The 72,089-nt window shown below is 41.2% G+C and overlaps 4 protein-coding genes across 4 annotated transcripts; all 4 read right to left on the bottom strand.

The window, feature by feature from the left end:
- Positions 1-12,779: 12,779 nt before the first annotated feature.
- On the bottom strand, positions 12,780-14,024 carry LOC143219327 (uncharacterized). Its single transcript, XM_076445331.1, has one exon. It carries the CDS (start codon positions 14,022-14,024, stop codon positions 12,780-12,782), a length of 1,245 nt encoding a protein of 414 aa, XP_076301446.1.
- Positions 14,025-23,148: 9,124 nt separating this feature from the next.
- LOC143219328 (uncharacterized) lies at positions 23,149-23,935 on the bottom strand. The gene has a single exon (XM_076445332.1). It carries the CDS (start codon positions 23,920-23,922, stop codon positions 23,149-23,151), a length of 774 nt encoding a protein of 257 aa, XP_076301447.1. The 5' UTR covers positions 23,923-23,935.
- A 22,328-nt stretch (positions 23,936-46,263) lies between these two features.
- LOC143219329 (uncharacterized) lies at positions 46,264-47,508 on the bottom strand. The gene has a single exon (XM_076445333.1). It carries the CDS (start codon positions 47,506-47,508, stop codon positions 46,264-46,266), a length of 1,245 nt encoding a protein of 414 aa, XP_076301448.1.
- A 9,124-nt stretch (positions 47,509-56,632) lies between these two features.
- LOC143219330 (uncharacterized) lies at positions 56,633-58,954 on the bottom strand. The gene has a single exon (XM_076445334.1). The coding sequence runs from the start codon at positions 58,841-58,843 to the stop codon at positions 56,633-56,635; it is 2,211 nt and encodes a 736-aa protein (XP_076301449.1). The 5' UTR covers positions 58,844-58,954.
- Positions 58,955-72,089: the final 13,135 nt, after the last annotated feature.

Consider the following 72,089-nt stretch of genomic DNA (forward strand, 5'->3'; position numbering starts at 1 on the left):
TGTTTGCCGTATATCAAACTCTAGGGAAATGTTTCTGTTTGGAATACCTTATGAAAATGTTTCATTTTGGAATACGCTATGAAATATGTAGATAACATAAATTTACATCTTAAGATGTTTTCTTTCAATGACATAGGGAGTGGTATAGGTATGATGTTTAACCCACCGTCGGACGGAGCGGTTCTAGGAGATACATCAATCACTATTTTGTGCAGTGTGATACATCCTTAAGCGGCGCGAACCCCTGGCCACTAGTAGCTTAATGTAAATGCTGTAATGCTGATTAGTTTTATATATCAGAGACACATTGTATTAACCCTCATACGCTCCTCAAGAATATTTTCCTCAATCCGCGAGTGGTTCGTAAGTCGGTCCGGATTGAGATCAGCTTGAGCCCAACGCTAGATTTCTAAAAACCGCGCGGAAATTGCGTAACAGCAACGGAGGAAATTAAGGGGCCGCCACACCGCTTAGGGAAACTAAATTCCTCAATTTCGAACAAATTTCGGATCTTATGGTTAGGACAGAGACGGAACGAAGCTAGCAGCCACTAGTGCGATAAAGATGGTACATTAGATAGAAGTCCAGACTTTGTAAACTCAAACGTCGAAAAAAACTTCTTTTTTATATTGATGTTCCCTGACACCCCCCCCCCCCCGCGGAGAGGGGAAATTAGTTTAGATTGCCCCGAGGCCGACAAAATCCCCCGACCCGCTAGGTCATACCGGGAGTTTAGAGGGAATCAGAGTCAATCTCAGTCCTGAACTAAAAAGAGAGGAAATTCTGGTGGAGGACAGGCGCAAAGTTTAGTATTTTGTTCCTACCACCCCCGAGTAGGGTGTCATTTGAAAGAGCTCGGGAAGAGGTATTGAGCCTCATAGGCTAAGAGCGCCTCCGAGGTCATCCGAAGGGCGTATAGCGTTTCTCGTAAATTAGAAAAGTTCTGTATGTATTTGGAGTCGCGAGGGCATTAGGATCTCGATCCCGAGGTCAGAGTGGAGGTGCCTTTGACTTTGAAAATTCTGACAAAGCCAAAGGTCTTGGAAATCTTTTTCAGATTTTCAAGGTCAAGGTCAAGGTCAAAGGTGCAGGCGGGATCAGGAACCTCCCCCGAAGGTCGCCATATAAATTTGCGGTGTAGAGCGACAAAAAGTAGTGAAAAATGGCATAGAATAGGTTAATTTAGGAATTAAGGATTTAGGTTTTAGGCTGCGTGCGGATAGAAATAGTGTTAAACGGTTAGATTTAAGAGTGCGGTTTCAATGTTTCATATAGTTTGGATTGACATCTGTAAGGAAAAAATAAAATCCAGGTCAGGTTAATTTTTATTAAAATTGATTATAAAAAAAGGTACCACAATTACGAATATAAAATTTCGCGCGCGCCAAAGAACTGTGTTTACGGAACCTTTAAATGGACACAAAATAAATGACCCCCGCCGATTATGAATACGAAATTTCGAAAAAAAAATTTTTCTGTAAATGTTACGCGTTACACTTGTGTTATATGAATACGAAATATTGCAAAAAATCGATTGTCACGATAAAATTTTGGTAACAAAGGCGATCTAGATTGGGCGCCGAAAAAAGAAGGTTCGAGAAGAAGTATCAAAAGCTCTCATGATTTATTTAAACATATTTCAACGAATTGCAGCAATGTAGTACGTCATTTGTAATGAAAGATTATTTGATGTTATAGGATCGGATTTTTCCAAGATCCCTGTTTCTGATCACAGACACTCTGTTAAACTGAAGCACTTCAATTTAACATGCACTATTTCATATATTGGATGATTGCAAAAGCTCATACTCAATTTACCTCGTGAACTTGTCTGAAACTAAACGTGCAACTTCTACGGAAAAGGAAATCACAGGTTGTAAAATGTTCGGAGACAATTATAGAAAACAGAGTTACAGACTATATAATTGATTAATAAAACTGTTATTTATCCCAAATAGGGTACGAACTTTTGCAAACACATTACTAATACATTACGTTTAGTAATACATTATTGGCTAACGATTGAAGGCTGTTAAAGGATCTGGTAAAGAATCATTGGTCATGGACTTTAGAAAATGACGAAAAGATATTATATCTTAAATATAAACATATTATTAATATATTCAACGAAAAATATCCTGCATCGCTTATGGGAAGCAGTAGTTAGATTTTAAAAAAAATACTGTCCACACTTGGACATCAGTCAATTATACATATAGGGGAAAATTATAAAAAGATTTTCTTGTGGTCAAACAATGGATTATATGTACTTACTTAGACTACATTATCCTAACAACTAGTCAATTCACTCATAAGAGCACGTCAAGATAAAATTGACTAACATCTTACATTCTAATACATCTACTACGCCTCGAAGTTATTGAACCCACGCTCGCCACACTCTGCACTGGATTTCGAGGAATTTTTCGAACCACTCCAGTTTTGGTTCTGACGAAAGGAACAACTCTTCTCACCTGTGCAGGAATTATTAGATCCCTCTGTACAATCGTTCTCGGCTCATCCACAGCTTCCCCTCGAAAACGTTCATTCATTATCCGCATTGCACGTTGCTTATGATGCCTAGCGGTTTGCCTTAGGATCTTGTCCGCCCTACATACATTTAACCATTTCCGTGACACTTGAGCAGCGCAAAGCAGAGACTTAGGCTCCAACTTGCGTAGAATCAGCTGGGATATCTCCGGCGGGAGTTCAGAAATGAAATCCAACTTGGCAGGTTCCAGTAGTCCTAGCGCACGGAGGAAAGACCTGAAGAACTCCATGTTGCCGCTGCAGCGTCAGGATCTCTAATGATCTACTGTTCCAAATTTTGGGTTTAGATACCCTTGGTTACGGTTGATCGCCTGTTCCGGTTCGGTGACCCGACCAATCAGGATCGAGCTCGGATGAATTTATGTTTGTCATTGTTATGTTAACTTGCTGTTGAGTGCACGCATCTGGACATAAATCGTTGAATTTGTTTGCCGTATATCAAACTCTAGGGAAATGTTTCTGTTTGGAATACCTTATGAAAATGTTTCATTTTGGAATACGCTATGAAATATGTAGATAACATAAATTTACATCTTAAGATGTTTTCTTTCAATGACATAGGGAGTGGTATAGGTATGATGTTTAACCCACCGTCGGACGGAGCGGTTCTAGGAGATACATCAATCACTATTTTGTGCAGTGTGATACATCCTTAAGCGGCGCGAACCCCTGGCCACTAGTAGCTTAATGTAAATGCTGTAATGCTGATTAGTTTTATATATCAGAGACACATTGTATTAACCCTCATACGCTCCTCAAGAATATTTTCCTCAATCCGCGAGTGGTTCGTAAGTCGGTCCGGATTGAGATCAGCTTGAGCCCAACGCTAGATTTCTAAAAACCGCGCGGAAATTGCGTAACAGCAACGGAGGAAATTAAGGGGCCGCCACACCGCTTAGGGAAACTAAATTCCTCAATTTCGAACAAATTTCGGATCTTATGGTTAGGACAGAGACGGAACGAAGCTAGCAGCCACTAGTGCGATAAAGATGGTACATTAGATAGAAGTCCAGACTTTGTAAACTCAAACGTCGAAAAAAACTTCTTTTTTATATTGATGTTCCCTGACACCCCCCCCCCCGCGGAGAGGGGAAATTAGTTTAGATTGCCCCGAGGCCGACAAAATCCCCCGACCCGCTAGGTCATACCGGGAGTTTAGAGGGAATCAGAGTCAATCTCAGTCCTGAACTAAAAAGAGAGGAAATTCTGGTGGAGGACAGGCGCAAAGTTTAGTATTTTGTTCCTACCACCCCCGAGTAGGGTGTCATTTGAAAGAGCTCGGGAAGAGGTATTGAGCCTCATAGGCTAAGAGCGCCTCCGAGGTCATCCGAAGGGCGTATAGCGTTTCTCGTAAATTAGAAAAGTTCTGTATGTATTTGGAGTCGCGAGGGCATTAGGATCTCGATCCCGAGGTCAGAGTGGAGGTGCCTTTGACTTTGAAAATTCTGACAAAGCCAAAGGTCTTGGAAATCTTTTTCAGATTTTCAAGGTCAAGGTCAAGGTCAAAGGTGCAGGCGGGATCAGGAACCTCCCCCGAAGGTCGCCATATAAATTTGCGGTGTAGAGCGACAAAAAGTAGTGAAAAATGGCATAGAATAGGTTAATTTAGGAATTAAGGATTTAGGTTTTAGGCTGCTTGCGGATAGGAATAGTGTTAAACGGTTAGATTTAAGAGTGCGGTTTCAATGTTTCATATAGTTTGGATTGACATCTGTAAGGAAAAAATAAAATCCAGGTCAGGTTAATTTTTATTAAAATTGATTATAAAAAAAGGTACCACAATTACGAATATAAAATTTCGCGCGCGCCAAAGAACTGTGTTTACGGAACCTTTAAATGGACACAAAATAAATGACCCCCGCCGATTATGAATACGAAATTTCGAAAAAAAAATTTTTCTGTAAATGTTACGCGTTACACTTGTGTTATATGAATACGAAATATTGCAAAAAATCGATTGTCACGATAAAATTTTGGTAACAAAGGCGATCTAGATTGGGCGCCGAAAAAAGAAGGTTCGAGAAGAAGTATCAAAAGCTCTCATGATTTATTTAAACATATTTCAACGAATTGCAGCAATGTAGTACGTCATTTGTAATGAAAGATTATTTGATGTTATAGGATCGGATTTTTCCAAGATCCCTGTTTCTGATCACAGACACTCTGTTAAACTGAAGCACTTCAATTTAACATGCACTATTTCATATATTGGATGATTGCAAAAGCTCATACTCAATTTACCTCGTGAACTTGTCTGAAACTAAACGTGCAACTTCTACGGAAAAGGAAATCACAGGTTGTAAAATGTTCGGAGACAATTATAGAAAACAGAGTTACAGACTATATAATTGATTAATAAAACTGTTATTTATCCCAAATAGGGTACGAACTTTTGCAAACACATTACTAATACATTACGTTTAGTAATACATTATTGGCTAACGATTGAAGGCTGTTAAAGGATCTGGTAAAGAATCATTGGTCATGGACTTTAGAAAATGACGAAAAGATATTATATCTTAAATATAAACATATTATTAATATATTCAACGAAAAATATCCTGCATCGCTTATGGGAAGCAGTAGTTAGATTTTAAAAAAAATACTGTCCACACTTGGACATCAGTCAATTATACATATAGGGGAAAATTATAAAAAGATTTTCTTGTGGTCAAACAATGGATTATATGTACTTACTTAGACTACATTATCCTAACAACTAGTCAATTCACTCATAAGAGCACGTCAAGATAAAATTGACTAACATCTTACATTCTAATACATCTACTACGCCTCGAAGTTATTGAACCCACGCTCGCCACACTCTGCACTGGATTTCGAGGAATTTTTCGAACCACTCCAGTTTTGGTTCTGACGAAAGGAACAACTCTTCTCACCTGTGCAGGAATTATTAGATCCCTCTGTACAATCGTTCTCGGCTCATCCACAGCTTCCCCTCGAAAACGTTCATTCATTATCCGCATTGCACGTTGCTTATGATGCCTAGCGGTTTGCCTTAGGATCTTGTCCGCCCTACATACATTTAACCATTTCCGTGACACTTGAGCAGCGCAAAGCAGAGACTTAGGCTCCAACTTGCGTAGAATCAGCTGGGATATCTCCGGCGGGAGTTCAGAAATGAAATCCAACTTGGCAGGTTCCAGTAGTCCTAGCGCACGGAGGAAAGACCTGAAGAACTCCATGTTGCCGCTGCAGCGTCAGGATCTCTAATGATCTACTGTTCCAAATTTTGGGTTTAGATACCCTTGGTTACGGTTGATCGCCTGTTCCGGTTCGGTGACCCGACCAATCAGGATCGAGCTCGGATGAATTTATGTTTGTCATTGTTATGTTAACTTGCTGTTGAGTGCACGCATCTGGACATAAATCGTTGAATTTGTTTGCCGTATATCAAACTCTAGGGAAATGTTTCTGTTTGGAATACCTTATGAAAATGTTTCATTTTGGAATACGCTATGAAATATGTAGATAACATAAATTTACATCTTAAGATGTTTTCTTTCAATGACATAGGGAGTGGTATAGGTATGATGTTTAACCCACCGTCGGACGGAGCGGTTCTAGGAGATACATCAATCACTATTTTGTGCAGTGTGATACATCCTTAAGCGGCGCGAACCCCTGGCCACTAGTAGCTTAATGTAAATGCTGTAATGCTGATTAGTTTTACATATCAGAGACACATTGTATTAACCCTCATACGCTCCTCAAGAATATTTTCCTCAATCCGCGAGTGGTTCGTAAGTCGGTCCGGATTGAGATCAGCTTGAGCCCAACGCTAGATTTCTAAAAACCGCGCGGAAATTGCGTAACAGCAACGGAGGAAATTAAGGGGCCGCCACACCGCTTAGGGAAACTAAATTCCTCAATTTCGAACAAATTTCGGATCTTATGGTTAGGACAGAGACGGAACGAAGCTAGCAGCCACTAGTGCGATAAAGATGGTACATTAGATAGAAGTCCAGACTTTGTAAACTCAAACGTCGAAAAAAACTTCTTTTTTATATTGATGTTCCCTGACACCCCCCCCCCCCGCGGAGAGGGGAAATTAGTTTAGATTGCCCCGAGGCCGACAAAATCCCCCGACCCGCTAGGTCATACCGGGAGTTTAGAGGGAATCAGAGTCAATCTCAGTCCTGAACTAAAAAGAGAGGAAATTCTGGTGGAGGACAGGCGCAAAGTTTAGTATTTTGTTCCTACCACCCCCGAGTAGGGTGTCATTTGAAAGAGCTCGGGAAGAGGTATTGAGCCTCATAGGCTAAGAGCGCCTCCGAGGTCATCCGAAGGGCGTATAGCGTTTCTCGTAAATTAGAAAAGTTCTGTATGTATTTGGAGTCGCGAGGGCATTAGGATCTCGATCCCGAGGTCAGAGTGGAGGTGCCTTTGACTTTGAAAATTCTGACAAAGCCAAAGGTCTTGGAAATCTTTTTCAGATTTTCAAGGTCAAGGTCAAGGTCAAAGGTGCAGGCGGGATCAGGAACCTCCCCCGAAGGTCGCCATATAAATTTGCGGTGTAGAGCGACAAAAAGTAGTGAAAAATGGCATAGAATAGGTTAATTTAGGAATTAAGGATTTAGGTTTTAGGCTGCGTGCGGATAGAAATAGTGTTAAACGGTTAGATTTAAGAGTGCGGTTTCAATGTTTCATATAGTTTGGATTGACATCTGTAAGGAAAAAATAAAATCCAGGTCAGGTTAATTTTTATTAAAATTGATTATAAAAAAAGGTACCACAATTACGAATATAAAATTTCGCGCGCGCCAAAGAACTGTGTTTACGGAACCTTTAAATGGACACAAAATAAATGACCCCCGCCGATTATGAATACGAAATTTCGAAAAAAAAAATTTTCTGTAAATGTTACGCGTTACACTTGTGTTATATGAATACGAAATATTGCAAAAAATCGATTGTCACGATAAAATTTTGGTAACAAAGGCGATCTAGATTGGGCGCCGAAAAAAGAAGGTTCGAGAAGAAGTATCAAAAGCTCTCATGATTTATTTAAACATATTTCAACGAATTGCAGCAATGTAGTACGTCATTTGTAATGAAAGATTATTTGATGTTATAGGATCGGATTTTTCCAAGATCCCTGTTTCTGATCACAGACACTCTGTTAAACTGAAGCACTTCAATTTAACATGCACTATTTCATATATTGGATGATTGCAAAAGCTCATACTCAATTTACCTCGTGAACTTGTCTGAAACTAAACGTGCAACTTCTACGGAAAAGGAAATCACAGGTTGTAAAATGTTCGGAGACAATTATAGAAAACAGAGTTACAGACTATATAATTGATTAATAAAACTGTTATTTATCCCAAATAGGGTACGAACTTTTGCAAACACATTACTAATACATTACGTTTAGTAATACATTATTGGCTAACGATTGAAGGCTGTTAAAGGATCTGGTAAAGAATCATTGGTCATGGACTTTAGAAAATGACGAAAAGATATTATATCTTAAATATAAACATATTATTAATATATTCAACGAAAAATATCCTGCATCGCTTATGGGAAGCAGTAGTTAGATTTTAAAAAAAATACTGTCCACACTTGGACATCAGTCAATTATACATATAGGGGAAAATTATAAAAAGATTTTCTTGTGGTCAAACAATGGATTATATGTACTTACTTAGACTACATTATCCTAACAACTAGTCAATTCACTCATAAGAGCACGTCAAGATAAAATTGACTAACATCTTACATTCTAATACATCTACTACGCCTCGAAGTTATTGAACCCACGCTCGCCACACTCTGCACTGGATTTCGAGGAATTTTTCGAACCACTCCAGTTTTGGTTCTGACGAAAGGAACAACTCTTCTCACCTGTGCAGGAATTATTAGATCCCTCTGTACAATCGTTCTCGGCTCATCCACAGCTTCCCCTCGAAAACGTTCATTCATTATCCGCATTGCACGTTGCTTATGATGCCTAGCGGTTTGCCTTAGGATCTTGTCCGCCCTACATACATTTAACCATTTCCGTGACACTTGAGCAGCGCAAAGCAGAGACTTAGGCTCCAACTTGCGTAGAATCAGCTGGGATATCTCCGGCGGGAGTTCAGAAATGAAATCCAACTTGGCAGGTTCCAGTAGTCCTAGCGCACGGAGGAAAGACCTGAAGAACTCCATGTTGCCGCTGCAGCGTCAGGATCTCTAATGATCTACTGTTCCAAATTTTGGGTTTAGATACCCTTGGTTACGGTTGATCGCCTGTTCCGGTTCGGTGACCCGACCAATCAGGATCGAGCTCGGATGAATTTATGTTTGTCATTGTTATGTTAACTTGCTGTTGAGTGCACGCATCTGGACATAAATCGTTGAATTTGTTTGCCGTATATCAAACTCTAGGGAAATGTTTCTGTTTGGAATACCTTATGAAAATGTTTCATTTTGGAATACGCTATGAAATATGTAGATAACATAAATTTACATCTTAAGATGTTTTCTTTCAATGACATAGGGAGTGGTATAGGTATGATGTTTAACCCACCGTCGGACGGAGCGGTTCTAGGAGATACATCAATCACTATTTTGTGCAGTGTGATACATCCTTAAGCGGCGCGAACCCCTGGCCACTAGTAGCTTAATGTAAATGCTGTAATGCTGATTAGTTTTATATATCAGAGACACATTGTATTAACCCTCATACGCTCCTCAAGAATATTTTCCTCAATCCGCGAGTGGTTCGTAAGTCGGTCCGGATTGAGATCAGCTTGAGCCCAACGCTAGATTTCTAAAAACCGCGCGGAAATTGCGTAACAGCAACGGAGGAAATTAAGGGGCCGCCACACCGCTTAGGGAAACTAAATTCCTCAATTTCGAACAAATTTCGGATCTTATGGTTAGGACAGAGACGGAACGAAGCTAGCAGCCACTAGTGCGATAAAGATGGTACATTAGATAGAAGTCCAGACTTTGTAAACTCAAACGTCGAAAAAAACTTCTTTTTTATATTGATGTTCCCTGACACCCCCCCCCCCCCGCGGAGAGGGGAAATTAGTTTAGATTGCCCCGAGGCCGACAAAATCCCCCGACCCGCTAGGTCATACCGGGAGTTTAGAGGGAATCAGAGTCAATCTCAGTCCTGAACTAAAAAGAGAGGAAATTCTGGTGGAGGACAGGCGCAAAGTTTAGTATTTTGTTCCTACCACCCCCGAGTAGGGTGTCATTTGAAAGAGCTCGGGAAGAGGTATTGAGCCTCATAGGCTAAGAGCGCCTCCGAGGTCATCCGAAGGGCGTATAGCGTTTCTCGTAAATTAGAAAAGTTCTGTATGTATTTGGAGTCGCGAGGGCATTAGGATCTCGATCCCGAGGTCAGAGTGGAGGTGCCTTTGACTTTGAAAATTCTGACAAAGCCAAAGGTCTTGGAAATCTTTTTCAGATTTTCAAGGTCAAGGTCAAGGTCAAAGGTGCAGGCGGGATCAGGAACCTCCCCCGAAGGTCGCCATATAAATTTGCGGTGTAGAGCGACAAAAAGTAGTGAAAAATGGCATAGAATAGGTTAATTTAGCAATTAAGGATTTAGGTTTTAGGCTGCGTGCGGATAGGAATAGTGTTAAACGGTTAGATTTAAGAGTGCGGTTTCAATATTTCATATAGTTTGGATTGACATCAGTAGTGTACCTATGGGGATTCTAACTCAGGAAGTGAATTTCCGTTGTCGTGAAATAGCGTTCGGCTCTGACGCGTGGCGCCATCTTGATTTCTTGCGGTTTTCCTTATCATTATCATTTCCTTATGATTTCCGACGCGCCTTGCGGTTTTCCTTATCGTTATCATTTCCGGTGCCGCCTTTGTTTCCTTATCTTTTTCCGCGTTTTATTATTCTGTAAATATTATGTAGGTCAATCTTTTGGGTGGGGGAACACATTGTGTCTTGCAAGGATCGATTGATGGGGTCATCGTCCTTGTGGTTTTCCTTATCTTTTCCGGACCTAATTAGTTGCAATATTATGTGAAGCAATTTCCTTATCATGTTCGGTGAGGATTATATCATGTCTTTACGGGAAAGAGAGAGAGACTTTTATTTCTCTTAGGAGCATATGATTGTAGAAGAGGTATTTCTATTGTGAGAATAATAAAGCCGGGGGAACCACCCTGGTCCAGAATTGGTATAGACTTTTTTTCTCTTAGGAGTATATGATTGTAGAAGAGGTATCCTCTGATTATTTTCTACCAAGTTAAAAACTGTAAGAGAGAGATTCGATGCAATTATAGCTCTGTTTTATCAAAAAACAGAGAGAGGTTTTATTGTAGCGATCTCTCTTATGGTTTTACTTCAGCATTTAATCTTGCGTTTTTAATTATGCTTAAAATCTAAACCGCTGTTTTGTGCAGCTGCAAGACGTAATTATCGCGCTGTTTCATAAAACAGTGAGAAAGGTCCTATTGTAATAATCTTTCTCTTATGGTTTTGCATTTCCTTCCTCATTTATATCGCGCTGTTTCTACCGGTGTTTAAAAGGAGGCGACGGTCAAATGCATTTTCAGTTTGCAATCATGTTGAGTATAATGGTGCCACGAGAGCCACGTTTCGTGGTCGTTGACAAAAATCTGTCATTAAACGAGCTGTTGAGCGTGCTGGTAAGTATCGTGTGTTCATTACTGTGTTATCGTGAAATATATTTTTCAAACAAAATTTACACTGTACGTTTATCTTACAGACATTTGATACAAACTACGAACGGTGCGTGTTTATTCGCGGTTGGCGATTAAATATGCGTCGCTGTCGCGAGGAGGTGGAGGAGTGGGATGGGGAGTTCGTTACATCAATTGCAACGTTATTTGAGTGGCAAGTATTATTTATTTTTTTACAATACAAGATTAAATATTAAAAATAATGTTTTTTTCTTTCAGTGGTCCGGACTGCTAGTTTGCTGCTGCATTTCTCTCAAAAATCTGTGCATACGTGGTTTCTGGGTGTCTTCCTAAATAAATATTTTTTTAATTTATAAAAACATTTCTTAATTAATTTTCTTTTAAAAAAATTTTTTTTACCTGGTATCCGCACACGTCTATCCCTCTCGGTTGTGGCGTTATTGCGCTAGGGTTAGCTCCGATCGGTACGTTACCACAGTTCGCCCCGTGAACGTATCCGCAGCATCTGGACCAGATGCGGTGCTCATTCATGGGAACGTCGCCATCTTTCCATCGATGCAGCATTATACCACATTCGAAGCATTTGACGAGATCTTCGTCGCACAAGGAGAAAAATCCTGCGGCTGCGAGGTCTTCAGGTTTGACGATGTGTGAATAACGCCATGAACGGAAAGTTTGGAGTCTGTCGCGCTCGAGACGCAAATCAGGTGTGGGGTCCGGTATCTCAATCATTTTTTTTTTAAAACGCTGGGTGAAAGAAGTGAGTTACGTTTTTTTTATATAATTGTTTAGCCATGCTCGAAATGTTTGCACTTCGCGCAGACAGCAATGGTACGGTTTTGAAGAGCGTTTTGTCCAACAGTGAAGTTTACACGGTACGTGAGCAGTTCGGTACATGGGATCGTGGACTAATACATCGTATTTTGGACATCCTAAATTTTCCAAATTTATCGAGTTTATTTCTAATTTTCGAAGGATGTCTCTCTCGAAACACCCACCTTTGTACGCTACGACGGGATTCGCGTGATCGCGCACAAAATTGCGTATAACATCGAACACGTCGTTCTGTTGATATTTTTCATAGCCGAAATCGATAAATGGAATCCCGTGTACAAAATTGCTTACGTACCGTGTCGACTTTTTGTCAGCATCTGATAAACGATGAAAGTTTATTCCCAAACGAAATTCAGCGAGTTCGAACGAGCCGTCGTAAACATTGATAATGGCTAATTCTTTGCATAAAAATTTTCTCTCGACAATGAATCCATCCATGTCAATGATTTGGGTGATTTGAGCCATCTAAATAAAAAATGTTTTCTAACCAATGATTGATTTCTGTATAAAATAAAAATTGTACTTACCGTGAAATGGAGCGAAGATCACACGTTCGCTGAATAACGACGACTGTGGGAGAGAGTCATCTATAGTATATATAATACCCCCACCACTATACTTATCGGTGTGAAAATAAATATGGAGGAGATTTTTTGTTTATTCGATTAATAAAAAGATGTTTTTCCATTGTTTATTTATTAAAAGATTCATTTTCACATTTATTCGATTAAAATATTGTTAACGGTAGTTTAAATAATTTTTCGCACAATGTTCGTCAATGGATTGTACTCCACGATGCAGTCGTGTATCATCAAGCAGTATGCGGTTGTCGAGGGGGCAATGTTGGCTCGACATTCGAATTCGATTCGCACGTCGATCGTGGCATTTTTCAGCGCTTCGTTTTGCCGAGAACAATCGAGAACGATGAATGGACCGTATTTCAGGAAATCTATGACGTTGAGTAGCGCCTCGCCGTTTCCATAGTATGATTCTTGGAATTTTGTATACATATCGTAGAGCAGCGCGTATTTGTCTTTTTCGAAATCAACATTTAGATCATCGTACGGATAGGTTTCCGAATTCAAGTAGAGCCGAATATTGGCTAATGCGCAATGATCGAAATGCGTAGCTGTTTTCGTTAAATTATTCTTTCGCGCGGTTTGTAAAGCGAATATCACGTATCGCGGTTTTTCCATTTGCGGAGCTGTTTTTATGGCCCATGTGTGCTTCGTAGTCGCCTGGAGCAGAGGATACTCGTACAGTTCCCATGATCGAAAGCTCATATCGATCGGCTTGTCGTTGCCCAGAATACGTAACATCGACAGCTTATTTATTTCATCCAACGTGACGTGTGGCATTCGCCATTGAATTTTGTATAGATCCAGAACGGGTTTCGCATTTTCGGAAGAACTGTACAACGCGTTTGTGTTGGTACGCGAGCGAATTAAAATCAATTCGTGGCGGGCGTTTATTACAACGCGTTTGTAGTCTTCGCAGAAGCCCAATAACATGCTCATAGGTATGCAAAAGTTGAAGTTTATCGCCGCTGTGGTTGTCGCGGTTTTCCTCTGCGCCTCGGTGTTATGCGTCCAGCCCGCGTTGGATAACGCGCTGCTTCTCGTCGTGGACAGGCTCACGTAGTTCTTCAGAGTCGTTGTAGTACCAGGATTTCTGGACCGATCGATTTCAACGCCGTTCAATTCGTAGCGTATTTCCTCGAACATAAACGCAACGGCATTGTTATCGAGAGCCGCCGATTCGATTGTTGATCCCGCTGGTAATTCAAGTTTCCCAGGCAAACTAAGTTTTCCCTCGACGTATAGGAAGCTTCTGCACGGGAGCGTGTACAAGTCTTGCTGTTGAATTGGTATGCGTATCTCATCGTTGTTTTCAAACGTTGTGTTGGCATATGGATTGTATGTGTGCAGCTCGATCTTCGTTATTCGATTGTCGAAGATCGGCGCTTCGGAGATGCTCAAAATGTCCTCGAACATGGTGAAAAAAACACTTTTTTCCTCTTTCACTTGTTTTTAAGAACGAATCCCAAAGATTTCAGATACTCTGCGTTTCTCGCGGTCAGTTTTTTACACTCGTTTGGTTTCTTATGAATTGATGTGTTCTTCTTCAAGGTCGTATTGTTATGAATTAACATTGCTTCGTCGCATGTGTAGTCGTACCGTGATTTCTTCACCGCGAAAATCGATCAAACGTCCGGCTTGGTCCACGATGCGAATCGTTAAATCATCGATTGCTCGCACAACGATTGGAAGGTAAATGACTCGCGTGGGCGTTTCGGACAATTTATACCCCGGCGGTACCTTGGGCGCGAACTCATGTATCGTGTGAACGAGTTTGCCGTTGTCGTACGATCCGGTGGTTACGTTACATTCTACTCGAATGATGTTCACGTTAATGATATTCACAGGCGCGTTCGATGCGTGCCACGTGTTCGGCGATAAAACGCGGTTCGCGGAAAATCCCAGAATGGACCCCACGCTGTGAGGCTTCGCAAAGTTTATCCGAAACTTGCTGATAATTTCGCTTTTCATGGTGTTGTTGTTAGCCTGCAGGACCAGCGGATATTCATTATCGGCATCTTTGAGAGGATATCGCGTGCGTATTTCATGCCTCAAGTACGCGTTTATCGCTTCCAATTCGTACGAGCCGTCGGGGATGATGATCTCTTCGTCTCTGTCGCCGAAGTAGAATAGATTGTTACCGATGCTAGCGCTGATGTTCGGTATCGTGTAATAAGTTTGCAAATCGAGCAATCCCAGCTCGTATTCGTCGTTGTCCAGATTTATAGGTGGAAAGTGCTGAGACGACAGAATGCTGCTTCTTCCCGACAACGTGAACGTGAATGACCTTTGCATCTTTACGACTCGCGGAGAAATTTCACACACAGTTGTCCGCACACGCTTTCGTCGTAGTTTTGAAAACGTCTGTGATTATACGAGATTGTCGCGTTCGCGCCAAAGTAGCGAATCAACTCGACCGGCGGGCGAAGATTCCCAAAACTATCGAAGTATTTGACACGCGAGCCGTGTTTTATGTATGCAACCCAGTGCGTTCCGGGTCCGCGACTATTATCTAGATTGACGATACCTCGCTCGTTTACCCATGCGCGTTCCGGCAAATTGTCACGCATAAAAACCCCGCGAAAATGTGGTAATCTTTCACACGCTGTCGTCAATTCGACGTCCGTCGTCGTGTTGTCTTTCTTTTTTTTTTTTTCTCTTAACCTTCCTCAAGCCTTCTCCACGCGTATACGGCGCGAGACGTAACCCGCGACCCTCCATGGTGCGATTGTGTCGCTCGGCTTCTTGCAATTGTTTCTTCGCGGCTTTCGCGGCGTTTATAGCTTTTACTACTCCCGCGGCGCCGCCCGTCAATGCTCCGATAGCTGACAAAGCGGGCAACAGCAGCGGTAGAAAACCACCGCGTTTGGCGATTGGGAGAATTCGTTTTTTTTTCGACTTTTCTCGCGTTTCTTTAGGCCCATGCCTAATTTCGTTTTAGCTTTCATGGCTGCCAACACAGCAGCCGCAGACACCTTCTCTCCGAACGAAGCGTCTCCGGACTTTATGCGCTGTAGCGCTCGATCCGCCAAAATATTGTCGGCCACGTGACGATCACCCAGATCCTTGTGCAGCGAATACGCTATGTCGTGCTCGCGACAGGCAGCGTCCAACGGATTTATTCCACGGTCCCCACGGGCTAATCGTGCACGCAGTTTCGTACCAGGACCGCAGAATTGATAACTAGGTATATGCAATTCGAACGGTAACGCGTTTACAGCTCTGTTTAAAAGCCCCTTACCGAGGCGCGGCATAAACTGTTTTTAAAAAAAAAGAACACGAATCCTTTTTTCACGGGGGTCGGAGGGGGACTGATACCAACAATGTTCGAGCTCTCGTATAAATACTACCCACCACCCATCGAATCAATCGAAGCATGCGTTTCGTAAAGCAATCTTTGGATATTCGTGTTCCGACGCGTCGCGCGTTCGACGATCACTCCGAGGCGATGCGAAAACATGGATCATTGTTACCCGGTAATGTACGATGTGTGATAAGCGGTCCGTCAGGATGTGGTAAAACGAACGTTATGATTAGCCTGTTGGAGAGCGCGAACGGATTACGATTCGCCAATGTATACGTGTACTCGAAATCGTTGCGCCAGCCAAAATACCAATACTTGAGCAGACTGTTCTCATCCGTGGGGAAGGATGTGGGCTACTTCGCGTTTGCTGACAACGTTGACGTAATCCCTCCCGCAGAAGCACGGCCCGATTCGATATTCATCTTCGACGATGTGGCGTGCGATGAGCAAGATATCATGCGAGAATATTTCGCGATGGGTAGACATTCGCACGTCGATTGCTTTTACCTGGGACAGTCGTATGCGAGAATACCTAAACATTTAATTCGCGACAATGCTAATCTGCTGATTCTGTTTAAACAAGATGCCATGAACCTGCGACACGTTCATCAGGATCATGTAAATACCGATATGCCGTTCGAAACGTTTAGCGCGTTATGCATGAATTGTTGGCGAAAGAGGTATGGATTTCTCGTAATCGATAAAGACAGTCCTGTCAGTCGAGGTCGTTACAGACGCGGATTTAACGAGTTTGTCGTACTGTAACGGACACATTTGCTCGATAAGAGCCGTTGGAGTCACATCTCCGATATGTCATCGAAGAAGAGGAGCTCCGATATGTCGTCGAAGGAGAAGAAGAGGAGTTCCGATATGCCGTCGAAGGAGAAGAAGCTGCGAGCTTCGATCGCGAACGAAATAGCGAAGACCAGCGATACCATACGGAAAAAGTATTTAGCGTTGAAAGTTGGGAAAATGGCTACCCAGGAGAATTTGCAAGCAAATTTACAACCGATCGTCGAACCGTTGAAACAGTTAGTTAAAAATACAGCTACCGCCGAACCGAGCGACGACGACAACGTGTTCGACGACATTAAGGAGTCTCCATTGCGAAAAAAAAGAAGATTCTCGGATATTAAGGGAACGCCGTCGTCCATTATGAAAAAAAGAAGAAGAATAAAGAAGAAAAAGAATGACAAAGTCAGTTCGAGAAATATATATGTTGACGACGACGACGACGACGACGATGACGACGAGCCGATGATGGTACCGCGACAGGAGGAGGAGGATACCTTCCAATCACCGCGCACTCCATCTTTGGAATCTTCTATGCGTAATATTTTTGAAAATCCTGAAATTCATCACGAGGAAAATCAACAGCTATCCGAGAATTTCGGACCTTTGGCGCGCGAATATTTACAAAAATTTTTTACCGGCCCAACGAAAAATTCCGACAACGTGTACGGAGTATATCTGCAGGACGATAAGCTGATGCTGGGAAATTCAACGTTTGAGGTGGCCAACAACGATGATATCATCATTAGAGGGCTACGGTACAGAGGGACTCGCGGTCTTTACGAATTGATATTCAATAAAGTACCCGACGAGCAGGCGTGCACCGAGGATGATAAGAACGCGTACAAAAGAATTCTCGTTATTACACAAGCGCATCGACGCGGGAATCAGATAATGGGAAACAAAGGTTTCAAGTATAGAAAAATTATAAAACCGTTGTTTTCGTCGCCAAGTGGAAGGGGTATTCAGCTTCCAACTTTTATGCGCGTGACCGACCATCCAATCGATTACGTGCATTGGGACGATCCGAACGAACTCGTCGATCGTCTGAGATTGTTGACGGCTTCGAGGAACGCTGGCCATTCGGGGCATAACAACGAAATAATGTCGATAATCGAGGAACTTCGCGAGGCTGGTTTAATTATAAATTAAAGTTTACGAGTTGACGACATGTCAGTCGATAAAATTGTGGCATTGTTGCGGCTGGATAAAATGCGCGTTCGTTTGAATTGCTGCGAAACGAATCAAACGATATCCTCGGGAGGAGAAGACGACGGTGAAAACTGGAACCTGAGATTTCATCATCTGGAGACGAAACTGGACGAGATATATCAACAAATACTACGGATCGAAAAGCAGTTGTACGAGTTGGTGACGGTAGGAAAACCACAAGGTAGCAAGAGATAAGGTATTTCGCAGGAAACAGCATATCAGGCGGTCGAAGAAGTCTAAAAAAATGTATGTCAACAAATTTGGTACATCGTTTCGTGAAACGAACAAGCGAAAGTTGGATGTTCCTTTCTATTCGTTACAAAAATATGTACACGATAACGCAATATGTTTGAACAACGCTAATTTGTACGATGCGAATGGAGCTGGGATCGAGCGTGTGGCGTATCCCACCGCAAACGATCACGCGACGACCAAATCGTACGTCGATGACATTGTAAAACGCGGTGACGAATATGTTAAATCAAAGGTGGAAATATACGTGTTGGACAATGTGATGAGACTGGACAAAAAACTGAAAACATCCGAAGGAACGTTGAAGTCCGAGATCATGGAGAAACTGAACAAACAACTAAAAACGTTAAGGTCCGAAATCGTGGAGAAACTGAGCAAAGACCTGAAAACATCTAACGAAACGTTGAGGTCCCAGATCGTGCAGAAACTGGGCAAAGACCTGAAAACATCGGAAGAAACATTGAGGTCCGAGATCACGAAGAAACTGGACAAAGACCTGAAAACCTCTAACGAAACGTTTAGGTCAGAAATCACGAAGAAACTGGACAAAGCAGTGAGAGCTCGATTCCATATCTAGGTAGCGAGAACAAGTACTGTGTGGTAAGTCTAGATCAGAGGTTCCCCCTCCCAGGTCTCATTTCAAGATTTCTAAGAAAGTTCTAAAATATAACAATGGCATCTCCCCACCACCACCTCCCTAGAAGGAGCGAGAGAGAGAGAGTGAGAATCATGTCATTGCGTGGTGGCAATTCAAGAAGGAAACGTCGTACTCTCTCTCTCTCTCTATCTCATCACGATGAGCATTAACAAATCATCCTACGAACTTATAAGAAAAGTTATTCGGGACGTTACGTCGAATATCGGCAAGGAAGAACGGAATTTCGATTGCAAGGAAGCGAACAATCCCATCCCGTTCAATAGATTGTTGTTGGATCTTTTAAGCTCGATACGTAAACACGCTGTGATCATGACGGATAAAAAAGACGCGTACTTCGATGCGGAGTTTCTATCTATCCAAAATGTGAAAGCCCCCGCTAAGAAGACTGACGCGGCAACGAAAGGCTACGTGGATGATCTTGTCGCCAGCAGCAAAGCGATGGCTAGCAACAACGAATTTTTCGATGCGAAATCTCAACGTATTAAAAATTTGGGGACACCAACCGACGAGAACGATTCGGCAACGAAACTCTACGTCGATAAGACGATCGATTTGTTGAGAAAAGTGTTTGCAGACGAATTTAATAAGAGCGCCGAGGATATTCACGACACGCGAGACAAGATCGAGCACATCCATGAAATCGTAACGGACAACGAGCTCGCCGATAAATCGATGGTGGCGAAACTGAAAGACATTGAGGAATGCATGCAACAGAATCAAGAAAAGCTGTCGGAGTTTGAAACGATGATAGAGCATAATTATGGTGGAATTCTCCGTGAAAAATTTATCGAGCTCGAGGACAGGTTGATCGAAGTATTGAAGTACGAGCAGAGGGTGGATCATGAAAAATTGGACGCTGTTGCGAAATTTTCCGATAAACTCAGCGATAGACTTTCAGCCGTGGAACATAAAATCGACAACAAGTTGGAAAGAAGACTATTAAACTTGAAGAATACGCTGCTTGGTAAAATCAGTGATGTGAAGGACACGGTGAACGCGGACAAGTTGAGCCAGGGAAAGTTGATGCTTCTTGAAAACAATGTGGCGGATATGCAACAAAAATTCGCAACTGGCGGTTATGAAACCGGTCAGGAATTGGATAAGAGATTTGAAATGCATAGAGAGAGCATGCACAAGAGATTGGCCGAGCTGACGGGAGAGGGAAATATAACTGGGAAATTTGAAGATTTCAAGAAAAGTTTAAACGAGAAATTCGAAGAAATATATGTGCAAATGCGACGTATCGAGGAGCAGCAACAAGAAATGATACGCGCAGCTTTCGACGAGCTAGATAGTCGAGTGCATCGACGCTTCGAGGACTGGAAAGAATCGATTGAAAAGAGACTAATCGGCGATGAGTAAAGAAAAAGTGAAATTGGTAGAAGAGCTGCACGCCCCGGCGAGACGTTTCTTCCCGCGTAGACGGGTGATCGTGCGAGGATTCGATGATCTTTGGCAAGCTGATATCGTCGAAGTTCAGCAATATGCGCGAGATAATCGGGGACATCGATACATTCTTACGATAATCGATGTGTTTAGCAAATACGCGTGGGCGGTTCCTTTGAAGAGTAAAAATGCGAGCGATGTGTGTAAAGCTTTCGCGTCCGCGTTGAAGAAGGATGGCAGAGCTCCGAACAACTTGCAGACCGACATGGGCAAGGAATTCTACAACGCACAGTTCCAAGAATATCTGAGAAACCACAACATCCGTCATTACTCGACCTTCAGCGCTATGAAAGCTTCCGTCGTAGAACGTTTCAACCGCACGTTGAAGAACAGCATGTGGAAATATTTCTCGTTGAGCGGAAAATATCGTTGGATCGATGCGCTTCCCACGCTGATCGAGGACTACAATAATCGAAAACACCGTACCACCCGTATGCGCCCCGCGGATGTGAACCGTAAAAATGCTGAGCATCTTCTGTCCACCGTGTACAGCAACGTGAAGATTGCCGGTCCCGCCAAATTCAAGGTGGGCGATCGCGTGCGCGTCAGCAAATTCAAAACTCTGTTCGACAAAGGATACACGCCGAACTGGTCGACGGAAATATTTAAGATCATCACGGTGAAACGAACGAATCCTGTCACGTACCTCTTGATCGATTCAAAGGACAATCCTATCGCCGGCGGATTTTATGAACACGAGATACACGCGGCTAAATACCCCGACGTATATTTAATTGAAAAAATATTGCGCAGGAAAGGAAATAAAATATATGTAAAATGGTTAGGGTTGGACGCGTCGCATAATTCGTGGATATCTAAAACTGCTATAGTTTAAAACTTCAAATATGATTTCTACTTTTTTATAAAAGATCTTTTCATGTAATTTTTATTAATAAATAATGTGTAAAACGTATTCTTCAATTTTTTTCCCTGACCTGAAAGAGAGAGAGAGAGGAAATTCTTATACAATAATAAATTTTTTTTATTTTAACGTATTCTTCAGTAACACTCTTACATTTTTCAACATTCTTCTTCTTCAGTAACACTCTTATACATTTATTCTATTAAATGATATAAAACTGATTGAGGATATCAAATAAGGTGGAGTTAGCACTCAAAGATTGGTTCTCGAATCCGACCAACAATTCCTCAGTCTCTGGATATCAAATCAAGCGGCGCTCACGTGATTAAACTCCTGACAAAAACAGATAATCTATAGTGAGAGAGTGGTGTAAGGTAATGTTCCCGGAGAAGATTGTGTTCGATCAGTTTTACATGTGTGCCTAATCTTCAGTATACATATGCATTACAAATTTTTAAAATAATGTACTTCAGTAACACTCTTATTTTGAATAAAATAATGTAAAATCAAAACATCACGTCCAGGATAACAGTCTCTCTCTCTCTCTATCTTACCATACATCATCTGTTTCATGACTCAAGTTTAATCACGTGATCACAACGTTAATTGATATGCACAGAGCGGGATATTGAAAGGATTGAAAATAAGATTCGAGAACTGACCTGTTCATGACAGAATTTTAATTATGTGATCACTGCATGGAATTGCTCTTAAGACTCGAGAACTGACCTCTAGATAGCAGAATTTTAATTATGTGATCAGAGAATTGTTTTGATGACAAAATAATGCAGTCATAACATAATTAAAATTCTACCATGAACAGGTCAGATCTCGAATCTTAAGAGCAATTTCATGCAGTGATCACAGAATTAAAATTCTGTCATCTAGAGGTCAGTTCTCGAATCTTAAGAGCAATTCCTTCAAAAATCCTAGTCTGTGCATATCAAGTAAGGTGGTGATCACGTGATTAAACTCAGACCAGTAACAGATGATGCAAAAGTATGATAAAGAACGAGACTGTTAACCTGGACGACATGATGTTGAATCAGTTTTACATTTTTCATTTTTTAAAAAAAATCTCGCGAAATTAACATCGCTTAGACGCTTCTAGCGCTATAACCTCGGCGCCCAAAGTCACCAGTTCACAATCTATTAGCGAGTTTTGATCGAAAGACCGGCTCTCGACAATTGTTTTGATAAAATTTTTTACTCTAACATTTTTTGAAATAACAACGAAATCGGCAAATTTTGCAGCAACGTCCGGAACGTTGTCTACTAATCCTATATACATACTATCTATACAAAATTCTAAATTGTATATGTTACACATAGTTTTCTCAGTAATATATATATTTATGGTTGAGTTCGCTATTTTAATTAGCTCCCGTCCATTCAGATTAACCATTTCCAAGGTCAAATTATCACCAAGTTTTATGCGCTCCATATTGCTTTGAATAATCGGTTTCGCGCGCAGCAACTCTCTCCATGTTTTAATTGAAAATAGAAGTTCATTTCCACGGCTATCACCGATAGCCAGCTCCGCATAAATGTCCTCTCCGATCCGTATGCCAAGTTCCAAATATTTGAAATAATTCCCAGCTATGGAATATCTTCTACACAAAATCCGTACGGAACGTGATTGGGAACTAGTTGACAAATCGATCGGTTCTGGTTGAGAATATCTACAGCAGATTAATTTTTCAGACATCTTTCTAAATTTCTTTCACATTTTTTTTTTTATATATCTTTTTTCTACTTACATATCATCTTGGCTTTTCACAGACTCGTCAATTTTTTGACAGTTGTCGAGCTGACGACGGTTGAACATCGTTCAAACCCACACTTTTCACCGTCTCACTCTCTCACGATGTTAACGTTTTCGTGGCGGTTGCTCGAGTATTCGGCCTGACGCTCGGATTGCATTGTTTTATAGAACCATTAATCTACATACCACTTCCTTGCTACAGATAGCGGTCAACAAAGTTTTTTTCAATCTCCATCCCAACACTTCCTTTTATGGCAATGAAACGATATTGTAATGTCCCCAAGGAAGTGTAGTGACCAAATTATCACAGATATACCGTTTATCGTCGTACGGACTTAACGCTAATTTCATTTCAGCTATGGAATACACTCGATGCTGTACCGACATTATACGTTTATTGTTAATGCTCTTTTCCGTATGATTATGAAGACACTCGACATAGTCTTCAAAACTTATATCTCTGGCTGTGGCGTTTGTCCTAATGCCTTTGATTTTTTTCGTTTCGCGGCAGGTATCATCGTCGTCGCGCACGCGAGTAGCATACATTTTCGCGCGAAGCCCCACGAACTCAGTCATAATTTTGCCCCCGTTCTCATCCTTCATTAATCCCAGCATCTTTTTGTTCGCGATCGGAACGCCGTACGCGTTGTTCTCGACATAATTACTTGTATCGTATCGATGGATATCACGTTTCATCGTCTCATACACATCGTCGCAAGCGATCTCGTATATCAGACTGTCCGTGTCCGTGTACAAAATCTTGCAATTTTGTTGGAAATTGGGATACATGTACTCGTAATGAAAGCTGTACAAATGAGTTTTTGATATATCCAATACGGACATGCCTATGTAGATGGGTTTGTGGAATTTGAGTAACAGCTTGTTTAGCTGTATCGCGACGAAATCCTCCGAAAACACGGTACAACTGTGAAAATTTGGTCTGGCTATCAATTGCTCGACACCGTATCGACCGTCCCATCGGGAAAGCAATTTCACGTTCACGTGATTTCGAACGTTCTCCATTGTTTTTCCAAACACAGCGTTGTTCATTAATTTAAACAAATTTTTAGAAAAATCGTTAGTCGCCTCGGCGCGTAATTTCGTGTTAAAAATCGATATAGCCGTGCAACCATCGCGATTGTTGAAACTCTAGAATTCGATAAATTTTCTTCAATTTTAGGTTATGCTTTAAACTTTGCTGTAAATACCGATAGTGCAGAACGTATCGCTCCTTATCGCGAAGCGTTGCCATCAACTTTCTCTGCCGGCTCGAGTCGGTCGCCGTGTCGTGACTCGGACAGAACGGTAGATCCGCGTGAGCATCGTGAATTTCACTAGGATACTCTAAATCAACCTCCAAAATGTATCCTACAGGGCTGTCGATTGGAACGGATTCAACGTTGAAATTCTCTATGTCCTCCACCCATCGAAAGTCTCTGTACGGTAGAGGTTGCGACATAGCCCAACCGTATAAATTGTTAACGTCGAAATACATTAGATAGGTTGACGGTTTGCTGGAGTCATATTTTGGTAAATACTTGTTGTTTGCACACGCATATCTCTGAGAACATTGGCTCAATCCGCCGCGTATTCCTCGCTCCACGAATAAAAGCATGTCCACGTCCGTGAACAACTCCAATTCGATCTTAGTCATTTTCAGCATCACGTCCCACGCGAAAGGGGGAAGCGTGTAATAATGCGCCGGATCGAGTTTATAGTTCTCGAGACAGTCGTCGCGGAAATTTTCGAAAACATCAGCCAATAACAACACATCCAATTTCAAATACAAATCGCTGTACTGTCCCAACGTTTTTATAGCGAAACGCGACCAAACCGTGCTCGCGTGAACGTAATCGGCGTCCGATATCCCCCTGTCGCAAAGCTGATTGTAAAATGCCTCGCGCGACGGCAAACACGTGTCGTTTAATTTGTCGTACGACGCCAGATAGTCGTACGGAAAGACGCCTTTTCTAGTCAAGAGATTGAAATCGTCGACGTTGAGATGATCAAATTGATTTCGTACAACGCGTAATTTGTTTTTGCCCAGATACGATGATAACTTGTCCAAACTCGAATTCAAGAACTTGAAGGAATCGATAAATCGAAACTTCAACAACTTTGCATAATTTCTCTTTTCATCTTTATTCGCAACAACTTTCGTGAACGAGATGTACCGCTCTTTTGTCAACGGCAACACAGCTATCTTACCCTCGAACGTGTTTGCTAATTCTTTAATAATGAAATGCGCATCGTAGCCGGACAAATTGTGAAAGACCACCGGTATCACGTACGAAGATTGATAACCTAAATTACACGCGATATGCGCCGGACCGCGATACGCTCCCGTAAAATGACAATGATCGTGTACTTTTGTGTCGGAACTGCTGAACGGCTGCTCGCACACATGACAATGCGTAGCCGTCTGAAAATTTAACTCCTGTCTTTCAGTTAGTTCGTCCATAGGTACCGTTTTGTCGAATATCGGCTGTAATTTATTGCTTATATCATGCAACTTTGCAGCGAACCACGCGGCACATCCCTCTTCCTTGCGACAAGCTCGATACTCGCACAAAGAAGAGTCGTAGCGGCAATGCATGTAATAACCTATGCTGAACGCGTGGTGATGCTGATACAGCGAGCGTGCTCCACGACCTTGTCCTTCCTGCTTCTCCAACAGACATTCCCAATCGGCGTAGATAACGAACGGCGCCTGTTCTTTGTGCACATAGTTCTTAAACTGCAACCACTTATCTTCTTCCGATACTGGAAGTGACAGAGCGCAATCGTTCATCCGTTCACAATCGATCGTATGAACGTTTAATTTCTCCAGCGTGTAGAAATATTGTAAACATCTGAAAGAAAAAAAACATTTCTCTCTCTTTGCTTTCAAGAATTAAAAAAACAATCTTACCGATCGCAAATATACTTCATACACTTATGCTTGCTAAGCTGCGACGAAACCAATCGTGGCAAATTTCGTATACACACGTAATGACCGCGCGTTTTCGCCTCATTCTGTAGAAACAACAAGTTGACGTGCCTCATCCGTTTCTTCTCGGTCAGATGAAGCGTTACACACCTCTTGTCCACCCATTCGAACACATTCACGGAAATGTCGTTCTCTCTTTCGAATTTCCGAATGTCTTTGAACGGCATCGGTAGTGTATAACCTTCGGTTCGAAGCACCGTCTGGTAGCGAGGATACGATGATAAACGTGATGTATTTTTTTCTACCGGATAGAGACCCGCCACTATCGCCCAAAAAAAGCATGCTTCATCGTTGCTGATCACGTTCACGATCGCTCTCTTCAACTGTATATTTCGAGGCACGATAACGCAGCAACCGGCCTGTAATGGCTGGTATTTGTTGCAGCTCACTATCAGATGCAGTATCTTCGATAACGCCCACCCGCTGTCTCGTTCTTGAAACTCTTCCATCGATGCTAAAATCGGCGGCACAACGTCCTTCAGGTACCATCGGCGTAGATTACTGGTTCGAAACAGCACAACGTTTCGCGTACCGAAACTTTTCACCGAAACCTCGTCGCGCAGCACAAATTCCGCCTCCAACCTAACGTTCACTTTCAACGACGAATGAGCGTTCAAAAATTCCGTGACACGTCCCGTAATCATCCGTTTCGCGTGTTGTAAAAATTTGCGCGGATCGATATGTTCGATGTTAATAACGATACCGGTCGATATGCGATTGCTAAACGCCGACTCGACAGTCTCCCAACGAAGCGTCGAGGCTCTCGCACCAACACCACGTAAACCTCCACCGACCCGTGAAATATTATAGCTCAACGAAACGTTCAAACTTTTCATGCGACACATGATCGATGCTAAACTAAATCTCGCGCCCATCGTCAATTCATCCTTCATACATGTTAGATAATTGATACAGCACTGTAGAGACTCGATGTATGAGCGAGACCATTCGCGATACTCATCGACAGTTCTAACCATCATCGACATGCGTGTCAAACACCTTAACATTTTTTTCAACGTTTGAATCATCTTGTTGCACAAAATATTTTTTCAACTTCAATTTAATGTCATCCGTTAAATTTCCTGTTCTCAAAAACGTAATTACACTTCGCATCCAACGATGCGGCGTTCGCCCGTCTCGATGATATCCAGTATCGTTGCTGGCGAATCGATCGCGGGCCATCGCGCCACGACTTGACTAAATCTTTTCGTATAAAAGAAACATACGCGACTCGTTGCATCGTTTCGCATTAAACGTACTATCAACGTTTTCTGCTCAATGGGAAAACTATCGTCCAAATACAAATTTATAACGCGAACCCAAGCCAAACTTTTTAACGTTGGGACAGGCATCTCTCTCTTTTAAAAAAAAAAAAAAAAAAAAAAAGGTTGAATCAAATACGTAAATGAAGTATACGTCTTTTCAACGGTAAAAATGGCGGAATCAAATCCGATAAACCGTATTCTCGACGGTGACATTCCCCCACACGAACATAATCGGTTCTACGGTATCGAAGCACCACAATATTCAAATGTCTCACCAACTGTCCTTCAGGTTTTAAAAACACAAACACGTTTAAAATATCAATACGCCCCTTCTGCACTTCGTTCAACAAGTCCAACGGACTAAACATGGAAACCGCCACGTACGGGACAATGACCGATCTTTCACGAAAAACACAGTAAATCTTGCACGAAAGAACGCGAAAATATTGTTCAAGAATATTCTGATGCAAAACGGTATGAATGCCGAATTCAAATAACTTCATCGCAGCGAACGCCTGCAACGATGGCACGTTAGCGAACCGCATCATTCTTTACACATCCCATTATTTCACGCAATATTTAAACAGCTTGAAATACAAAGGATGTGGTCCTACAGATAACCCGATCGCGCAGAATGTAAATCCCCACTGAAAAAATACGGAAACGTGATAGATAAGGAAATCGTTCCACATAATATTACAACTTAAAAAATCTTTAAAAATACGTGTGGTCTTACAGATAACAATGCCTTGCAAGACAGGATGCGAAACGTGTTCGGACATGATCCCCACCCAAAAGATAATGATAACCACGCATGAAATAACAAGGTCGATGACACGCTATTTCATGGAAAAATTTAATGAAGAATACTAACGTGTTCCCCCCTCCCCCACCCAAAAGATTGACCTACATAATATTTACAGAATAATAAAACGCGGAAAAAATTTAATGAAGAATACTAATGTGTTCCCCACCCAAAAGATTGACCTACATAATATTTACAGAATAATAAAACGCGGAAAAAGATAGAATAATAAAACGCGGAAAAAGATAAGGAAACAAAGACGGCACCGGAAATGATAACGATAAGGAAAACCGCAAGGCGCGTCGGAAATCAAGGAAAACCGCAAGAAATCAAGATGGCGCCAGAGCCGAACGCTATTTCACGACAACGGAAATTCACTTCCTGAGTTAGAATCCCCATAGATATAGAAATACCTCTTCTACAATCATATGCTCCTAAGAGAAATAAAAGTCTCTCTCTCTTTCCCGTAAAGACATGATATAATCCTCACCGAACATGATAAGGAAATTGCTTCACATAATATTGCAACTAATTAGGTCCGGAAAAGATAAGGAAAACCACAAGGACGATGACCCCATCAATCGATCCTTGCAAGACACAATGTGTTCCCCCACCCAAAAGATTGACCTACATAATATTTACAGAATAATAAAACGCGGAAAAAGATAAGGAAACAAAGACGGCACCGGAAATGATAACGATAAGGAAAACCGCAAGGCGCGTCGGAAATCATAAGGAAATGATAATGATAAGGAAAACCGCAAGAAATCAAGATGGCGCCACGCGTCAGAGCCGAACGCTATTTCACGACAACGGAAATTCACTTCCTGAGTTAGAATCCCCATAGGTACACTACTGACATCTGTAAGGAAAAAATAAAATCCAGGTCAGGTTAATTTTTATTAAAATTGATTATAAAAAAAGGTACCACAATTACGAATATAAAATTTCGCGCGCGCCAAAGCACTGTGTTTACGGAACCTTTAAATGGACACAAAATAAATGACCCCCGCCGATTATGAATACGAAATTTCGAAAAAAAAATTTTCTGTAAATGTTACGCGTTACACTTGTGTTATATGAATACGAAATATTGCAAAAAATCGATTGTCACGATAAAATTTTGGTAACAAAGGCGATCTAGATTGGGCGCCGAAAAAAGAAGGTTCGAGAAGAAGTATCAAAAGCTCTCATGATTTATTTAAACATATTTCAACGAATTGCAGCAATGTAGTACGTCATTTGTAATGAAAGATTATTTGATGTTATAGGATCGGATTTTTCCAAGATCCCTGTTTCTGATCACAGACACTCTGTTAAACTGAAGCACTTCAATTTAACATGCACTATTTCATATATTGGATGATTGCAAAAGCTCATACTCAATTTACCTCGTGAGCTTGTCTGAAACTAAACGTGCAACTTCTACGGAAAAGGAAATCACAAGTTGTAAAATGTTCGGAGACAATTATAGAAAACAGAGTTACAGACTATATAATTGATTAATAAAACTGTTATTTATCCCAAATAGGGTACGAACTTTTGCAAACACATTACTAATACATTACGTTTAGTAATACATTATTGGCTAACGATTGAAGGCTGTTAAAGGATCTGGTAAAGAATCATTGGTCATGGACTTTAGAAAATGACGAAAAGATATTATATCTTAAATATAAACATATTATTAATATATTCAACGAAAAATATCCTGCATCGCTTATGGGAAGCAGTAGTTAGATTTTTAAAAAAATACTGTCCACACTTGGACATCAGTCAATTATACATATAGGGGAAAATAATAAAAAGATTTTCTTGTGGTCAAACAATGGATTATATGTACTTACTTAGACTACATTATCCTAACAACTAGTCAATTCACTCATAAGAGCACGTCAAGATAAAATTGACTAACATCTTACATTCTAATACATCTACTACGCCTCGAAGTTATTGAACCCACGCTCGCCACACTCTGCACTGGATTTCGAGGAATTTTTCGAACCACTCCAGTTTTGGTTCTGACGAAAGGAACAACTCTTCTCACCTGTGCAGGAATTATTAGATCCCTCTGTACAATCGTTCTCGGCTCATCCACAGCTTCCCCTCGAAAACGTTCATTCATTATGCGCATTGCACGTTGCTTATGATGCCTAGCGGTTTGCCTTAGGATCTTGTCCGCCCTACATACATTTAACCATTTCCGTGACACTTGAGCAGCGCAAAGCAGAGACTTAGGCTCCAACTTGCGTAGAATCAGCTGGGATATCTCCGGCGGGAGTTCAGAAATGAAATCCAACTTGGCAGGTTCCAGTAGTCCTAGCGCACGGAGGAAAGACCTGAAGAACTCCATGTTGCCGCTGCAGCGTCAGGATCTCGAATGATCTACTGTTCCAAATTTTGGGTTTATATACCCTTGGTTACGGTTGATCGCCTGTTCCGGTTCGGTGACCCGACCAATCAGGATCGAGCTCGGATGAATTTATGTTTGTCATTGTTATGTTAACTTGCTGTTGAGTGCACGCATCTGGACATAAATCGTTGAATTTGTTTGCCGTATATCAAACTCTAGGGAAATGTTTCTGTTTGGAATACCTTATGAAAATGTTTCATTTTGGAATACGCTATGAAATATGTAGATAACATAAATTTACATCTTAAGATGTTTTCTTTCAATGACATAGGGAGTGGTATAGGTATGATGTTTAACCCACCGTCGGACGGAGCGGTTCTAGGAGATACATCAATCACTATTTTGTGCAGTGTGATACATCCTTAAGCGGCGCGAACCCCTGGCCACTAGTAGCTTAATGTAAATGCTGTAATGCTGATTAGTTTTACATATCAGAGACACATTGTATTAACCCTCATACGCTCCTCAAGAATATTTTCCTCAATCCGCGAGTGGTTCGTAAGTCGGTCCGGATTGAGATCAGCTTGAGCCCAACGCTAGATTTCTAAAAACCGCGCGGAAATTGCGTAACAGCAACGGAGGAAATTAAGGGGCCGCCACACCGCTTAGGGAAACTAAATTCCTCAATTTCGAACAAATTTCGGATCTTATGGTTAGGACAGAGACGGAACGAAGCTAGCAGCCACTAGTGCGATAAAGATGGTACATTAGATAGAAGTCCAGACTTTGTAAACTCAAACGTCGAAAAAAACTTCTTTTTTATATTGATGTTCCCTGACACCCCCCCCCCCGCGGAGAGGGGAAATTAGTTTAGATTGCCCCGAGGCCGACAAAATCCCCCGACCCGCTAGGTCATACCGGGAGTTTAGAGGGAATCAGAGTCAATCTCAGTCCTGAACTAAAAAGAGAGGAAATTCTGGTGGAGGACAGGCGCAAAGTTTAGTATTTTGTTCCTACCACCCCCGAGTAGGGTGTCATTTGAAAGAGCTCGGGAAGAGGTATTGAGCCTCATAGGCTAAGAGCGCCTCCGAGGTCATCCGAAGGGCGTATAGCGTTTCTCGTAAATTAGAAAAGTTCTGTATGTATTTGGAGTCGCGAGGGCATTAGGATCTCGATCCCGAGGTCAGAGTGGAGGTGCCTTTGACTTTGAAAATTCTGACAAAGCCAAAGGTCTTGGAAATCTTTTTCAGATTTTCAAGGTCAAGGTCAAGGTCAAAGGTGCAGGCGGGATCAGGAACCTCCCCCGAAGGTCGCCATATAAATTTGCGGTGTAGAGCGACAAAAAGTAGTGAAAAATGGCATAGAATAGGTTAATTTAGGAATTAAGGATTTAGGTTTTAGGCTGCGTGCGGATAGGAATAGTGTTAAACGGTTAGATTTAAGAGTGCGGTTTCAATGTTTCATATAGTTTGGATTGACATCTGTAAGGAAAAAATAAAATCCAGGTCAGGTTAATTTTTATTAAAATTGATTATAAAAAAAGGTACCACAATTACGAATATAAAATTTCGCGCGCGCCAAAGAACTGTGTTTACGGAACCTTTAAATGGACACAAAATAAATGACCCCCGCCGATTATGAATACGTATTTCGAAAAAAAAATTTTTCTGTAAATGTTACGCGTTACACTTGTGTTATATGATTACGAAATATTGCAAAAAATCGATTGTCACGATAAAATTTTGGTAACAAAGGCGATCTAGATTGGGCGCCGAAAAAAGAAGGTTCGAGAAGAAGTATCAAAAGCTCTCATGATTTATTTAAACATATTTCAACGAATTGCAGCAATGTAGTACGTCATTTGTAATGAAAGATTATTTGATGTTATAGGATCGGATTTTTCCAAGATCCCTGTTTCTGATCACAGACACTCTGTTAAACTGAAGCACTTCAATTTAACATGCACTATTTCATATATTGGATGATTGCAAAAGCTCATACTCAATTTACCTCGTGAACTTGTCTGAAACTAAACGTGCAACTTCTACGGAAAAGGAAATCACAGGTTGTAAAATGTTCGGAGACAATTATAGAAAACAGAGTTACAGACTATATAATTGATTAATAAAACTGTTATTTATCCCAAATAGGGTACGAACTTTTGCAAACACATTACTAATACATTACGTTTAGTAATACATTATTGGCTAACGATTGAAGGCTGTTAAAGGATCTGGTAAAGAATCATTGGTCATGGACTTTAGAAAATGACGAAAAGATATTATATCTTAAATATAAACATATTATTAATATATTCAACGAAAAATATCCTGCATCGCTTATGGGAAGCAGTAGTTAGATTTTTTAAAAAATACTGTCCACACTTGGACATCAGTCAATTATACATATAAGGGAAAATTATAAAAAGATTTTCTTGTGGTCAAACAATGGATTATATGTACTTACTTAGACTACATTATCCTAACAACTAGTCAATTCACTCATAAGAGCACGTCAAGATAAAATTGACTAACATCTTACATTCTAATACATCTACTACGCCTCGAAGTTATTGAACCCACGCTCGCCACACTCTGCACTGGATTTCGAGGAATTTTTCGAACCACTCCAGTTTTGGTTCTGACGAAAGGAACAACTCTTCTCACCTGTGCAGGAATTATTAGATCCCTCTGTACAATCGTTCTCGGCTCATCCACAGCTTCCCCTCGAAAACGTTCATTCATTATCCGCATTGCACGTTGCTTATGATGCCTAGCGGTTTGCCTTAGGATCTTGTCCGCCCTACATACATTTAACCATTTCCGTGACACTTGAGCAGCGCAAAGCATAGACTTAGGCTCCAACTTGCGTAGAATCAGCTGGGATATCTCCGGCGGGAGTTCAGAAATGAAATCCAACTTGGCAGGTTCCAGTAGTCCTAGCGCACGGAGGAAAGACCTGAAGAACTCCATGTTGCCGCTGCAGCGTCAGGATCTCTAATGATCTACTGTTCCAAATTTTGGGTTTATATACCCTTGGTTACGGTTGATCGCCTGTTCCGGTTCGGTGACCCGACCAATCAGGATCGAGCTCGGATGAATTTATGTTTGTCATTGTTATGTTAACTTGCTGTTGAGTGCACGCATCTGGACATAAATCGTTGAATTTGTTTGCCGTATATCAAACTCTAGGGAAATGTTTCTGTTTGGAATACCTTATGAAAATGTTTCATTTTGGAATACGCTATGAAATATGTAGATAACATAAATTTACATCTTAAGATGTTTTCTTTCAATGACATAGGGAGTGGTATAGGTATGATGTTTAACCCACCGTCGGACGGAGCGGTTCTAGGAGATACATCAATCACTATTTTGTGCAGTGTGATACATCCTTAAGCGGCGCGAACCCCTGGCCACTAGTAGCTTAATGTAAATGCTGTAATGCTGATTAGTTTTATATATCAGAGACACATTGTATTAACCCTCATACGCTCCTCAAGAATATTTTCCTCAATCCGCGAGTGGTTCGTAAGTCGGTCCGGATTGAGATCAGCTTGAGCCCAACGCTAGATTTCTAAAAACCGCGCGGAAATTGCGTAACAGCAACGGAGGAAATTAAGGGGCCGCCACACCGCTTAGGGAAACTAAATTCCTCAATTTCGAACAAATTTCGGATCTTATGGTTAGGACAGAGACGGAACGAAGCTAGCAGCCACTAGTGCGATAAAGATGGTACATTAGATAGAAGTCCAGACTTTGTAAACTCAAACGTCGAAAAAAACTTCTTTTTTATATTGATGTTCCCTGACACCCCCCCCCCGCGGAGAGGGGAAATTAGTTTAGATTGCCCCGAGGCCGACAAAATCCCCCGACCCGCTAGGTCATACCGGGAGTTTAGAGGGAATCAGAGTCAATCTCAGTCCTGAACTAAAAAGAGAGGAAATTCTGGTGGAGGACAGGCGCAAAGTTTAGTATTTTGTTCCTACCACCCCCGAGTAGGGTGTCATTTGAAAGAGCTCGGGAAGAGGTATTGAGCCTCATAGGCTAGGAGCGCCTCCGAGGTCATCCGAAGGGCGTATAGCGTTTCTCGTAAATTAGAAAAGTTCTGTATGTATTTGGAGTCGCGAGGGCATTAGGATCTCGATCCCGAGGTCAGAGTGGAGGTGCCTTTGACTTTGAAAATTCTGACAAAGCCAAAGGTCTTGGAAATCTTTTTCAGATTTTCAAGGTCAAGGTCAAGGTCAAAGGTGCAGGCGGGATCAGGAACCTCCCCCGAAGGTCGCCATATAAATTTGCGGTGTAGAGCGACAAAAAGTAGTGAAAAATGGCATAGAATAGGTTAATTTAGCAATTAAGGATTTAGGTTTTAGGCTGCGTGCGGATAGGAATAGTGTTAAACGGTTAGATTTAAGAGTGCGGTTTCAATGTTTCATATAGTTTGGATTGACATCTGTAAGGAAAAAATAAAATCCAGGTCAGGTTAATTTTTATTAAAATTGATTATAAAAAAAGGTACCACAATTACGAATATAAAATTTCGCGCGCGCCAAAGAACTGTGTTTACGGATCCTTTAAATGGACACAAAATAAATGACCCCCGCCGATTATGAATACGTATTTCGAAAAAAAAATTTTTCTGTAAATGTTACGCGTTACACTTGTGTTATATGATTACGAAATATTGCAAAAAATCGATTGTCACGATAAAATTTTGGTAACAAATGCGATCTAGATTGGGCGCCGAAAAAAGAAGGTTCGGGAAGAAGTATCAAAAGCTCTCATGATTTATTTAAACATATTTCAACGAATTGCAGCAATGTAGTACGTCATTTGTAATGAAAGATTATTTGATGTTATAGGATCGGATTTTTCCAAGATCCCTGTTTCTGATCACAGACACTCTGTTAAACTGAAGCACTTCAATTTAACATGCACTATTTCATATATTGGATGATTGCAAAAGCTCATACTCAATTTACCTCGTGAACTTGTCTGAAACTAAACGTGCAACTTCTACGGAAAAGGAAATCACAAGTTGTAAAATGTTCGGAGATAATTATAGAAAACAGAGTTACAGACTATATAATTGATTAATAAAACTGTTATTTATCCCAAATAGGGTACGAACTTTTGCAAACACATTACTAATACATTACGTTTAGTAATACATTATTGGCTAACGATTGAAGGCTGTTAAAGGATCTGGTAAAGAATCATTGGTCATGGACTTTAGAAAATGACGAAAAGATATTATATCTTAAATATAAACATATTATTAATATATTCAACGAAAAATATCCTGCATCGCTTATGGGAAGCAGTAGTTAGATTTTTTTAAAAATACTGTCCACACTTGGACATCAGTCAATTATACATATAGGGGAAAATTATAAAAAGATTTTCTTGTGGTCAAACAATGGATTATATGTACTTACTTAGACTACATTATCCTAACAACTAGTCAATTCACTCATAAGAGCACGTCAAGATAAAATTGACTAACATCTTACATTCTAATACATCTACTTCGCCTCGAAGTTATTGAACCCACGCTCGCCACACTCTGCACTGGATTTCGAGGAATTTTTCGAACCACTCCAGTTTTGGTTCTGACGAAAGGAACAACTCTTCTCACCTGTGCAGGAATTATTAGATCCCTCTGTACAATCGTTCTCGGCTCATCCACAGCTTCCCCTCGAAAACGTTCATTCATTATCCGCATTGCACGTTGCTTATGATGCCTAGCGGTTTGCCTTAGGATCTTGTCCGCCCTACATACATTTAACCATTTCCGTGACACTTGAGCAGCGCAAAGCAGAGACTTAGGCTCCAACTTGCGTAGAATCAGCTGGGATATCTCCGGCGGGAGTTCAGAAATGAAATCCAACTTGGCAGGTTCCAGTAGTCCTAGCGCACGGAGGAAAGACCTGAAGAACTCCATGTTGCCGCTGCAGCGTCAGGATCTCGAATGATCTACTGTTCCAAATTTTGGGTTTATATACCCTTGGTTACGGTTGATCGCCTGTTCCGGTTCGGTGACCCGACCAATCAGGATCGAGCTCGGATGAATTTATGTTTGTCATTGTTATGTTAACTTGCTGTTGAGTGCACGCATCTGGACATAAATCGTTGAATTTGTTTGCCGTATATCAAACTCTAGGGAAATGTTTCTGTTTGGAATACCTTATGAAAATGTTTCATTTTGGAATACGCTATGAAATATGTAGATAACATAAATTTACATCTTAAGATGTTTTCTTTCAATGACATAGGGAGTGGTATAGGTATGATGTTTAACCCACCGTCGGACGGAGCGGTTCTAGGAGATACATCAATCACTATTTTGTGCAGTGTGATACATCCTTAAGCGGCGCGAACCCCTGGCCACTAGTAGCTTAATGTAAATGCTGTAATGCTGATTAGTTTTACATATCAGAGACACATTGTATTAACCCTCATACGCTCCTCAAGAATATTTTCCTCAATCCGCGAGTGGTTCGTAAGTCGGTCCGGATTGAGATCAGCTTGAGCCCAACGCTAGATTTCTAAAAACCGCGCGGAAATTGCGTAACAGCAACGGAGGAAATTAAGGGGCCGCCACACCGCTTAGGGAAACTAAATTCCTCAATTTCGAACAAATTTCGGATCTTATGGTTAGGACAGAGACGGAACGAAGCTAGCAGCCACTAGTGCGATAAAGATGGTACATTAGATAGAAGTCCAGACTTTGTAAACTCAAACGTCGAAAAAAACTTCTTTTTTATATTGATGTTCCCTGACACCCCCCCCCCCCCCGCGGAGAGGGGAAATTAGTTTAGATTGCCCCGAGGCCGACAAAATCCCCCGACCCGCTAGGTCATACCGGGAGTTTTGAGGGAATCAGAGTCAATCTCAGTCCTGAACTAAAAAGAGAGGAAATTCTGGTGGAGGACAGGCGCAAAGTTTAGTATTTTGTTCCTACCACCCCCGAGTAGGGTGTCATTTGAAAGAGCTCGGGAAGAGGTATTGAGCCTCATAGGCTAGGAGCGCCTCCGAGGTCATCCGAAGGGCGTATAGCGTTTCTCGTAAATTAGAAAAGTTCTGTATGTATTTGGAGTCGCGAGGGCATTAGGATCTCGATCCCGAGGTCAGAGTGGAGGTGCCTCTGACTTTGAAAATTCTGACAAAGCCAAAGGTCTTGGAAATCTTTTTCAGATTTTCAAGGTCAAGGTCAAGGTCAAAGGTGCAGGCGGGATCAGGAACCTCCCCCGAAGGTCGCCATATAAATTTGCGGTGTAGAGCGACAAAAAGTAGTGAAAAATGGCATAGAATAGGTTAATTTAGCAATTAAGGATTTAGGTTTTAGGCTGCGTGCGGATAGGAATAGTGTTAAACGGTTAGATTTAAGAGTGCGGTTTCAATATTTCATATAGTTTGGATTGACATCTGTAAGGAAAAAATAAAATCCAGGTCAGGTTAATTTTTATTAAAATTGATTATAAAAAAAGGTACCACAATTACGAATATAAAATTTCGCGCGCGCCAAAGAACTGTGTTTACGGATCGTTTAAATGGACAGAAAATAAATGACCCCCGCCGATTATGAATACGAAATTTCGAAAAAAAAATTTTTCTGTAAATGTTACGCGTTACACTTGTGTTATATGATTACGAAATATTGCAAAAAATCGATTGTCACGATAAAATTTTGGTAACAAAGGCGATCTAGATTGGGCGCCGAAAAAAGAAGGTTCGAGAAGAAGTATCAAAAGCTCTCATGATTTATTTAAACATATTTCAACGAATTGCAGCAATGTAGTACGTCATTTGTAATGAAAGATTATTTGATGTTATAGGATCGGATTTTTCCAAGATCCCTGTTTCTGGTTACAGACACTCTGTTAAACTGAAGCACTTCAATTTAACATGCACTATTTCATATATTGGATGATTGCAAAAGCTCATACTCAATTTACCTCGTGAACTTGTCTGAAACTAAACGTGCAACTTCTACGGAAAAGGAAATCACAGGTTGTAAAATGTTCGGAGACAATTATAGAAAACAGAGTTACAGACTATATAATTGATTAATAAAACTGTTATTTATCCCAAATAGGGTACGAACTCTTGCAAACACATTACTAATACATTACGTTTAGTAATACATTATTGGCTAACGATTGAAGGCTGTTAAAGGATCTGGTAAAGAATCATTGGTCATGGACTTTAGAAAATGACGAAAAGATATTATATCTTAAATATAAACATATTATTAATATATTCAACGAAAAATATCCTGCATCGCTTATGGGAAGCAGTAGTTAGATTTTTTAAAAAATACTGTCCACACTTGGACATCAGTCAATTATACATATAGGGGAAAATTATAAAAAGATTTTCTTGTGGTCAAACAATGGATTATATGTACTTACTTAGACTACATTATCCTAACAACTAGTCAATTCACTCATAAGAGCACGTCAAGATAAAATTGACTAACATCTTACATTCTAATACATCTACTACGCCTCGAAGTTATTGAACCCACGCTCGCCACACTCTGCACTGGATTTCGAGGAATTTTTCGAACCACTCCAGTTTTGGTTCTGACGAAAGGAACAACTCTTCTCACCTGTGCAGGAATTATTAGATCCCTCTGTACAATCGTTCTCGGCTCATCCACAGCTTCCCCTCGAAAACGTTCATTCATTATCCGCATTGCACGTTGCTTATGATGCCTAGCGGTTTGCCTTAGGATCTTGTCCGCCCTACATACATTTAACCATTTCCGTGACACTTGAGCAGCGCAAAGCAGAGACTTAGGCTCCAACTTGCGTAGAATCAGCTGGGATATCTCCGGCGGGAGTTCAGAAATGAAATCCAACTTGGCAGGTTCCAGTAGTCCTAGCGCACGGAGGAAAGACCTGAAGAACTCCATGTTGCCGCTGCAGCGTCAGGATCTCTAATGATCTACTGTTCCAAATTTTGGGTTTAGATACCCTTGGTTACGGTTGATCGCCTGTTCCGGTTCGGTGACCCGACCAATCAGGATCGAGCTCGGATGAATTTATGTTTGTCATTGTTATGTTAACTTGCTGTTGAGTGCACGCATCTGGACATAAATCGTTGAATTTGTTTGCCGTATATCAAACTCTAGGGAAATGTTTCTGTTTGGAATACCTTATGAAAATGTTTCATTTTGGAATACGCTATGAAATATGTAGATAACATAAATTTACATCTTAAGATGTTTTCTTTCAATGACATAGGGAGTGGTATAGGTATGATGTTTAACCCACCGTCGGACGGAGCGGTTCTAGGAGATACATCAATCACTATTTTGTGCAGTGTGATACATCCTTAAGCGGCGCGAACCCCTGGCCACTAGTAGCTTAATGTAAATGCTGTAATGCTGATTAGTTTTATATATCAGAGACACATTGTATTAACCCTCATACGCTCCTCAAGAATATTTTCCTCAATCCGCGAGTGGTTCGTAAGTCGGTCCGGATTGAGATCAGCTTGAGCCCAACGCTAGATTTCTAAAAACCGCGCGGAAATTGCGTAACAGCAACGGAGGAAATTAAGGGGCCGCCACACCGCTTAGGGAAACTAAATTCCTCAATTTCGAACAAATTTCGGATCTTATGGTTAGGACAGAGACGGAACGAAGCTAGCAGCCACTAGTGCGATAAAGATGGTACATTAGATAGAAGTCCAGACTTTGTAAACTCAAACGTCGAAAAAAACTTCTTTTTTATATTGATGTTCCCTGACACCCCCCCCCCCCCCCCCCGCGGAGAGGGGAAATTAGTTTAGATTGCCCCGAGGCCGACAAAATCCCCCGACCCGCTAGGTCATACCGGGAGTTTAGAGGGAATCAGAGTCAATCTCAGTCCTGAACTAAAAAGAGAGGAAATTCTGGTGGAGGACAGGCGCAAAGTTTAGTATTTTGTTCCTACCACCCCCGAGTAGGGTGTCATTTGAAAGAGCTCGGGAAGAGGTATTGAGCCTCATAGGCTAAGAGCGCCTCCGAGGTCATCCGAAGGGCGTATAGCGTTTCTCGTAAATTAGAAAAGTTCTGTATGTATTTGGAGTCGCGAGGGCATTAGGATCTCGATCCCGAGGTCAGAGTGGAGGTGCCTTTGACTTTGAAAATTCTGACAAAGCCAAAGGTCTTGGAAATCTTTTTCAGATTTTCAAGGTCAAGGTCAAGGTCAAAGGTGCAGGCGGGATCAGGAACCTCCCCCGAAGGTCGCCATATAAATTTGCGGTGTAGAGCGACAAAAAGTAGTGAAAAATGGCATAGAATAGGTTAATTTAGGAATTAAGGATTTAGGTTTTAGGCTGCGTGCGGATAGGAATAGTGTTAAACGGTTAGATTTAAGAGTGCGGTTTCAATGTTTCATATAGTTTGGATTGACATCTGTAAGGAAAAAATAAAATCCAGGTCAGGTTAATTTTTATTAAAATTGATTATAAAAAAAGGTACCACAATTACGAATATAAAATTTCGCGAGCGCCAAAGAACTGTGTTTACGGAACCTTTAAATGGACACAAAATAAATGACCCCCGCCGATTATGAATACGTATTTCGAAAAAAAAATTTTTCTGTAAATGTTACGCGTTACACTTGTGTTATATGATTACGAAATATTGCAAAAAATCGATTGTCACGATAAAATTTTGGTAACAAAGGCGATCTAGATTGGGCGCCGAAAAAAGAAGGTTCGAGAAGAAGTATCAAAAGCTCTCATGATTTATTTAAACATATTTCAACGAATTGCAGCAATGTAGTACGTCATTTGTAATGAAAGATTATTTGATGTTATAGGATCGGATTTTTCCAAGATCCCTGTTTTTGATCACAGACACTCTGTTAAACTGAAGCACTTCAATTTAACATGCACTATTTCATATATTGGATGATTGCAAAAGCTCATACTCAATTTACCTCGTGAACTTGTCTGAAACTAAACGTGCAACTTCTACGGAAAAGGAAATCACAGGTTGTAAAATGTTCGGAGACAATTATAGAAAACAGAGTTACAGACTATATAATTGATTAATAAAACTGTTATTTATCCCAAATAGGGTACGAACTTTTGCAAACACATTACTAATACATTACGTTTAGTAATACATTATTGGCTAACGATTGAAGGCTGTTAAAGGATCTGGTAAAGAATCATTGGTCATGGACTTTAGAAAATGACGAAAAGATATTATATCTTAAATATAAACATATTATTAATATATTCAACGAAAAATATCCTGCATCGCTTATGGGAAGCAGTAGTTATATTTTTTAAAAAATACTGTCCACACTTGGACATCAGTCAATTATACATATAGGGGAAAATTATAAAAAGATTTTCTTGTGGTCAAACAATGGATTATATGTACTTACTTAGACTACATTATCCTAACAACTAGTCAATTCACTCATAAGAGCACGTCAAGATAAAATTGACTAACATCTTACATTCTAATACATCTACTACGCCTCGAAGTTATTGAACCCACGCTCGCCACACTCTGCACTGGATTTCGAGGAATTTTTCGAACCACTCCAGTTTTGGTTCTGACGAAAGGAACAACTCTTCTCACCTGTGCAGGAATTATTAGATCCCTCTGTACAATCGTTCTCGGCTCATCCACAGCTTCCCCTCGAAAACGTTCATTCATTATCCGCATTGCACGTTGCTTATGATGCCTAGCGGTTTGCCTTAGGATCTTGTCCGCCCTACATACATTTAACCATTTCCGTGACACTTGAGCAGCGCAAAGCAGAGACTTAGGCTCCAACTTGCGTAGAATCAGCTGGGATATCTCCGGCGGGAGTTCAGAAATGAAATCCAACTTGGCAGGTTCCAGTAGTCCTAGCGCACGGAGGAAAGACCTGAAGAACTCCATGTTGCCGCTGCAGCGTCAGGATCTCTAATGATCTACTGTTCCAAATTTTGGGTTTATATACCCTTGGTTACGGTTGATCGCCTGTTCCGGTTCGGTGACCCGACCAATCAGGATCGAGCTCGGATGAATTTATGTTTGTCATTGTTATGTTAACTTGCTGTTGAGTGCACGCATCTGGACATAAATCGTTGAATTTGTTTGCCGTATATCAAACTCTAGGGAAATGTTTCTGTTTGGAATACCTTATGAAAATGTTTCATTTTGGAATACGCTATGAAATATGTAGATAACATAAATTTACATCTTAAGATGTTTTCTTTCAATGACATAGGGAGTGGTATAGGTATGATGTTTAACCCACCGTCGGACGGAGCGGTTCTAGGAGATACATCAATCACTATTTTGTGCAGTGTGATACATCCTTAAGCGGCGCGAACCCCTGGCCACTAGTAGCTTAATGTAAATGCTGTAATGCTGATTAGTTTTATATATCAGAGACACATTGTATTAACCCTCATACGCTCCTCAAGAATATTTTCCTCAATCCGCGAGTGGTTCGTAAGTCGGTCCGGATTGAGATCAGCTTGAGCCCAACGCTAGATTTCTAAAAACCGCGCGGAAATTGCGTAACAGCAACGGAGGAAATTAAGGGGCCGCCACACCGCTTAGGGAAACTAAATTCCTCAATTTCGAACAAATTTCGGATCTTATGGTTAGGACAGAGACGGAACGAAGCTAGCAGCCACTAGTGCGATAAAGATGGTACATTAGATAGAAGTCCAGACTTTGTAAACTCAAACGTCGAAAAAAACTTCTTTTTTATATTGATGTTCCCTGACACCCCCCCCCCCCCGCGGAGAGGGGAAATTAGTTTAGATTGCCCCGAGGCCGACAAAATCCCCCGACCCGCTAGGTCATACCGGGAGTTTAGAGGGAATCAGAGTCAATCTCAGTCCTGAACTAAAAAGAGAGGAAATTCTGGTGGAGGACAGGCGCAAAGTTTAGTATTTTGTTCCTACCACCCCCGAGTAGGGTGTCATTTGAAAGAGCTCGGGAAGAGGTATTGAGCCTCATAGGCTAAGAGCGCCTCCGAGGTCATCCGAAGGGCGTATAGCGTTTCTCGTAAATTAGAAAAGTTCTGTATGTATTTGGAGTCGCGAGGGCATTAGGATCTCGATCCCGAGGTCAGAGTGGAGGTGCCTTTGACTTTGAAAATTCTGACAAAGCCAAAGGTCTTGGAAATCTTTTTCAGATTTTCAAGGTCAAGGTCAAGGTCAAAGGTGCAGGCGGGATCAGGAACCTCCCCCGAAGGTCGCCATATAAATTTGCGGTGTAGAGCGACAAAAAGTAGTGAAAAATGGCATAGAATAGGTTAATTTAGCAATTAAGGATTTAGGTTTTAGGCTGCGTGCGGATAGGAATAGTGTTAAACGGTTAGATTTAAGAGTGCGGTTTCAATATTTCATATAGTTTGGATTGACATCAGTAGTGTACCTATGGGGATTCTAACTCAGGAAGTGAATTTCCGTTGTCGTGAAATAGCGTTCGGCTCTGACGCGTGGCGCCATCTTGATTTCTTGCGGTTTTCCTTATCATTATCATTTCCTTATGATTTCCGACGCGCCTTGCGGTTTTCCTTATCGTTATCATTTCCGGTGCCGCCTTTGTTTCCTTATCTTTTTCCGCGTTTTATTATTCTGTAAATATTATGTAGGTCAATCTTTTGGGTGGGGGAACACATTGTGTCTTGCAAGGATCGATTGATGGGGTCATCGTCCTTGTGGTTTTCCTTATCTTTTCCGGACCTAATTAGTTGCAATATTATGTGAAGCAATTTCCTTATCATGTTCGGTGAGGATTATATCATGTCTTTACGGGAAAGAGAGAGAGACTTTTATTTCTCTTAGGAGCATATGATTGTAGAAGAGGTATTTCTATTGTGAGAATAATAAAGCCGGGGGAACCACCCTGGTCCAGAATTGGTATAGACTTTTTTTCTCTTAGGAGTATATGATTGTAGAAGAGGTATCCTCTGATTATTTTCTACCAAGTTAAAAACTGTAAGAGAGAGATTCGATGCAATTATAGCTCTGTTTTATCAAAAAACAGAGAGAGGTTTTATTGTAGCGATCTCTCTTATGGTTTTACTTCAGCATTTAATCTTGCGTTTTTAATTATGCTTAAAATCTAAACCGCTGTTTTGTGCAGCTGCAAGACGTAATTATCGCGCTGTTTCATAAAACAGTGAGAAAGGTCCTATTGTAATAATCTTTCTCTTATGGTTTTGCATTTCCTTCCTCATTTATATCGCGCTGTTTCTACCGGTGTTTAAAAGGAGGCGACGGTCAAATGCATTTTCAGTTTGCAATCATGTTGAGTATAATGGTGCCACGAGAGCCACGTTTCGTGGTCGTTGACAAAAATCTGTCATTAAACGAGCTGTTGAGCGTGCTGGTAAGTATCGTGTGTTCATTACTGTGTTATCGTGAAATATATTTTTCAAACAAAATTTACACTGTACGTTTATCTTACAGACATTTGATACAAACTACGAACGGTGCGTGTTTATTCGCGGTTGGCGATTAAATATGCGTCGCTGTCGCGAGGAGGTGGAGGAGTGGGATGGGGAGTTCGTTACATCAATTGCAACGTTATTTGAGTGGCAAGTATTATTTATTTTTTTACAATACAAGATTAAATATTAAAAATAATGTTTTTTTCTTTCAGTGGTCCGGACTGCTAGTTTGCTGCTGCATTTCTCTCAAAAATCTGTGCATACGTGGTTTCTGGGTGTCTTCCTAAATAAATATTTTTTTAATTTATAAAAACATTTCTTAATTAATTTTCTTTTAAAAAAAATTTTTTTTACCTGGTATCCGCACACGTCTATCCCTCTCGGTTGTGGCGTTATTGCGCTAGGGTTAGCTCCGATCGGTACGTTACCACAGTTCGCCCCGTGAACGTATCCGCAGCATCTGGACCAGATGCGGTGCTCATTCATGGGAACGTCGCCATCTTTCCATCGATGCAGCATTATACCACATTCGAAGCATTTGACGAGATCTTCGTCGCACAAGGAGAAAAATCCTGCGGCTGCGAGGTCTTCAGGTTTGACGATGTGTGAATAACGCCATGAACGGAAAGTTTGGAGTCTGTCGCGCTCGAGACGCAAATCAGGTGTGGGGTCCGGTATCTCAATCATTTTTTTTTTTTAAACGCTGGGTGAAAGAAGTGAGTTACGTTTTTTTTATATAATTGTTTAGCCATGCTCGAAATGTTTGCACTTCGCGCAGACAGCAATGGTACGGTTTTGAAGAGCGTTTTGTCCAACAGTGAAGTTTACACGGTACGTGAGCAGTTCGGTACATGGGATCGTGGACTAATACATCGTATTTTGGACATCCTAAATTTTCCAAATTTATCGAGTTTATTTCTAATTTTCGAAGGATGTCTCTCTCGAAACACCCACCTTTGTACGCTACGACGGGATTCGCGTGATCGCGCACAAAATTGCGTATAACATCGAACACGTCGTTCTGTTGATATTTTTCATAGCCGAAATCGATAAATGGAATCCCGTGTACAAAATTGCTTACGTACCGTGTCGACTTTTTGTCAGCATCTGATAAACGATGAAAGTTTATTCCCAAACGAAATTCAGCGAGTTCGAACGAGCCGTCGTAAACATTGATAATGGCTAATTCTTTGCATAAAAATTTTCTCTCGACAATGAATCCATCCATGTCAATGATTTGGGTGATTTGAGCCATCTAAATAAAAAATGTTTTCTAACCAATGATTGATTTCTGTATAAAATAAAAATTGTACTTACCGTGAAATGGAGCGAAGATCACACGTTCGCTGAATAACGACGACTGTGGGAGAGAGTCATCTATAGTATATATAATACCCCCACCACTATACTTATCGGTGTGAAAATAAATATGGAGGAGATTTTTTGTTTATTCGATTAATAAAAAGATGTTTTTCCATTGTTTATTTATTAAAAGATTCATTTTCACATTTATTCGATTAAAATATTGTTAACGGTAGTTTAAATAATTTTTCGCACAATGTTCGTCAATGGATTGTACTCCACGATGCAGTCGTGTATCATCAAGCAGTATGCGGTTGTCGAGGGGGCAATGTTGGCTCGACATTCGAATTCGATTCGCACGTCGATCGTGGCATTTTTCAGCGCTTCGTTTTGCCGAGAACAATCGAGAACGATGAATGGACCGTATTTCAGGAAATCTATGACGTTGAGTAGCGCCTCGCCGTTTCCATAGTATGATTCTTGGAATTTTGTATACATATCGTAGAGCAGCGCGTATTTGTCTTTTTCGAAATCAACATTTAGATCATCGTACGGATAGGTTTCCGAATTCAAGTAGAGCCGAATATTGGCTAATGCGCAATGATCGAAATGCGTAGCTGTTTTCGTTAAATTATTCTTTCGCGCGGTTTGTAAAGCGAATATCACGTATCGCGGTTTTTCCATTTGCGGAGCTGTTTTTATGGCCCATGTGTGCTTCGTAGTCGCCTGGAGCAGAGGATACTCGTACAGTTCCCATGATCGAAAGCTCATATCGATCGGCTTGTCGTTGCCCAGAATACGTAACATCGACAGCTTATTTATTTCATCCAACGTGACGTGTGGCATTCGCCATTGAATTTTGTATAGATCCAGAACGGGTTTCGCATTTTCGGAAGAACTGTACAACGCGTTTGTGTTGGTACGCGAGCGAATTAAAATCAATTCGTGGCGGGCGTTTATTACAACGCGTTTGTAGTCTTCGCAGAAGCCCAATAACATGCTCATAGGTATGCAAAAGTTGAAGTTTATCGCCGCTGTGGTTGTCGCGGTTTTCCTCTGCGCCTCGGTGTTATGCGTCCAGCCCGCGTTGGATAACGCGCTGCTTCTCGTCGTGGACAGGCTCACGTAGTTCTTCAGAGTCGTTGTAGTACCAGGATTTCTGGACCGATCGATTTCAACGCCGTTCAATTCGTAGCGTATTTCCTCGAACATAAACGCAACGGCATTGTTATCGAGAGCCGCCGATTCGATTGTTGATCCCGCTGGTAATTCAAGTTTCCCAGGCAAACTAAGTTTTCCCTCGACGTATAGGAAGCTTCTGCACGGGAGCGTGTACAAGTCTTGCTGTTGAATTGGTATGCGTATCTCATCGTTGTTTTCAAACGTTGTGTTGGCATATGGATTGTATGTGTGCAGCTCGATCTTCGTTATTCGATTGTCGAAGATCGGCGCTTCGGAGATGCTCAAAATGTCCTCGAACATGGTGAAAAAAACACTTTTTTCCTCTTTCACTTGTTTTTAACAACGAATCCCAAAGATTTCAGATACTCTGCGTTTCTCGCGGTCAGTTTTTTACACTCGTTTGGTTTCTTATGAATTGATGTGTTCTTCTTCAAGGTCGTATTGTTATGAATTAACATTGCTTCGTCGCATGTGTAGTCGTACCGTGATTTCTTCACCGCGAAAATCGATCAAACGTCCGGCTTGGTCCACGATGCGAATCGTTAAATCATCGATTGCTCGCACAACGATTGGAAGGTAAATGACTCGCGTGGGCGTTTCGGACAATTTATACCCCGGCGGTACCTTGGGCGCGAACTCATGTATCGTGTGAACGAGTTTGCCGTTGTCGTACGATCCGGTGGTTACGTTACATTCTACTCGAATGATGTTCACGTTAATGATATTCACAGGCGCGTTCGATGCGTGCCACGTGTTCGGCGATAAAACGCGGTTCGCGGAAAATCCCAGAATGGACCCCACGCTGTGAGGCTTCGCAAAGTTTATCCGAAACTTGCTGATAATTTCGCTTTTCATGGTGTTGTTGTTAGCCTGCAGGACCAGCGGATATTCATTATCGGCATCTTTGAGAGGATATCGCGTGCGTATTTCATGCCTCAAGTACGCGTTTATCGCTTCCAATTCGTACGAGCCGTCGGGGATGATGATCTCTTCGTCTCTGTCGCCGAAGTAGAATAGATTGTTACCGATGCTAGCGCTGATGTTCGGTATCGTGTAATAAGTTTGCAAATCGAGCAATCCCAGCTCGTATTCGTCGTTGTCCAGATTTATAGGTGGAAAGTGCTGAGACGACAGAATGCTGCTTCTTCCCGACAACGTGAACGTGAATGACCTTTGCATCTTTACGACTCGCGGAGAAATTTCACACACAGTTGTCCGCACACGCTTTCGTCGTAGTTTTGAAAACGTCTGTGATTATACGAGATTGTCGCGTTCGCGCCAAAGTAGCGAATCAACTCGACCGGCGGGCGAAGATTCCCAAAACTATCGAAGTATTTGACACGCGAGCCGTGTTTTATGTATGCAACCCAGTGCGTTCCGGGTCCGCGACTATTATCTAGATTGACGATACCTCGCTCGTTTACCCATGCGCGTTCCGGCAAATTGTCACGCATAAAAACCCCGCGAAAATGTGGTAATCTTTCACACGCTGTCGTCAATTCGACGTCCGTCGTCGTGTTGTCTTTCTTTTTTTTTTTTTCTCTTAACCTTCCTCAAGCCTTCTCCACGCGTATACGGCGCGAGACGTAACCCGCGACCCTCCATGGTGCGATTGTGTCGCTCGGCTTCTTGCAATTGTTTCTTTGCGGCTTTCGCGGCGTTTATAGCTTTTACTACTCCCGCGGCGCCGCCCGTCAATGCTCCGATAGCTGACAAAGCGGGCAACAGCAGCGGTAGAAAACCACCGCGTTTGGCGATTGGGAGAATTCGTTTTTTTTTCGCCTTTTCTCGCGTTTCTTTAGGCCCATGCCTAATTTCGTTTTAGCTTTCATGGCTGCCAACACAGCAGCCGCAGACACCTTCTCTCCGAACGAAGCGTCTCCGGACTTTATGCGCTGTAGCGCTCGATCCGCCAAAATATTGTCGGCCACGTGACGATCACCCAGATCCTTGTGCAGCGAATACGCTATGTCGTGCTCGCGACAGGCAGCGTCCAACGGATTTATTCCACGGTCCCCACGGGCTAATCGTGCACGCAGTTTCGTACCAGGACCGCAGAATTGGTAACTAGGTATATGCAATTCGAACGGTAACGCGTTTACAGCTCTGTTTAAAAGCCCCTTACCGAGGCGCGGCATAAACTGTTTTTAAAAAAAAAGAACACGAATCCTTTTTTCACGGGGGTCGGAGGGGGACTGATACCAACAATGTTCGAGCTCTCGTATAAATACTACCCACCACCCATCGAATCAATCGAAGCATGCGTTTCGTAAAGCAATCTTTGGATATTCGTGTTCCGACGCGTCGCGCGTTCGACGATCACTCCGAGGCGATGCGAAAACATGGATCATTGTTACCCGGTAATGTACGATGTGTGATAAGCGGTCCGTCAGGATGTGGTAAAACGAACGTTATGATTAGCCTGTTGGAGAGCGCGAACGGATTACGATTCGCCAATGTATACGTGTACTCGAAATCGTTGCGCCAGCCAAAATACCAATACTTGAGCAGACTGTTCTCATCCGTGGGGAAGGATGTGGGCTACTTCGCGTTTGCTGACAACGTTGACGTAATCCCTCCCGCAGAAGCACGGCCCGATTCGATATTCATCTTCGACGATGTGGCGTGCGATGAGCAAGATATCATGCGAGAATATTTCGCGATGGGTAGACATTCGCACGTCGATTGCTTTTACCTGGGACAGTCGTATGCGAGAATACCTAAACATTTAATTCGCGACAATGCTAATCTGCTGATTCTGTTTAAACAAGATGCCATGAACCTGCGACACGTTCATCAGGATCATGTAAATACCGATATGCCGTTCGAAACGTTTAGCGCGTTATGCATGAATTGTTGGCGAAAGAGGTATGGATTTCTCGTAATCGATAAAGACAGTCCTGTCAGTCGAGGTCGTTACAGACGCGGATTTAACGAGTTTGTCGTACTGTAACGGACACATTTGCTCGATAAGAGCCGTTGGAGTCACATCTCCGATATGTCATCGAAGAAGAGGAGCTCCGATATGTCGTCGAAGGAGAAGAAGAGGAGTTCCGATATGCCGTCGAAGGAGAAGAAGCTGCGAGCTTCGATCGCGAACGAAATAGCGAAGACCAGCGATACCATACGGAAAAAGTATTTAGCGTTGAAAGTTGGGAAAATGGCTACCCAGGAGAATTTGCAAGCAAATTTACAACCGATCGTCGAACCGTTGAAACAGTTAGTTAAAAATACAGCTACCGCCGAACCGAGCGACGACGACAACGTGTTCGACGACATTAAGGAGTCTCCATTGCGAAAAAAAAGAAGATTCTCGGATATTAAGGGAACGCCGTCGTCCATTATGAAAAAAAGAAGAAGAATAAAGAAGAAAAAGAATGACAAAGTCAGTTCGAGAAATATATATGTTGACGACGACGACGACGACGACGATGACGACGAGCCGATGATGGTACCGCGACAGGAGGAGGAGGATACCTTCCAATCACCGCGCACTCCATCTTTGGAATCTTCTATGCGTAATATTTTTGAAAATCCTGAAATTCATCACGAGGAAAATCAACAGCTATCCGAGAATTTCGGACCTTTGGCGCGCGAATATTTACAAAAATTTTTTACCGGCCCAACGAAAAATTCCGACAACGTGTACGGAGTATATCTGCAGGACGATAAGCTGATGCTGGGAAATTCAACGTTTGAGGTGGCCAACAACGATGATATCATCATTAGAGGGCTACGGTACAGAGGGACTCGCGGTCTTTACGAATTGATATTCAATAAAGTACCCGACGAGCAGGCGTGCACCGAGGATGATAAGAACGCGTACAAAAGAATTCTCGTTATTACACAAGCGCATCGACGCGGGAATCAGATAATGGGAAACAAAGGTTTCAAGTATAGAAAAATTATAAAACCGTTGTTTTCGTCGCCAAGTGGAAGGGGTATTCAGCTTCCAACTTTTATGCGCGTGACCGACCATCCAATCGATTACGTGCATTGGGACGATCCGAACGAACTCGTCGATCGTCTGAGATTGTTGACGGCTTCGAGGAACGCTGGCCATTCGGGGCATAACAACGAAATAATGTCGATAATCGAGGAACTTCGCGAGGCTGGTTTAATTATAAATTAAAGTTTACGAGTTGACGACATGTCAGTCGATAAAATTGTGGCATTGTTGCGGCTGGATAAAATGCGCGTTCGTTTGAATTGCTGCGAAACGAATCAAACGATATCCTCGGGAGGAGAAGACGACGGTGAAAACTGGAACCTGAGATTTCATCATCTGGAGACGAAACTGGACGAGATATATCAACAAATACTACGGATCGAAAAGCAGTTGTACGAGTTGGTGACGGTAGGAAAACCACAAGGTAGCAAGAGATAAGGTATTTCGCAGGAAACAGCATATCAGGCGGTCGAAGAAGTCTAAAAAAATGTATGTCAACAAATTTGGTACATCGTTTCGTGAAACGAACAAGCGAAAGTTGGATGTTCCTTTCTATTCGTTACAAAAATATGTACACGATAACGCAATATGTTTGAACAACGCTAATTTGTACGATGCGAATGGAGCTGGGATCGAGCGTGTGGCGTATCCCACCGCAAACGATCACGCGACGACCAAATCGTACGTCGATGACATTGTAAAACGCGGTGACGAATATGTTAAATCAAAGGTGGAAATATACGTGTTGGACAATGTGATGAGACTGGACAAAAAACTGAAAACATCCGAAGGAACGTTGAAGTCCGAGATCATGGAGAAACTGAACAAACAACTAAAAACGTTAAGGTCCGAAATCGTGGAGAAACTGAGCAAAGACCTGAAAACATCTAACGAAACGTTGAGGTCCCAGATCGTGCAGAAACTGGGCAAAGACCTGAAAACATCGGAAGAAACATTGAGGTCCGAGATCACGAAGAAACTGGACAAAGACCTGAAAACCTCTAACGAAACGTTTAGGTCAGAAATCACGAAGAAACTGGACAAAGCAGTGAGAGCTCGATTCCATATCTAGGTAGCGAGAACAAGTACTGTGTGGTAAGTCTAGATCAGAGGTTCCCCCTCCCAGGTCTCATTTCAAGATTTCTAAGAAAGTTCTAAAATATAACAATGGCATCTCCCCACCACCACCTCCCTAGAAGGAGCGAGAGAGAGAGAGTGAGAATCATGTCATTGCGTGGTGGCAATTCAAGAAGGAAACGTCGTACTCTCTCTCTCTCTCTATCTCATCACGATGAGCATTAACAAATCATCCTACGAACTTATAAGAAAAGTTATTCGGGACGTTACGTCGAATATCGGCAAGGAAGAACGGAATTTCGATTGCAAGGAAGCGAACAATCCCATCCCGTTCAATAGATTGTTGTTGGATCTTTTAAGCTCGATACGTAAACACGCTGTGATCATGACGGATAAAAAAGACGCGTACTTCGATGCGGAGTTTCTATCTATCCAAAATGTGAAAGCCCCCGCTAAGAAGACTGACGCGGCAACGAAAGGCTACGTGGATGATCTTGTCGCCAGCAGCAAAGCGATGGCTAGCAACAACGAATTTTTCGATGCGAAATCTCAACGTATTAAAAATTTGGGGACACCAACCGACGAGAACGATTCGGCAACGAAACTCTACGTCGATAAGACGATCGATTTGTTGAGAAAAGTGTTTGCAGACGAATTTAATAAGAGCGCCGAGGATATTCACGACACGCGAGACAAGATCGAGCACATCCATGAAATCGTAACGGACAACGAGCTCGCCGATAAATCGATGGTGGCGAAACTGAAAGACATTGAGGAATGCATGCAACAGAATCAAGAAAAGCTGTCGGAGTTTGAAACGATGATAGAGCATAATTATGGTGGAATTCTCCGTGAAAAATTTATCGAGCTCGAGGACAGGTTGATCGAAGTATTGAAGTACGAGCAGAGGGTGGATCATGAAAAATTGGACGCTGTTGCGAAATTTTCCGATAAACTCAGCGATAGACTTTCAGCCGTGGAACATAAAATCGACAACAAGTTGGAAAGAAGACTATTAAACTTGAAGAATACGCTGCTTGGTAAAATCAGTGATGTGAAGGACACGGTGAACGCGGACAAGTTGAGCCAGGGAAAGTTGATGCTTCTTGAAAACAATGTGGCGGATATGCAACAAAAATTCGCAACTGGCGGTTATGAAACCGGTCAGGAATTGGATAAGAGATTTGAAATGCATAGAGAGAGCATGCACAAGAGATTGGCCGAGCTGACGGGAGAGGGAAATATAACTGGGAAATTTGAAGATTTCAAGAAAAGTTTAAACGAGAAATTCGAAGAAATATATGTGCAAATGCGACGTATCGAGGAGCAGCAACAAGAAATGATACGCGCAGCTTTCGACGAGCTAGATAGTCGAGTGCATCGACGCTTCGAGGACTGGAAAGAATCGATTGAAAAGAGACTAATCGGCGATGAGTAAAGAAAAAGTGAAATTGGTAGAAGAGCTGCACGCCCCGGCGAGACGTTTCTTCCCGCGTAGACGGGTGATCGTGCGAGGATTCGATGATCTTTGGCAAGCTGATATCGTCGAAGTTCAGCAATATGCGCGAGATAATCGGGGACATCGATACATTCTTACGATAATCGATGTGTTTAGCAAATACGCGTGGGCGGTTCCTTTGAAGAGTAAAAATGCGAGCGATGTGTGTAAAGCTTTCGCGTCCGCGTTGAAGAAGGATGGCAGAGCTCCGAACAACTTGCAGACCGACATGGGCAAGGAATTCTACAACGCACAGTTCCAAGAATATCTGAGAAACCACAACATCCGTCATTACTCGACCTTCAGCGCTATGAAAGCTTCCGTCGTAGAACGTTTCAACCGCACGTTGAAGAACAGCATGTGGAAATATTTCTCGTTGAGCGGAAAATATCGTTGGATCGATGCGCTTCCCACGCTGATCGAGGACTACAATAATCGAAAACACCGTACCACCCGTATGCGCCCCGCGGATGTGAACCGTAAAAATGCTGAGCATCTTCTGTCCACCGTGTACAGCAACGTGAAGATTGCCGGTCCCGCCAAATTCAAGGTGGGCGATCGCGTGCGCGTCAGCAAATTCAAAACTCTGTTCGACAAAGGATACACGCCGAACTGGTCGACGGAAATATTTAAGATCATCACGGTGAAACGAACGAATCCTGTCACGTACCTCTTGATCGATTCAAAGGACAATCCTATCGCCGGCGGATTTTATGAACACGAGATACACGCGGCTAAATACCCCGACGTATATTTAATTGAAAAAATATTGCGCAGGAAAGGAAATAAAATATATGTAAAATGGTTAGGGTTGGACGCGTCGCATAATTCGTGGATATCTAAAACTGCTATAGTTTAAAACTTCAAATATGATTTCTACTTTTTTATAAAAGATCTTTTCATGTAATTTTTATTAATAAATAATGTGTAAAACGTATTCTTCAATTTTTTTCCCTGACCTGAAAGAGAGAGAGAGAGGAAATTCTTATACAATAATAAATTTTTTTTATTTTAACGTATTCTTCAGTAACACTCTTACATTTTTCAACATTCTTCTTCTTCAGTAACACTCTTATACATTTATTCTATTAAATGATATAAAACTGATTGAGGATATCAAATAAGGTGGAGTTAGCACTCAAAGATTGGTTCTCGAATCCGACCAACAATTCCTCAGTCTCTGGATATCAAATCAAGCGGCGCTCACGTGATTAAACTCCTGACAAAAACAGATAATCTATAGTGAGAGAGTGGTGTAAGGTAATGTTCCCGGAGAAGATTGTGTTCGATCAGTTTTACATGTGTGCCTAATCTTCAGTATACATATGCATTACAAATTTTTAAAATAATGTACTTCAGTAACACTCTTATTTTGAATAAAATAATGTAAAATCAAAACATCACGTCCAGGATAACAGTCTCTCTCTCTCTCTATCTTACCATACATCATCTGTTTCATGACTCAAGTTTAATCACGTGATCACAACGTTAATTGATATGCACAGAGCGGGATATTGAAAGGATTGAAAATAAGATTCGAGAACTGACCTGTTCATGACAGAATTTTAATTATGTGATCACTGCATGGAATTGCTCTTAAGACTCGAGAACTGACCTCTAGATAGCAGAATTTTAATTATGTGATCAGAGAATTGTTTTGATGACAAAATAATGCAGTCATAACATAATTAAAATTCTACCATGAACAGGTCAGATCTCGAATCTTAAGAGCAATTTCATGCAGTGATCACAGAATTAAAATTCTGTCATCTAGAGGTCAGTTCTCGAATCTTAAGAGCAATTCCTTCAAAAATCCTAGTCTGTGCATATCAAGTAAGGTGGTGATCACGTGATTAAACTCAGACCAGTAACAGATGATGCAAAAGTATGATAAAGAACGAGACTGTTAACCTGGACGACATGATGTTGAATCAGTTTTACATTTTTCATTTTTTAAAAAAAATCTCGCGAAATTAACATCGCTTAGACGCTTCTAGCGCTATAACCTCGGCGCCCAAAGTCACCAGTTCACAATCTATTAGCGAGTTTTGATCGAAAGACCGGCTCTCGACAATTGTTTTGATAAAATTTTTTACTCTAACATTTTTTGAAATAACAACGAAATCGGCAAATTTTGCAGCAACGTCCGGAACGTTGTCTACTAATCCTATATACATACTATCTATACAAAATTCTAAATTGTATATGTTACACATAGTTTTCTCAGTAATATATATATTTATGGTTGAGTTCGCTATTTTAATTAGCTCCCGTCCATTCAGATTAACCATTTCCAAGGTCAAATTATCACCAAGTTTTATGCGCTCCATATTGCTTTGAATAATCGGTTTCGCGCGCAGCAACTCTCTCCATGTTTTAATTGAAAATAGAAGTTCATTTCCACGGCTATCACCGATAGCCAGCTCCGCATAAATGTCCTCTCCGATCCGTATGCCAAGTTCCAAATATTTGAAATAATTCCCAGCTATGGAATATCTTCTACACAAAATCCGTACGGAACGTGATTGGGAACTAGTTGACAAATCGATCGGTTCTGGTTGAGAATATCTACAGCAGATTAATTTTTCAGACATCTTTCTAAATTTCTTTCACATTTTTTTTTTTATATATCTTTTTTCTACTTACATATCATCTTGGCTTTTCACAGACTCGTCAATTTTTTGACAGTTGTCGAGCTGACGACGGTTGAACATCGTTCAAACCCACACTTTTCACCGTCTCACTCTCTCACGATGTTAACGTTTTCGTGGCGGTTGCTCGAGTATTCGGCCTGACGCTCGGATTGCATTGTTTTATAGAACCATTAATCTACATACCACTTCCTTGCTACAGATAGCGGTCAACAAAGTTTTTTTCAATCTCCATCCCAACACTTCCTTTTATGGCAATGAAACGATATTGTAATGTCCCCAAGGAAGTGTAGTGACCAAATTATCACAGATATACCGTTTATCGTCGTACGGACTTAACGCTAATTTCATTTCAGCTATGGAATACACTCGATGCTGTACCGACATTATACGTTTATTGTTAATGCTCTTTTCCGTATGATTATGAAGACACTCGACATAGTCTTCAAAACTTATATCTCTGGCTGTGGCGTTTGTCCTAATGCCTTTGATTTTTTTCGTTTCGCGGCAGGTATCATCGTCGTCGCGCACGCGAGTAGCATACATTTTCGCGCGAAGCCCCACGAACTCAGTCATAATTTTGCCCCCGTTCTCATCCTTCATTAATCCCAGCATCTTTTTGTTCGCGATCGGAACGCCGTACGCGTTGTTCTCGACATAATTACTTGTATCGTATCGATGGATATCACGTTTCATCGTCTCATACACATCGTCGCAAGCGATCTCGTATATCAGACTGTCCGTGTCCGTGTACAAAATCTTGCAATTTTGTTGGAAATTGGGATACATGTACTCGTAATGAAAGCTGTACAAATGAGTTTTTGATATATCCAATACGGACATGCCTATGTAGATGGGTTTGTGGAATTTGAGTAACAGCTTGTTTAGCTGTATCGCGACGAAATCCTCCGAAAACACGGTACAACTGTGAAAATTTGGTCTGGCTATCAATTGCTCGACACCGTATCGACCGTCCCATCGGGAAAGCAATTTCACGTTCACGTGATTTCGAACGTTCTCCATTGTTTTTCCAAACACAGCGTTGTTCATTAATTTAAACAAATTTTTAGAAAAATCGTTAGTCGCCTCGGCGCGTAATTTCGTGTTCAAATCGATATAGCCGTGCAACCATCGCGATTGTTGAAACTCTAGAATTCGATAAATTTTCTTCAATTTTAGGTTATGCTTTAAACTTTGCTGTAAATACCGATAGTGCAGAACGTATCGCTCCTTATCGCGAAGCGTTGCCATCAACTTTCTCTGCCGGCTCGAGTCGGCCGCCGTGTCGTGACTCGGACAGAACGGTAGATCCGCGTGAGCATCGTGAATTTCACTAGGATACTCTAAATCAACCTCCAAAATGTATCCTACAGGGCTGTCGATTGGAACGGATTCAACGTTGAAATTCTCTATGTCCTCCACCCATCGAAAGTCTCTGTACGGTAGAGGTTGCGACATAGCCCAACCGTATAAATTGTTAACGTCGAAATACATTAGATAGGTTGACGGTTTGCTGGAGTCATATTTTGGTAAATACTTGTTGTTTGCACACGCATATCTCTGAGAACATTGGCTCAATCCGCCGCGTATTCCTCGCTCCACGAATAAAAGCATGTCCACGTCCGTGAACAACTCCAATTCGATCTTAGTCATTTTCAGCATCACGTCCCACGCGAAACCGGGAAGCGTGTAATAATGCGCCGGATCGAGTTTATAGTTCTCGAGACAGTCGTCGCGGAAATTTTCGAAAACATCAGCCAATAACAACACATCCAATTTCAAATACAAATCGCTGTACTGTCCCAACGTTTTTATAGCGAAACGCGACCAAACCGTGCTCGCGTGAACGTAATCGGCGTCCGATATCCCCCTGTCGCAAAGCTGATTGTAAAATGCCTCGCGCGACGGCAAACACGTGTCGTTTAATTTGTCGTACGACGCCAGATAGTCGTACGGAAAGACGCCTTTTCTAGTCAAGAGATTGAAATCGTCGACGTTGAGATGATCAAATTGATTTCGTACAACGCGTAATTTGTTTTTGCCCAGATACGATGATAACTTGTCCAAACTCGAATTCAAGAACTTGAAGGAATCGATAAATCGAAACTTCAACAACTTTGCATAATTTCTCTTTTCATCTTTATTCGCAACAACTTTCGTGAACGAGATGTACCGCTCTTTTGTCAACGGCAACACAGCTATCTTACCCTCGAACGTGTTTGCTAATTCTTTAATAATGAAATGCGCATCGTAGCCGGACAAATTGTGAAAGACCACCGGTATCACGTACGAAGATTGATAACCTAAATTACACGCGATATGCGCCGGACCGCGATACGCTCCCGTAAAATGACAATGATCGTGTACTTTTGTGTCGGAACTGCTGAACGGCTGCTCGCACACATGACAATGCGTAGCCGTCTGAAAATTTAACTCCTGTCTTTCAGTTAGTTCGTCCATAGGTACCGTTTTGTCGAATATCGGCTGTAATTTATTGCTTATATCATGCAACTTTGCAGCGAACCACGCGGCACATCCCTCTTCCTTGCGACAAGCTCGATACTCGCACAAAGAAGAGTCGTAGCGGCAATGCATGTAATAACCTATGCTAAACGCGTGGTGATGCTGATACAGCGAGCGTGCTCCACGACCTTGTCCTTCCTGCTTCTCCAACAGACATTCCAAATCGGCGTAGATAACGAACGGCGCCTGTTCTTTGTGCACATAGTTCTTAAACTGCAACCACTTATCTTCTTCCGATACTGGAAGTGACAGAGCGCAATCGTTCATCCGTTCACAATCGATCGTATGAACGTTTAATTTCTCCAGCGTGTAGAAATATTGTAAACATCTGAAAGAAAAAAAACATTTCTCTCTCTTTGCTTTCAAGAATTAAAAAAACAATCTTACCGATCGCAAATATACTTCATACACTTATGCTTGCTAAGCTGCGACGAAACCAATCGTGGCAAATTTCGTATACACACGTAATGACCGCGCGTTTTCGCCTCATTCTGTAGAAACAACAAGTTGACGTGCCTCATCCGTTTCTTCTCGGTCAGATGAAGCGTTACACACCTCTTGTCCACCCATTCGAACACATTCACGGAAATGTCGTTCTCTCTTTCGAATTTCCGAATGTCTTTGAACGGCATCGGTAGTGTATAACCTTCGGTTCGAAGCACCGTCTGGTAGCGAGGATACGATGATAAACGTGATGTATTTTTTTCTACCGGATAGAGACCCGCCACTATCGCCCAAAAAAAGCATGCTTCATCGTTGCTGATCACGTTCACGATCGCTCTCTTCAACTGTATATTTCGAGGCACGATAACGCAGCAACCGGCCTGTAATGGCTGGTATTTGTTGCAGCTCACTATCAGATGCAGTATCTTCGATAACGCCCACCCGCTGTCTCGTTCTTGAAACTCTTCCATCGATGCTAAAATCGGCGGCACAACGTCCTTCAGGTACCATCGGCGTAGATTACTGGTTCGAAACAGCACAACGTTTCGCGTACCGAAACTTTTCACCGAAACCTCGTCGCGCAGCACAAATTCCGCCTCCAACCTAACGTTCACTTTCAACGACGAATGAGCGTTCAAAAATTCCGTGACACGTCCCGTAATCATCCGTTTCGCGTGTTGTAAAAATTTGCGCGGATCGATATGTTCGATGTTAATAACGATACCGGTCGATATGCGATTGCTAAACGCCGACTCGACAGTCTCCCAACGAAGCGTCGAGGCTCTCGCACCAACACCACGTAAACCTCCACCGACCCGTGAAATATTATAGCTCAACGAAACGTTCAAACTTTTCATGCGACACATGATCGATGCTAAACTAAATCTCGCGCCCATCGTCAATTCATCCTTCATACATGTTAGATAATTGATACAGCACTGTAGAGACTCGATGTATGAGCGAGACCATTCGCGATACTCATCGACAGTTCTAACCATCATCGACATGCGTGTCAAACACCTTAACATTTTTTTCAACGTTTGAATCATCTTGTTGCACAAAATATTTTTTCAACTTCAATTTAATGTCATCCGTTAAATTTCCTGTTCTCAAAAACGTAATTACACTTCGCATCCAACGATGCGGCGTTCGCCCGTCTCGATGATATCCAGTATCGTTGCTGGCGAATCGATCGCGGGCCATCGCGCCACGACTTGACTAAATCTTTTCGTATAAAAGAAACATACGCGACTCGTTGCATCGTTTCGCATTAAACGTACTATCAACGTTTTCTGCTCAATGGGAAAACTATCGTCCAAATACAAATTTATAACGCGAACCCAAGCCAAACTTTTTAACGTTGGGACAGGCATCTCTCTCTTTAAAAAAAAAAAAAAAAAAAAAAAGGTTGAATCAAATACGTAAATGAAGTATACGTCTTTTCAACGGTAAAAATGGCGGAATCAAATCCGATAAACCGTATTCTCGACGGTGACATTCCCCCACACGAACATAATCGGTTCTACGGTATCGAAGCACCACAATATTCAAATGTCTCACCAACTGTCCTTCAGGTTTTAAAAACACAAACACGTTTAAAATATCAATACGCCCCTTCTGCACTTCGTTCAACAAGTCCAACGGACTAAACATGGAAACCGCCACGTACGGGACAATGACCGATCTTTCACGAAAAACACAGTAAATCTTGCACGAAAGAACGCGAAAATATTGTTCAAGAATATTCTGATGCAAAACGGTATGAATGCCGAATTCAAATAACTTCGTCGCAGCGAACGCCTGCAACGATGGCACGTTAGCGAACCGCATCATTCTTTACACATCCCATTATTTCACGCAATATTTAAACAGCTTGAAATACAAAGGATGTGGTCCTACAGATAACCCGATCGCGCAGAATGTAAATCCCCACTGAAAAAATACGGAAACGTGATAGATAAGGAAATCGTTCCACATAATATTACAACTTAAAAAATCTTTAAAAATACGTGTGGTCTTACAGATAACAATGCCTTGCAAGACAGGATGCGAAACGTGTTCGGACATGATCCCCACCCAAAAGATAATGATAACCACGCATGAAATAACAAGGTCGATGACACGCTATTTCATGGAAAAATTTAATGAAGAATACTAACGTGTTCCCCCCTCCCCCACCCAAAAGATTGACCTACATAATATTTACAGAATAATAAAACGCGGAAAAAATTTAATGAAGAATACTAATGTGTTCCCCACCCAAAAGATTGACCTACATAATATTTACAGAATAATAAAACGCGGAAAAAGATAGAATAATAAAACGCGGAAAAAGATAAGGAAACAAAGACGGCACCGGAAATGATAACGATAAGGAAAACCGCAAGGCGCGTCGGAAATCAAGGAAAACCGCAAGAAATCAAGATGGCGCCAGAGCCGAACGCTATTTCACGACAACGGAAATTCACTTCCTGAGTTAGAATCCCCATAGATATAGAAATACCTCTTCTACAATCATATGCTCCTAAGAGAAATAAAAGTCTCTCTCTCTTTCCCGTAAAGACATGATATAATCCTCACCGAACATGATAAGGAAATTGCTTCACATAATATTGCAACTAATTAGGTCCGGAAAAGATAAGGAAAACCACAAGGACGATGACCCCATCAATCGATCCTTGCAAGACACAATGTGTTCCCCCACCCAAAAGATTGACCTACATAATATTTACAGAATAATAAAACGCGGAAAAAGATAAGGAAACAAAGACGGCACCGGAAATGATAACGATAAGGAAAACCGCAAGGCGCGTCGGAAATCATAAGGAAATGATAATGATAAGGAAAACCGCAAGAAATCAAGATGGCGCCACGCGTCAGAGCCGACCGCTATTTCACGACAACGGAAATTCACTTCCTGAGTTAGAATCCCCATAGGTACACTACTGACATCTGTAAGGAAAAAATAAAATCCAGGTCAGGTTAATTTTTATTAAAATTGATTATAAAAAAAGGTACCACAATTACGAATATAAAATTTCGCGCGCGCCAAAGAACTGTGTTTACGGAACCTTTAAATGGACACAAAATAAATGACCCCCGCCGATTATGAATACGAAATTTCGAAAAAAAAAATTTTCTGTAAATGTTACGCGTTACACTTGTGTTATATGAATACGAAATATTGCAAAAAATCGATTGTCACGATAAAATTTTGGTAACAAAGGCGATCTAGATTGGGCGCCGAAAAAAGAAGGTTCGAGAAGAAGTATCAAAAGCTCTCATGATTTATTTAAACATATTTCAACGAATTGCAGCAATGTAGTACGTCATTTGTAATGAAAGATTATTTGATGTTATAGGATCGGATTTTTCCAAGATCCCTGTTTCTGATCACAGACACTCTGTTAAACTGAAGCACTTCAATTTAACATGCACTATTTCATATATTGGATGATTGCAAAAGCTCATACTCAATTTACCTCGTGAACTTGTCTGAAACTAAACGTGCAACTTCTACGGAAAAGGAAATCACAAGTTGTAAAATGTTCGGAGATAATTATAGAAAACAGAGTTACAGACTATATAATTGATTAATAAAACTGTTATTTATCCCAAATAGGGTACGAACTTTTGCAAACACATTACTAATACATTACGTTTAGTAATACATTATTGGCTAACGATTGAAGGCTGTTAAAGGATCTGGTAAAGAATCATTGGTCATGGACTTTAGAAAATGACGAAAAGATATTATATCTTAAATATAAACATATTATTAATATATTCAACGAAAAATATCCTGCATCGCTTATGGGAAGCAGTAGTTAGATTTTTAAAAAAATACTGTCCACACTTGGACATCAGTCAATTATACATATAGGAGAAAATTATAAAAAGATTTTCTTGTGGTCAAACAATGGATTATATGTACTTACTTAGACTACATTATCCTAACAACTAGTCAATTCACTCATAAGAGCACGTCAAGATAAAATTGACTAACATCTTACATTCTAATACATCTACTACGCCTCGAAGTTATTGAACCCACGCTCGCCACACTCTGCACTGGATTTCGAGGAATTTTTCGAACCACTCCAGTTTTGGTTCTGACGAAAGGAACAACTCTTCTCACCTGTGCAGGAATTATTAGATCCCTCTGTACAATCGTTCTCGGCTCATCCACAGCTTCCCCTCGAAAACGTTCATTCATTATCCGCATTGCACGTTGCTTATGATGCCTAGCGGTTTGCCTTAGGATCTTGTCCGCCCTACATACATTTAACCATTTCCGTGACACTTGAGCAGCGCAAAGCAGAGACTTAGGCTCCAACTTGCGTAGAATCAGCTGGGATATCTCCGGCGGGAGTTCAGAAATGAAATCCAACTTGGCAGGTTCCAGTAGTCCTAGCGCACGGAGGAAAGACCTGAAGAACTCCATGTTGCCGCTGCAGCGTCAGGATCTCTAATGATCTACTGTTCCAAATTTTGGGTTTATATACCCTTGGTTACGGTTGATCGCCTGTTCCGGTTCGGTGACCCGACCAATCAGGATCGAGCTCGGATGAATTTATGTTTGTCATTGTTATGTTAACTTGCTGTTGAATGCACGCATCTGGACATAAATCGTTGAATTTGTTTGCCGTATATCAAACTCTAGGGAAATGTTTCTGTTTGGAATACCTTATGAAAATGTTTCATTTTGGAATACGCTATGAAATATGTAGATAACATAAATTTACATCTTAAGATGTTTTCTTTCAATGACATAGGGAGTGGTATAGGTATGATGTTTAACCCACCGTCGGACGGAGCGGTTCTAGGAGATACATCAATCACTATTTTGTGCAGTGTGATACATCCTTAAGCGGCGCGAACCCCTGGCCACTAGTAGCTTAATGTAAATGCTGTAATGCTGATTAGTTTTACATATCAGAGACACATTGTATTAACCCTCATACGCTCCTCAAGAATATTTTCCTCAATCCGCGAGTGGTTCGTAAGTCGGTCCGGATTGAGATCAGCTTGAGCCCAACGCTAGATTTCTAAAAACCGCGCGGAAATTGCGTAACAGCAACGGAGGAAATTAAGGGGCCGCCACACCGCTTAGGGAAACTAAATTCCTCAATTTCGAACAAATTTCGGATCTTATGGTTAGGACAGAGACGGAACGAAGCTAGCAGCCACTAGTGCGATAAAGATGGTACATTAGATAGAAGTCCAGACTTTGTAAACTCAAACGTCGAAAAAAACTTCTTTTTTATATTGATGTTCCCTGACACCCCCCCCCCCCCGCGGAGAGGGGAAATTAGTTTAGATTGCCCCGAGGCCGACAAAATCCCCCGACCCGCTAGGTCATACCGGGAGTTTAGAGGGAATCAGAGTCAATCTCAGTCCTGAACTAAAAAGAGAGGAAATTCTGGTGGAGGACAGGCGCAAAGTTTAGTATTTTGTTCCTACCACCCCCGAGTAGGGTGTCATTTGAAAGAGCTCGGGAAGAGGTATTGAGCCTCATAGGCTAGGAGCGCCTCCGAGGTCATCCGAAGGGCGTATAGCGTTTCTCGTAAATTAGAAAAGTTCTGTATGTATTTGGAGTCGCGAGGGCATTAGGATCTCGATCCCGAGGTCAGAGTGGAGGTGCCTTTGACTTTGAAAATTCTGACAAAGCCAAAGGTCTTGGAAATCTTTTTCAGATTTTCAAGGTCAAGGTCAAGGTCAAAGGTGCAGGCGGGATCAGGAACCTCCCCCGAAGGTCGCCATATAAATTTGCGGTGTAGAGCGACAAAAAGTAGTGAAAAATGGCATAGAATAGGTTACTTTAGCAATTAAGGATTTAGGTTTTAGGCTGCGTGCGGATAGGAATAGTGTTAAACGGTTAGATTTAAGAGTGCGGTTTCAATATTTCATATAGTTTGGATTGACATCTGTAAGGAAAAAATAAAATCCAGGTCAGGTTAATTTTTATTAAAATTGATTATAAAAAAAGGTACCACAATTACGAATATAAAATTTCGCGCGCGCCAAAGAACTGTGTTTACGGAACCTTTAAATGGACACAAAATAAATGACCCCCGCCGATTATGAATACGAAATTTCGAAAAAAAAATTTTTCAGTAAATGTTACGCGTTACACTTGTGTTATATGATTACGAAATATTGCAAAAAATCGATTGTCACGATAAAATTTTGGTAACAAAGGCGATCTAGATTGGGCGCCGAAAAAAGAAGGTTCGAGAAGAAGTATCAAAAGCTCTCATGATTTATTTAAACATATTTCAACGAATTGCAGCAATGTAGTACGTCATTTGTAATGAAAGATTATTTGATGTTATAGGATCGGATTTTTCCAAGATCCCTGTTTCTGATCACAGACACTCTGTTAAACTGAAGCACTTCAATTTAACATGCACTATTTCATATATTGGATGATTGCAAAAGCTCATACTCAATTTACCTCGTGAACTTGTCTGAAACTAAACGTGCAACTTCTACGGAAAAGGAAATCACAGGTTGTAAAATGTTCGGAGACAATTATAGAAAACAGAGTTACAGACTATATAATTGATTAATAAAACTGTTATTTATCCCAAATAGGGTACGAACTTTTGCAAACACATTACTAATACATTACGTTTAGTAATACATTATTGGCTAACGATTGAAGGCTGTTAAAGGATCTGGTAAACAATTGGTCATGGACTTTAGAAAATGACGAAAAGATGTTATATCTTAAATATAAACATATTATTAATATATTCAACGAAAAATATCCTGCATCGCTTATGGGAAGCAGTAGTTAGATTTTTTAAAAAATACTGTCCACACTTGGACATCAGTCAATTATACATATAAGGGAAAATTATAAAAAGATTTTCTTGTGGTCAAACAATGGATTATATGTACTTACTTAGACTACATTATCCTAACAACTAGTCAATTCACTCATAAGAGCACGTCAAGATAAAATTGACTAACATCTTACATTCTAATACATCTACTACGCCTCGAAGTTATTGAACCCACGCTCGCCACACTCTGCACTGGATTTCGAGGAATTTTTCGAACCACTCCAGTTTTGGTTCTGACGAAAGGAACAACTCTTCTCACCTGTGCAGGAATTATTAGATCCCTCTGTACAATCGTTCTCGGCTCATCCACAGCTTCCCCTCGAAAACGTTCATTCATTATCCGCATTGCACGTTGCTTATGATGCCTAGCGGTTTGCCTTAGGATCTTGTCCGCCCTACATACATTTAACCATTTCCGTGACACTTGAGCAGCGCAAAGCATAGACTTAGGCTCCAACTTGCGTAGAATCAGCTGGGATATCTCCGGCGGGAGTTCAGAAATGAAATCCAACTTGGCAGGTTCCAGTAGTCCTAGCGCACGGAGGAAAGACCTGAAGAACTCCATGTTGCCGCTGCAGCGTCAGGATCTCTAATGATCTACTGTTCCAAATTTTGGGTTTATATACCCTTGGTTACGGTTGATCGCCTGTTCCGGTTCGGTGACCCGACCAATCAGGATCGAGCTCGGATGAATTTATGTTTGTCATTGTTATGTTAACTTGCTGTTGAGTGCACGCATCTGGACATAAATCGTTGAATTTGTTTGCCGTATATCAAACTCTAGGGAAATGTTTCTGTTTGGAATACCTTATGAAAATGTTTCATTTTGGAATACGCTATGAAATATGTAGATAACATAAATTTACATCTTAAGATGTTTTCTTTCAATGACATAGGGAGTGGTATAGGTATGATGTTTAACCCACCGTCGGACGGAGCGGTTCTAGGAGATACATCAATCACTATTTTGTGCAGTGTGATACATCCTTAAGCGGCGCGAACCCCTGGCCACTAGTAGCTTAATGTAAATGCTGTAATGCTGATTAGTTTTACATATCAGAGACACATTGTATTAACCCTCATACGCTCCTCAAGAATATTTTCCTCAATCCGCGAGTGGTTCGTAAGTCGGTCCGGATTGAGATCAGCTTGAGCCCAACGCTAGATTTCTAAAAACCGCGCGGAAATTGCGTAACAGCAACGGAGGAAATTAAGGGGCCGCCACACCGCTTAGGGAAACTAAATTCCTCAATTTCGAACAAATTTCGGATCTTATGGTTAGGACAGAGACGGAACGAAGCTAGCAGCCACTAGTGCGATAAAGATGGTACATTAGATAGAAGTCCAGACTTTGTAAACTCAAACGTCGAAAAAAACTTCTTTTTTATATTGATGTTCCCTGACACCCCCCCCCCCCCCGCGGAGAGGGGAAATTAGTTTAGATTGCCCCGAGGCCGACAAAATCCCCCGACCCGCTAGGTCATACCGGGAGTTTAGAGGGAATCAGAGTCAATCTCAGTCCTGAACTAAAAAGAGAGGAAATTCTGGTGGAGGACAGGCGCAAAGTTTAGTATTTTGTTCCTACCACCCCCGAGTAGGGTGTCATTTGAAAGAGCTCGGGAAGAGGTATTGAGCCTCATAGGCTAGGAGCGCCTCCGAGGTCATCCGAAGGGCGTATAGCGTTTCTCGTAAATTAGAAAAGTTCTGTATGTATTTGGAGTCGCGAGGGCATTAGGATCTCGATCCCGAGGTCAGAGTGGAGGTGCCTTTGACTTTGAAAATTCTGACAAAGCCAAAGGTCTTGGAAATCTTTTTCAGATTTTCAAGGTCAAGGTCAAGGTCAAAGGTGCAGGCGGGATCAGGAACCTCCCCCGAAGGTCGCCATATAAATTTGCGGTGTAGAGCGACAAAAAGTAGTGAAAAATGGCATAGAATAGGTTAATTTAGCAATTAAGGATTTAGGTTTTAGGCTGCGTGCGGATAGGAATAGTGTTAAACGGTTAGATTTAAGAGTGCGGTTTCAATGTTTCATATAGTTTGGATTGACATCTGTAAGGAAAAAATAAAATCCAGGTCAGGTTAATTTTTATTAAAATTGATTATAAAAAAAGGTACCACAATTACGAATATAAAATTTCGCGCGCGCCAAAGAACTGTGTTTACGGAACCTTTAAATGGACACAAAATAAATGACCCCCGCCGATTATGAATACGAAATTTCGAAAAAAAAATTTTTCTGTAAATGTTACGCGTTACACTTGTGTTATATGAATACGAAATATTGCAAAAAATCGATTGTCACGATAAAATTTTGGTAACAAAGGCGATCTAGATTGGGCGCCGAAAAAAGAAGGTTCGAGAAGAAGTATCAAAAGCTCTCATGATTTATTTAAACATATTTCAACGAATTGCAGCAATGTAGTACGTCATTTGTAATGAAAGATTATTTGATGTTATAGGATCGGATTTTTCCAAGATCCCTGTTTCTGATCACAGACACTCTGTTAAACTGAAGCACTTCAATTTAACATGCACTATTTCATATATTGGATGATTGCAAAAGCTCATACTCAATTTACCTCGTGAACTTGTCTGAAACTAAACGTGCAACTTCTACGGAAAAGGAAATCACAAGTTGTAAAATGTTCGGAGATAATTATAGAAAACAGAGTTACAGACTATATAATTGATTAATAAAACTGTTATTTATCCCAAATAGGGTACGAACTTTTGCAAACACATTACTAATACATTACGTTTAGTAATACATTATTGGCTAACGATTGAAGGCTGTTAAAGGATCTGGTAAAGAATCATTGGTCATGGACTTTAGAAAATGACGAAAAGATATTATATCTTAAATATAAACATATTATTAATATATTCAACGAAAAATATCCTGCATCGCTTATGGGAAGCAGTAGTTAGATTTTTTTAAAAATACTGTCCACACTTGGACATCAGTCAATTATACATATAGGGGAAAATTATAAAAAGATTTTCTTGTGGTCAAACAATGGATTATATGTACTTACTTAGACTACATTATCCTAACAACTAGTCAATTCACTCATAAGAGCACGTCAAGATAAAATTGACTAACATCTTACATTCTAATACATCTACTACGCCTCGAAGTTATTGAACCCACGCTCGCCACACTCTGCACTGGATTTCGAGGAATTTTTCGAACCACTCCAGTTTTGGTTCTGACGAAAGGAACAACTCTTCTCACCTGTGCAGGAATTATTAGATCCCTCTGTACAATCGTTCTCGGCTCATCCACATCTTCCCCTCGAAAACGTTCATTCATTATCCGCATTGCACGTTGCTTATGATGCCTAGCGGTTTGCCTTAGGATCTTGTCCGCCCTACATACATTTAACCATTTCCGTGACACTTGAGCAGCGCAAAGCAGAGACTTAGGCTCCAACTTGCGTAGAATCAGCTGGGATATCTCCGGCGGGAGTTCAGAAATGAAATCCAACTTGGCAGGTTCCAGTAGTCCTAGCGCACGGAGGAAAGACCTGAAGAACTCCATGTTGCCGCTGCAGCGTCAGGATCTCGAATGATCTACTGTTCCAAATTTTGGGTTTATATACCCTTGGTTACGGTTGATCGCCTGTTCCGGTTCGGTGACCCGACCAATCAGGATCGAGCTCGGATGAATTTATGTTTGTCATTGTTATGTTAACTTGCTGTTGAGTGCACGCATCTGGACATAAATCGTTGAATTTGTTTGCCGTATATCAAACTCTAGGGAAATGTTTCTGTTTGGAATACCTTATGAAAATGTTTCATTTTGGAATACGCTATGAAATATGTAGATAACATAAATTTACATCTTAAGATGTTTTCTTTCAATGACATAGGGAGTGGTATAGGTATGATGTTTAACCCACCGTCGGACGGAGCGGTTCTAGGAGATACATCAATCACTATTTTGTGCAGTGTGATACATCCTTAAGCGGCGCGAACCCCTGGCCACTAGTAGCTTAATGTAAATGCTGTAATGCTGATTAGTTTTACATATCAGAGACACATTGTATTAACCCTCATACGCTCCTCAAGAATATTTTCCTCAATCCGCGAGTGGTTCGTAAGTCGGTCCGGATTGAGATCAGCTTGAGCCCAACGCTAGATTTCTAAAAACCGCGCGGAAATTGCGTAACAGCAACGGAGGAAATTAAGGGGCCGCCACACCGCTTAGGGAAACTAAATTCCTCAATTTCGAACAAATTTCGGATCTTATGGTTAGGACAGAGACGGAACGAAGCTAGCAGCCACTAGTGCGATAAAGATGGTACATTAGATAGAAGTCCAGACTTTGTAAACTCAAACGTCGAAAAAACTTCTTTTTTATATTGATGTTCCCTGACACCCCCCCCCCCCCCGCGGAGAGGGGAAATTAGTTTAGATTGCCCCGAGGCCGACAAAATCCCCCGACCCGCTAGGTCATACCGGGAGTTTAGAGGGAATCAGAGTCAATCTCAGTCCTGAACTAAAAAGAGAGGAAATTCTGGTGGAGGACAGGCGCAAAGTTTAGTATTTTGTTCCTACCACCCCCGAGTAGGGTGTCATTTGAAAGAGCTCGGGAAGAGGTATTGAGCCTCATAGGCTAGGAGCGCCTCCGAGGTCATCCGAAGGGCGTATAGCGTTTCTCGTAAATTAGAAAAGTTCTGTATGTATTTGGAGTCGCGAGGGCATTAGGATCTCGATCCCGAGGTCAGAGTGGAGGTGCCTTTGACTTTGAAAATTCTGACAAAGCCAAAGGTCTTGGAAATCTTTTTCAGATTTTCAAGGTCAAGGTCAAGGTCAAAGGTGCAGGCGGGATCAGGAACCTCCCCCGAAGGTCGCCATATAAATTTGCGGTGTAGAGCGACAAAAAGTAGTGAAAAATGGCATAGAATAGGTTAATTTAGCAATTAAGGATTTAGGTTTTAGGCTGCGTGCGGATAGGAATAGTGTTAAACGGTTAGATTTAAGAGTGCGGTTCAATATTTCATATAGTTTGGATTGACATCTGTAAGGAAAAAATAAAATCCAGGTCAGGTTAATTTTTATTAAAATTGATTATAAAAAAAGGTACCACAATTACGAATATAAAATTTCGCGCGCGCCAAAGAACTGTGTTTACGGAACCTTTAAATGGACACAAAATAAATGACCCCCGCCGATTATGAATACGAAATTTCGAAAAAAAAAATTTTCTGTAAATGTTACGCGTTACACTTGTGTTATATGATTACGAAATATTGCAAAAAATCGATTGTCACGATAAAATTTTGGTAACAAAGGCGATCTAGATTGGGCGCCGAAAAAAGAAGGTTCGAGAAGAAGTATCAAAAGCTCTCATGATTTATTTAAACATATTTCTACGAATTGCAGCAATGTAGTACGTCATTTGTAATGAAAGATTATTTGATGTTATAGGATCGGATTTTTCCAAGATCCCTGTTTCTGATCACAGACACTCTGTTAAACTGAAGCACTTCAATTTAACATGAACTATTTCATATATTGGATGATTGCAAAAGCTCATACTCAATTTACCTCGTGAACTTGTCTGAAACTAAACGTGCAACTTCTACGGAAAAGGAAATCACAGGTTGTAAAATGTTCGGAGACAATTATAGAAAACAGAGTTACAGACTATATAATTGATTAATAAAACTGTTATTTATCCCAAATAGGGTACGAAATCTTGCAAACACATTACTAATACATTACGTTTAGTAATACATTATTGGCTAACGATTGAAGGCTGTTAAAGGATCTGGTAAAGAATCATTGGTCATGGACTTTAGAAAATGACGAAAAGATATTATATCTTAAATATAAACATATTATTAATATATTCAACGAAAAATATCCTGCATCGCTTATGG

Source organism: Lasioglossum baleicum, unplaced genomic scaffold (assembly GCF_051020765.1).
Source record: "Lasioglossum baleicum unplaced genomic scaffold, iyLasBale1 scaffold0023, whole genome shotgun sequence".
In the NCBI taxonomy this organism is placed as follows: domain Eukaryota; kingdom Metazoa; phylum Arthropoda; class Insecta; order Hymenoptera; family Halictidae; genus Lasioglossum; species Lasioglossum baleicum.

Excerpts from the sequence above, each read along its gene's own strand:
- LOC143219327 (XM_076445331.1), bottom strand. The coding sequence starts at position 14,024 with ATGTTCGAGGACATTTTGAGCATCTCCGAAGCGCCGATCTTCGACAAT.
- LOC143219330 (XM_076445334.1), bottom strand. The coding sequence starts at position 58,843 with ATGGACGAACTAACTGAAAGACAGGAGTTAAATTTTCAGACGGCTACG.
- LOC143219329 (XM_076445333.1), bottom strand. The coding sequence starts at position 47,508 with ATGTTCGAGGACATTTTGAGCATCTCCGAAGCGCCGATCTTCGACAAT.
- LOC143219328 (XM_076445332.1), bottom strand. The coding sequence starts at position 23,922 with ATGGAGAACGTTCGAAATCACGTGAACGTGAAATTGCTTTCCCGATGG.